The following is a 71,504-nucleotide window of genomic DNA, read 5'->3' on the forward strand; positions in this document are numbered from 1 at the left end:
CCGTCTCCCGTGGGTGAGTGGACACAGCCAGATCCACACTGCGCCTTGCCTACCGGTCTCCCGTGGGTGATTGGACACAGCCAGATCCGCACTGCGCCCTGCCTGCCCGTCTGCCGTGGGTCAGTGGACATAGCCAGATCCACACAGCACCCTCTCTGCCCGTCTCCCCTGGGTGAGTGGACACAGCCAGATCCACACGGCGCCTTGCCTACCCGTCTCCCGTGGGTGATTGGACACAGCCAGATCCGCACTGCGCCCTGCCTGACCGTGTGCCGTGGGTGAGTGGACACAGCCAGATACTCACTGCGCCCTGCCTGCCCCTCTGCCGTGGGTGATTGGACACAGCCATATCCGCACTGCACCCTGCCTGCCCGTCTGCCGTGGGTGATTGGACACAGCCATATTCGCACTGCGCCCTGCCTGCCCATCTGACGTGGGTCAGTGTACATAGGCAGATCCACACAGCACCCTCTTTGACCGTCTCCCGTGGGTGAGCGGACACACCCAGATCCGCACTGCGCCCTGCCTGCCCGTCTGCCGTGGGTCAGTGTACATAACCAGATCCACACAGCACACTCTCTGCCCGTCTCCCGTGGGTGAGTGGACACAGCCAGATCCGCACTGCGCCCTGCCTGTCCGTCTCCCGTGGGTGAGTGGACACAGCCAGATCCGCACTGCGCCCTTCCTGACCGTCTGCAGTGGGTGAGTGGACACAGCCAGATCCGCATTGCGCCCTGCCTGCTCGTCTGCCGTGGGTCAGTGTACATTGTCAGATCCACACAGCACCCTCTTTGCCCGTCTCCCGTGGGTGAGTGGACACAGCCAGATCCACACTGCACCTTGCCACGCCGTCTCCCTTGGGTGAGTGAACACAGCCAGATCCGCATTGCGCCAGCCTGCCCGTCTGCCGTGGGTGAGTGGACACAGCGAGATCCACACAGCAACCTCTCTGCCCGTGTCCCGTGGGTGAGTGGACACTGCCAGATCCACACTGCGCCTTGCCTGCCAGTCTCCCATGGGTGAGTGGACACAGCCAGATCTGCACTGCGCCCTCCCTTCCTTCTGCCGTGTGTGAGTGGACACATCCAGATTCGCACTGCGCCCTGCCTCCCCGTCTCCCGTGGGAGAGTGGACATAGCCAGATCCACACTGCGCCCTCCCTACCCGTCTACCGTGGATCAGTGGACATAGCCAGATCCACACAGCACCCTCTCTGCCCATCTCCCGTGGGTCAGTGGACATAGCCAGATCCACACTGCGCCTTGCCTACCCGTCTCCCGTGGGTGAGTGGACACAGCCAGATCCGCACTGCGCCCTGCCTGCCCGTCTTCCGTGGGTGAGTCGACACAGCCAGATCCGCACTGCGCCCTGCCTGACCGTCTGCCGTGGGTGAGTGGACACAGCCAGATCCGCACTGCGCCCTGCCTGCCCATCTGCCGTGGGTGAGTGGACACAGCCAGATCCGTACTACGCCCTGCCTGCCCGTCTGCCGTGGGTGAGTGTACACAGCCAGATCCGCACTGCCCCCTGCCTGCCCGTCTGCCGAGGGTGTGTGGACACAGCCAGATCCGCACTGCGCCATGCCTGCCCGTCTCCCGTGGGTGAGTGGACACAGTCAGATCCGCACTGAGCCCTTCCTGACCGTCTGCCGTGGGTGAGTGGACACAGCCAGATCCGCACTGCGCCCTGCGGGCCCGTCTGCCATGGGTCAGTGTACATAGTCAGATCCACACAGCACCCTCTCTGCCCATCTCCCGTGGGTGAGTGGACACAGACAGATCCACACTGCGCCTTGCCTGCCCGTATCCCGTGGGTGAGTGGACACAGCCAGATCCGCACATCACCCTGCCTGCCCGACTGCCGTGGGTGATTGGACACAGCCATATCCGCACTGCGCCCTGCCTGCCCGTCTGCCGTGGGTCAGTGGACATTACCAGATCCACACAGCACACTCTCTGCCCGTCTACCGTGGGTGAGTGGACACAGCCAGATCAACACTGCGCCTTGCCTACCCGTCTCCCGTGGGTGAGTGGACACAGCCAGATCCGCTCAGCCCCCTGCCTGACCGTCTGCCGTGGGTGAGTGGACACAGCCAGATCCGCACTGCGCCCTGCCTGCCTGTCTGCCGTGTGAGTGGACACAGCCAGATCCGCACTGGGCCCTGCCTGCCAGTCTCCCGTGGGAGAGTGGACATAGCCAGATCCGCACTGCGCCCTGCCTGCCCGTCTGCCGTGGGTCAGTGTACATAGCCAGATCCACACAGCACCCTCTCTGCTCGTCTCCCGTGGGTCAGTGGAAACAGCCATATCCACACTGCGCCTTGCCTGCCCGTCTCCCGTGGGTGAGTGGACACAGCCAGATCCGCACTGCGCCCAGCCTGCCCATCTGCCGTGGGTGAGTGGACACAGCCAGATCCGCACTGCGCCCTGCCTGCCCGTATGCCGTGGGTCAGTGGACATAGCAAGTCCTACACAGCACCCTCTCTGCCCTTCTACCGTGGGTTAGTGGACACAGCCAGATCCACACTGCGCCTTGCCTGCCCGTCTCCCGTGGGTGAGTGGACACAGCCAGATCCACACTGCGCTTTGCCTACCCGTCTCCCGTGGGTGAGTGGACACAGCCAGATCCGCACTGTGCACTGCCTGCCCGTCTGCCGTGGGTGAGTGGACACAGCGAGATCCACAATGGGCCTTACCTGCACGTCTCCCGTGGGTGAGTTGACACAGCCATATCCGCACTGCGCCCTGCCTGCCCGTCTGCCGTGGGTGATTGGACACAGCCAGATCCGCACTGCGCCCTGCCTGCCCGTCTGCCGTGAGTCAGTGGACATAGCCAGATCCACACAGCACCCTCTCTGCCCGTCTCCCATGGGTGAGTGAACACAGCCAGATCCGCACTGCGCCCTGCCTGACCGTCTGCCGGGGGTGAGTGGACATAGCCAGATCCGCACTGCGCCCTGCCTGCCCGTCTGCCGTGGGTGATTGGACACAGCCAGATCCGCACTGCGCCTTGCCTGCCCGTCCGCCGTGGGTGATTGCACACAGCCAGATCCGCACTGCGCCCTGCCTGCCCGTCTACCGTGGGTCAGTGGACACAGCCAGATCCACACTGCGCCTTGCCTGCCCGTATCCCGTGGTTGAGTGGACACAGCCAGATCCGCACTGCACCCTGCCTGCCCATCTGCCGTGGGTCAGTGGACACAGCCAGATCCGCACTGCGCCCTGCCTGCCCGTCTGCCGTGGGTCAGTGCACATAGCCAGATCCACACAGCACCCTTTCTTCCCGTATCCCGTGGGTGAGTGGACACAGCCAGATCCACACTGCGCCTTCCCTACCCGTCTCCCGTGGGTGAGTGGACACAGCCAGATCCGCACTGCGCCCTGCCTGACCGTCTGCCGTGGGTGAGTGGACACAGCCTGATCCGCATTGCGCCCTGCCTGCCCGTCTGCCGTGGGTGATTGGATACAGCCAGATCCGCACTGCGCCCTGCCTGCCCGTCTGCCGTGGGTCAGTGGACGTAGCCGGATCCACAGCACCCTCTCTGCACGTCTCCCGTAGGTGAGTGGACACAGCAAGATCCACAGTGCACCTTGCCTGCCCATCACCCTTGGGTGAGTGGACACAGCCATATCCGCACTGTGCCCTGCCTGCCCGTCTGCTATGGGTGAGTGCACACAGCCAGATCCGCACTGCGCCCTCTCTGCCCGTCTCCGGTGCGTGAGTGGACACAGCCAGATCCACACTGCACCCTGCCTACCCATATCCCGTGGGTGAGTGGACATAGGCAGATCCGCACTGCGCCCTGCCTGACCGTCTGCCGTGGGTGAGGGGACACAGCCAGATCCGCACTGCGCCCGGCCTGCCCATCTGCCGTGTGTCAGTGGACATAGCCAGATCCACACGGCACCCTCTCTGCCCCTCTCCCGTTGATGAGTGGACACAGCCAGATCTACACTGGGCCTTGCCTACCCGTCTCCCGTGGGTGAGTGGACACAGCCAGATCCGCACTGCGCCCTGCCTGACCGTCTGCCGTGGGTGAGTGGACACAGCCAGATCCGCACTGCGCCCTGCCTGCCCGTCTGCCGTGGGTGATTGGACACAGCCAGATCCGCACTGCGCCTTGCCTGCCCATCTGCCGTGGGTCAGTGGACATAGACAGATCCACACAGCGCCCTTTCTGCCCGTCTCCCGTAAGTGAGTGGACACAGCCAGATCCAAACTGCGCCTTGCCTGCCCGTCTCCCGTGGGTTAGTGGACAAAGCCAGATCCGCACTGCGCCCTGCTTGCCCGTCTGCCGTGTGTGAGTGGACACAGCCAGATCCGCACTGCGCCCTGCCTGCCCGTCTCCCGTGGGTGAGTGGACACAGCCAGATCCGCACTGCGCCCTTCCTGACCGTCTGCCGTGGGTGAGTGGACACAGCCAGATCCGCACTGCGCCCTGCCTGCCCGTCTGCTGTGGGTCAGTGTACATAGCCAGATCCACACAGCACCCTCTATGCCCGTATCCCGTGGGTGAGTGGACACAGCCAGATCCGCACTGCGCCCTGCCTGCCCGTCTGCCGTGGGTCAGTGGACACAGACAGATCCGCACTGCGCCCTCTGTGCCCGTCTCCCGTGGGTGAGTGGACACAGCCATATCCGCACTGCGCCCTGCCTGGCCGTCTGCCGTGGGTGAGTGGACACACCCAGATCCGCACTGCGCCCTGCCTACCCGTCTCCCGTGGGTGAGTGGACACAGCCCGATCCGCACTGCACCCTGCCTGCCCGTCTGCCGTGGGTCAGTGGACATAGCCAGATCCACACAGCACCGTCTCTGCCCGTCTCCCGTGGGTGAGTGGACACAGCCAGATCCGCACTGCGCCTTGCCTGGCCGTCTCCCGTGGGTTAGTGTACACAGCCAGATCCGCACTGCGCCCTGCCTGCCCGTCTGCCGTGGGTCAGTGGACATAGCCAGATCCACACAGCACCCTCTCTGCCCGTCTCCTGTGGGTGAGTGGACACAGCCAGATCCACACTGCGCCTTGCCTTCCCGTCTCCCCTGGGTGAGTAGACTCAGCCAGATCCGCACCTCGCCCTGCCTGCCCGTCTGCCGTGGGTGAGTGGACACAGCCAGATGGGCACTGAGCCCTGCCTGCCTGTCTTCCGTGGGTGAGTGGACACAGCCAGATCCGCACTGCGCCTTGCCTGCCCGTCTCCCGTGGGTGAGTGGAAACAGCCAGAACCGCACTGCGCCCTGCCTGAACGTCTGCCGTGGGTGAGTGGACACAGCCAGATCCGCACTGCGCCCTGCCTGACCGTCTGCCGTGGGTGAGTGGACACAGCCAGATCCACACTGCGCCCTGCCTGACCGCCTGCCGTGGGTGAGTGGACACAGCCAGATCCGTACTGCACCCTGCCTGCCCGTGTGCCGTGGGTCAGTGGACATCGCCAGATCCACACAGCACCGTCTCTGCCCGTCTCCCGTGGGTGAGTGGACACAGCCAGATCCGCACTGCACCTTGCCTGCCCGTCTCCCGTGGGTGAGTGGACACAGCCAGATCCCCACTGCGCCCTGCCTGCCCGACTCCCGTGGGTGAGTGGACAGAGCCAGATCCGCACTGGGCCCTGCCTGCCCGTCTGCCGTGGGTCAGTGGACATAGCCAGATCCACATAGCACCCTCTCTGCCCGTCTCCCGTGGGTGAGTGGACACAGCCAGATCCACACTGCGCCTTGCCTGACCGTCTCCCCTGGGTGAGTTTACACAGCCAGATCCGCAGTGCGCCCTGCCTGCCCGTCTCCCATGGGTGAGTGGACACTGCCAGATCTGCACAGCGCCCTTCCTGCCCGTCTACCGTGGGTGAGTGGACACAGCCAGATCCCCACTGCGCCCTGCCTGCCAGTCTCCCATGGGTGAGTGGACACAGCCAGATCCGCACTGCACCCTGCCTGACCGAGTGCCGTGGGTGAGTGGACACAGCCAGATTCGCACTGCGCCCTGCCTGCCCGTCTGCCGTTGGTGAGTGGACACAGCCAGATCCGCACTGCGCCCTACCTGCCCGTCTCCCGTGGGTGAGTGGACACAGCCAGATCCGCACTGCGCCTTGCCTGCCCATCTCCCGTGTGTGAGTGGACACAGCCATATCCACACTGCTCCTTGCCTGCCCGCTTCCCGTGGGTGAGTGGACCCAGCCAGGTCTGCACTGCGCCCTGCCTGCCAGTCTGCCGTGGGTGAGTGGATACAGCCAGATCCGCACTGCGCCCTGCCTGCCTGTCTGCCGTGGGTCAGTGGACATAGCCAGATCCACACAGTACCCTCTCTACCCATCTCCCCTGGGTGAGTGGACACAGTCAGATCCACACTGCGCCTTGCCTGACCGCCTCCCGTGTGTGTGTGGACACAGCCAGATCCGCACTGCGCCCTGCCTGCCCGTCTACCGTGGGTGAGTGGACACAGCCAGATCCACACAGCACCGTCTCCTCCCGTCTCCCGTGGGTGATTGGACAAAGCCAGATCCACACAGCACCCTCTACGCCCGTCTCTCGTGGGTGAGTGGACACAGCCAGATCCGCACTGCGCCCTGCCTGCCCGTCTGCCGTGGGTCAGTGGACATAGCCAGATCCACACAGCACCCTCTCTGCCCGTCTCCCGTGGGTGAGTGGACACAGCCACATCCACACTACGCCTTGCCAGTCCGTCTCCCCTGGGTGAGTGGACACAGCCAGATCCGCACTGCGCCCTGCCTGCCCGTCTCCCATGGGTGAGTGGACACAGCCAGATCCGCACTGCGCCCTGCCTGCCCATCTTCCGTGGGTGAGTGGACACAGCCAGATCCGCACTGCGCCCTGCCTGCCCGTCTCCCGTGGGTGAGTGGACACAGCCAGATCCGAACTGCGCCTTGCCTGCCCGTCTCCCGTGGGTTAGTGGACACAGCCAGATCCGCACTGCGCCTTGCCTGCCTGTCTCCCGTGGGTGAGTGGAGACAGCCAGATCCGCACTGCGCTCTGCCTGCCCGTCTCCCGTGGGTGAGTGGACACAGCCAGATCCGCATTGCGCCTTGCCTGCCCGTCTCCCGTGGGTGAGTGGACACAGCCAGATCCGCACTGCGCCCTGCCTGGCCGTCTGCCGTGGGTGAGTGGACACAGCCAGATCGGCACTGCGCCCTGCCTACCCGTCTCCCGTGGGTGAGTGGACACAGCCAGATCCGCACTGCGCACTGCCTGACCGCCTCCCTTGGGTGAGTGGACACAGCCAGATCCGCACTGCGCCCTGCCTGCCCGTCTGCCGTGGGTGAGTGGACATAGCCAGATGCACACAGCACCGTCTCTGTCCGTCTCCCGTGGGTGAGTGGACACAGCTAGATCCACACTGCGCCTTGCCTGTCCGTCTCCCATTTGTGAGTGGACACAGCCAGATCCGCACTGCGCCCTGCCTGCTCGTCTGCCGTGGGTGATTGGACACAGCCAGATCCGCACTGCGCCCTGCCTGCCCGTCTGCCGTGCGTTAGTGGACACAGCCACATCCGCATTGCGCCCTGCCTGCTCGTCTGCCGTGGGTCAGTGGACATAGCAAGATCCACACAGCACCCTCTCTGCCCGTCTCCCGTGGGTGAGTGGACACAGCCAGATCCGCACTGCACCCTGCCTGCCCGTCTGCCGTGGGTGATTGGACACAGCCAGATCCGCACTGCGCCCTGGCTGCCCGTATCCCGTGGGTGAGTGGACACAGCCAGATCCGCACTGCGCCCTGCCTGCCCGTCTGCCGAGGGTGAGTGGACACAGGCAGATCCGCACTGCGCCCTGCCTGCCCGTCTCCCGTGGGTGAGTGGACAGAGCCAGATCCGCACTGGGCCCTGCCTGCCCGTCTGCCGTGGGTCAGTGGACATAGCCAGATCCACATAGCACCCTCTCTGCCCGTCTCCCGTGGGTGAGTGGACACAGCCAGATCCACACTGCGCCTTGCCTGACCGCCTCCCGTGGGTGAGTGGACACAGCCAAATCCGCACTGCGCCCTGCCTGCCCGTCTACCGTGGGTGAGTGGACACACCCAGATCCACACAGCACCGTCTCCTCCCGTCTCCCGTGGGTGATTGACAAAGCCAGATCCACACAGCACCCTCTCTGCCCGTCTCTCGTGGGTGAGTGGACACAGCCAGATCCGCACTGCGCCCTGCCTGCCCGTCTGCCGTGGGTCAGTGGACATAGCCAGATCCACACAGCACCCTCTCTGCCCGTCTCCCGTGGGTGAGTGGACACAGCCAGATCCATACTTCGCCTTGCCTGCCCGTCTCCCCTGGGTGAGTGGACACAGCCAGATCCGCACTGCGCCCTGCCTGCCCGTCTCCCATGGGTGAGTGGACACAGCCAGATCCGCACTGCGCCCTGCCTGGCAATCTTTCGTGGGTGAGTGGACACAGCCAGATCCGCACTGCGCCCTGCATGCCCGTCTCCCGTGGGTGAGCGGACACAGCCAGATCCGCACTGCGCCCTGGCTGCCCGTCTGCCGTGGGTCAGTGGACATAGCCAGATCCACACAGCACCCTCTCTGCCCGTCTCCCGTGGGTGAGTGGACACAGCGAGATCCACACTGCGCCTTGCCTGCCCGCCTCCCGTGGGTGAGTGGACACAGCCAGATCCGCACTGCGCCCTTCCTGCCCGTCTGCCGTGGGTCGGTGGACATAGCCAGATCCACACAGCACCCTCTCTGCCCGTCTCCCGTGGGTGAGTGGACACAGCCAGATCCACACTGCGCCTTGCCTGCCCGACTCCCGTGGGTGAGTGGACACAGCCAGATCAGCACTGCGCCCTTCCTGCCTGTCTCTCATGGGTGAGTGGATACAGCCAGATCCGCACTGCGCCCTGCCTGCCCATCTTCCGTGGGTGAGTGGACACAGCCAGATCCGCACTGCGCCCTGCCTGGCCGTCTGCCGTGGGTGAGTGGACACAGCCAGATCCGCACTGCGCCCTGCCGGGCCGTCTGCCGTGGGTGATGGGACACAACCAGATACGCACTGCGCCCTGCCTGCCCGTCTCCCGTGGGTGAGTGAACACAGCCAGATCCGCATTGCGCCTTGCCTGCCCGTCTCCCGTGGGTGAGTGGACACAGCCAGATCCGCACTGCGCCCTGCCTGGCCGTCTGCCGTGGGTGAGTGGACACAGCCAGATCCGCACTGCGCCCTGCCTACCCGTCTCCCGTGGGTGAGTGGACACAGCCAGATCTGCACTGCGCCCTGCCTACCCGTCTCCCGTGGGTGAGTGGACACAGCCAGATCCGCACTGCGCCCTGCCTTTCCGTCTGCCGTGGGTGAGTGGACACAGCCAGATCCGCACTGCGCCCTGCATGCCCGTCTCCCGTGGCTTAGTGGACACAGCCAGATCCGCACTGCGCCCTGCCTGCCCCTCTGCCGTGGGTGAGTGGACACAGCCAGATGGGCACTGAGCCCTGCCTGCCCGTCTGCCGTGGGTGAGTGTACACAGCCAGATCTGCACTGCGCCTTGCCTGCCCGTCTCCCGTGGGTGAGTGGAAACAGCCAGAACCGAACTGCGCCCTGCCTGACCGTCTGCCGTGGGTGAGTGGACACAGCCAGATCCGCACTGCGCCCTGCCTGACCGCCTGCCGTGGGTGAGTGGACACAGCCAGATCCACACTGCGCCCTGCCTGACCGCCTGCCGTGGGTGAGTGGACACAGCGAGATCCGTACTGCACCCTGCCTGCCCGTCTGCCGTGGGTCAGTGGACATAGCCAGATCCACACGGCACCCTCTCTGCCCGTCTCCCGTGGGTGAGTGGACACAGCCACATCCACACTACGCCTTGCCAGTCCGTCTCCCCTGGGTGAGTGGACACAGCCAGATCCGCATTGCGCCCTGCCTGCCCGTCTCCCATGGGTGAGTGGTCACAGCCAGATCCGCACTGCGCCCTGCCTGCCCATCTTCCGTGGGTGAGTGGACACAGCCAGATCCGCACTGCGCCCTGCCTGCCCGTCTCCCGTGGGTGAGTGGACACAGCCAGATCCGAACTGCGTCTTGCCTGCCCGTCTCCCGTTGGTTAGTGGACACAGCCAGATCCGCACTGCGCCTTGCCTGCCGGTCTCCCGTGGGTGAGTGGAGACAGCCAGATCCGCACTGCGCTCTGCCTGCCCGTCTCCCGTGGGTGAGTGGACACAGCCAGATCCGCATTGCGCCTTGCCTGCCCGTCTCCCGTGGGTGAGTGGACACAGCCAGATCCGCACTGCGCCCTGCCTGGCCGTCTGCCGTGGGTGAGTGGACACAGCCAGATCGGCACTGCGCCCTGCCTACCCGTCTCCCGTGGGTGAGTGGACACAGCCAGATCCGCACTGCGCACTGCCTGACCGCCTCCCTTGGGTGAGTGGACACAGCCAGATCCGCACTGCGCCCTGCCTGCCCGTCTGCCGTGGGTGAGTGGACATAGCCAGATCCACACAGCACCCTCTCTGTCCGTCTCCCGTGGGTGAGTGGACACAGCTAGATCCACACTGCACCTTGCCTGTCCGTCTCCCATTTGTGAGTGGACACAGCCAGATCCGCACTGCGCCCTGCCTGCTCGTCTGCCGTGGGTGATTGGACACAGCCAGATCCGCACTGCGCCCTGCCTGCCCGTCTGCCGTGGGTGAGTGGACACAGCCACATCCGCATTGCGCCCTGCCTGCTCGTCTGCCGTGGGTCAGTGGACATAGCAAGATCCACACAGCACCCTCTCTGCCCGTCTCCCGTGGGTGAGTGGACACAGCCAGATCCGCACTGCGCCCTGCCTGCCCGTCTCCCATGGGTTAGTGGACACAGCCAGATCCGCACTGCGCCCTGCCTGGCAATCTTTCGTGGGTGAGTGGACACAGCCAGATCCGCACTGCGCCCTTCCTGCCCGTCTGCCGTGGGTCGGTGGACATAGCCAGATCCACACAGCACCCTCTCTGCCCGTCTCCCGTGGGTGAGTGGACACAGCCAGATCCACACTGCGCCTTGCCTGCCCGACTCCCGTGGGTGAGTGGACACAGCCAGATCGGCACTGCGCCCTGCATGCCTGTCTGCCGTGGGTGAGTGGACACAGCCAGATCCGCACTGCGCCCTGCCTGCCCGTCTGCCGTGGGTCAGTGGACATAGCCAGATCCACACCGTACCCTCTCTGCCCGTCTCTCGTGGGTGAGTGGACACAGCCAGATCCACACTGCGCCTTGCCTACCCGTCTCCCGTGGGTGAGTGGACACAGCCAGATCCGCACTGCACACTGCCTGACCATCTGCCGTGGGTGAGGGGACACAGCCACATCCGCACTGCGCCCTGCCTGCCCGTCTACCGTGGGTCAGTGGACATAGCCAGATCCACACAGCACCCTCTCTGCCCGTCTCCCGTGGGTGAGTGGACACAGCCAGATCTGCACTGCGCCATGCCTGACCGTCTGCCGTGGGTGAGTGGACACAGCCAGATCCGCACTGCGCCCTGCCTGCTTGTCTGCCGTGGGTGATTGGACACAGACAGATCCGCACTGCGCCCTGCCTGCCCGTCTGCCGTGGGTCAGTGGACATAGCCAGATCCACACAGCACCCTCTCTCCCCGTCTCCCGTGGGTCAGTGGACACAGCCAGATCCACACTGCGCCTTGCCTGCCCCTCTCCCGTGGGTGAGTGGACACAGCCAGATCCGCACTGCGCCCTGCCTGACCGTCTGCCGTGGGTGAGTGGACACAGCCAGATCCGCACTGCGCCCTGCCTGCCCTTTTCCCGTGGGTGAGTGGACACAGCCAGATTCGCACTGCGCCCTTCCTGCCCATCTGCCGTGGGTGAGTGGACACAGCCAGATCTGCACTGCGCCCTGCCTGCTTGTCTGCCGTGGGTGATTGGACACAGACAGATCCGCACTGCGCCCTGCCTGACCGTCTGCCGTGCTTGAGGGGAGACAGCCAGATCCGCACTGCGCCCTGCCTGCCCGTCTGCCGTGGGTCAGTAGACATAGCCAGATCCACACAGCACCCTCTCTACCCATCTCACCTGGGTGAGTGGACACAGCCAGATCTGCACTGCGCCCTGCCTTCCCGTCTGCCATGGGTCAGTGGAAACAACCATATCCGCACTGCGCCCTGCCTGCCCGTCTGCCGTGGGTCAGTGGACATAGCCAGATCCACACAGCACACTCTCTGCCCAGCTCCCGTGGGTGAGTGGACACAGCCAGATCCACACTGCGCCTTGCCTCCCCGTCTCCCGTGGGTGAGTGGACACAGCCAGATCCGCACTGTGCCCTGCCTGACTGTCTGCCGTGGGTGAGTGGACACAGCCAGATCCGCACTGCGCCCTGCCTGCCCGTCTGCCGTGGGTGATTGGACACAGACAGATCCGCACTGTGCCCTGCCTGCCCGTCTGCCGTGGGTCAGTGGACATAGCCAGATCCACACAACACACTCTCTGCCCGTCTCCCGTGTGTGAGTGGACACAGCCAGATCCGCACTGCGCCCTGCCTGCCCGTCTGCCGTGGGTCAGTGGACATAGCCAGATCCACACAGCACCCTCTCTGCCCGTCTCCCGTGGGTGCGTGGACACCGCCAGATCCGCACTGCGCCCTGCCTGCCCGTCTGCCGTGGGTCAGTGGACATAGCCAGATCCACATAGCACCCTCTCTGCCCGTCTCCCGTGGGTGAGTGGACACAGCCAGATCCACACTGAGCCTTGCCTGCCCGTCTCCCGTGGGTGAGTGGACACAGCCAGATCCGCACTGCGCCCTGCCTGACCGTCTGCCGTGGGTCAGTGGACATAGCCAGATCCACACGGCAACCTCTCTGCCCGTCTCCCGTGGGAGAGTGGACACAAAGATCCACAGTGGGCTTTGCCTACCCGTCTCCCGTTGGTGAGTGGTCATAGCCAGATCCGAAGTGTGCCCTGCCTGCCCGTCAGCCGTGGGTGAGTGGACACGGCCAGATCCTCAGTGCGCCTTGCCTGCCCGTCTCCCGTGGGTGAGTGGACACAGCCAGATCCGCACTGCGCCCTGCCTGACCGTCTGCTGTAGGTGAGGGGACACAGCCAGATCCGCACTGCGCCCTGCCTGCCCGTCTGCTGTGGGTCAGTGGACATAGCCAGATCCACACAGCACACTCTCTGCCCGTTTCCCGTGGGTGAGTGGACACAGCCAGATCCACACTGCGCCTTGCCTGCCCGTCTCCCGTGGGTGAGTGGACACAGCCAGATCCACACTGCGCCCTGCGTGCCCGTCTCCCATGGGTGAGTGGACACAACCAGATCCACACTGCACCCTCCCTGCCCATCTCCCGAGGGTGTGTGGACACAGTCAGTTACACACTGCGCCCTGCCTGCCCGTTTTCGGTGGGTGAGTGGACACAGCCAAATGCACACTGACCCCTGCCTGTCACTCTCCCGTGGGTGAGTGGACACAGCCAATTCCACACAGATCCCTACCTACCCGTCTCCCGTGGGTGTATGGACACAGCCAGTTCCACACTGCGCCCGTCTGCTCGTCACCCATGCATGAGTGGACACAGCCATATACACACTGCGCCCTGCCTGCCCGTCTCCCGTCAGTGTGTGGACACAGCCAGTTCCATACTGCACCCTGTCTGCCCGTCTCCTGTGGGTGTGTGGACACAGGAAGTTCCACACAGAGCCCTCCTGCCTGTCTCCCGTGGGTGCGTGGACATAGCCAGTTCCACACTGCGCCCTGTCTGCCCGTCTCCCGTGAGTGAGAGGACACAGCTACATCCACACTGCGCCCTGCCTGCCCGTCTCCCGTGGGTGTGTGGACACAGCCAGTTCAACACTGTGCCCTGTCTGCCCGTCTCCCATGGGTGAGTGGACACAGCCACATCCACTCTGCGCCCTGCCTGCCCGATACCCGTGGGTGAGTGAACAGAGCCATTTCCACAAAGAGTCCTGCCTACCCGTCTCCCGTGGGTGTGTGGACACAGCCATTTCCACAATGCGCTCTGCCTGCCGGTCTCCCTTAGGTGAGTGGACACAGCCAGATCCACACTGCGCCCTGCCTGCTTGTCTCCCGTGGGTTTGTGGACACAGCCAATTCCACACTGCGCCCTGTCTGCTCGTCTCCCGTCTGTGAATGGACACAGCCAGAACCACACTGCGCCCTGCCTGCCAGTCTCCGGTTGGTGTGTGGACACAGCCAGTTCCACACAGCGCCCTGCCTGCTCGTCACCCTTGGGTGAGTGGACACAGCCAGATCCACACTGCGCCCTGCGTGCCTAGCTCCCGTGGGTGAGTGGACAAGGCCAGTTCCACACAGAGCCCTCCTGCCCATCTCCCGTGGGTGCGTGGACACAGCCAGATCCACACAGCGCCCTGCCTGCCCCTCTCCCATGGGTGAGTGGACACAGCCAGTTCCACACAGATCCCTGCCTGCCTGTCTCCCGTGGGTATATGGACACAGCCATTTCCACACTGCTAACTGCCTGCCCGTTTCCTGTGGGTGTGTGGACACGGCAAGATCCACACTGCGCCCTGCCTGCCTGTCTCCCGTGGGTGAGAGGACACAGCCACATCCACACTGTGCCCTGCCCGCCCATCTCCCGTGGATGTGTGGACAAAAAAGTTCCACACTGTGCCCTGTCTGCCCTTCTCCCGTGGGTGAGTGGACACAGCCTTATCCACACTGTGCCCTGTCTGCCCATCTCCCGTGGGTGTGTAGAAACAGCCAGTTCCAACTGCGCCCTGCATGCCCGTATCCCGTGGGTGAGTGGACACAGCCAGTTCCACACAGATCCCTACCTGCCCGTCTCCCGTGGGTGTATGGTCACAGCCAGTTCCACACATTGCCCTGCCTGCCTGTCTCCCGTGGGTGAGTGGACACAGCCACGTCCGCACAGCACCCTTCCTGCCTGTCTCCCGTGGGTGAGTGGAAACAGCCACGTCCGCACAGCACCCTACCTGCCCTTCTCCGATGGGTGTGTGGACACGGCAAGTTCCACCCTGCGCCCTGCCTGCCCGTCACCCATGGGAGTGTGGACACAGTCAGTTCCACACTGCACCACTGCCTGCCCGCCTCCCGTGTGTGAGTGGACAGAGCCAGAACCACACTGCGCCCTGCCTGCTTGTCTCCCGTGTGTGTGTGGACACAGCCAGTTTCACACTGCGCCCAGTCTCCCGTCTCCCGTGGGTGTGTCGACACAGCCACATCCACACTGCGCAGTTCCTGCCCGTCTCCGGTTGCTGTGTGGACACAGCCAGATCCACACTGCGCCTTGCCGGCCCGTCTCAAGTGGGTGAGTGGACACAGCCAGATCCGCTGTGCGCCTTGCCTACCCATCTCCCGTGGGTGAGTGGACACAGCCAGATCCGCACTGCGCCCTGCCTGCCCGTCTGCCGTGGGTCACTGGACATAGCCAGATCCACACAGTACCCACTCTGCCAGTCTCCCGTGGGTGAGTGGACAGAGCCATATCCACACTGCGCCTTGCCTACCCGTCTCCCGTCGGTGAGTGGACACAGCCAGATCCGCACTGCGCCCTGCCTGCCCGTCTCCCGTGGGTGAGTGGACACAGCCAGATCCGCACTGCGCCCTGCCTGACCGTCTGCCGTCGGTGAGTGGACACAGCCAGATCCGCACTGCGCCCTTCCTGCCCGTCTGGCGTGGGTCAGTGGACATAGCCAGATCCACATAGCACCCTCTCAGCCCGTCTCCCGTGGGTGAGTGGACACAGCCAGATCCACACTGCGCCTTGCCTGCCCGTCTCCCTTGGGTGAGTGGACACAGCCAGATCCGCACTGCGCCCTGCCTGCCCGTCTGCCGTGGGTCAGTGGACATAGCCAGATCCACACCGTACCCTCTCTGCCCGTCTCTCGTCGGTGAGTGGACACAGCCAGATCCACACTGCGCCTTGCCTACCCGTCTCCCGTGGGTGAGTGGACACAGCCAGATCCGCACTGCACCCTGCCTGACCATCTGCCGTGGGTGAGGGGACACAGCCACATCCGCACTGCGCCCTGCCTGCCCGTCTACCGTGGGTCAGTGGACATAGCCAGATCCACACGGCACCCTCTCTGCCCGTCTCCCGTGGGTGAGTGGACACAGCCAGATCTGCACTGCGCCATGCCTGACCGTCTGCCGTGGGTGAGTGGACACAGCCAGATCCGTACTGCGCCCTGCCTGCTTGTCTGCCGTGGGTGATTGGACACAGACAGATCCACACTGCGCCCTGCCTGCCCGTCTGCCGTGGGTCAGTGGACATAGCCAGATCCACACAGCACCCTCTCTCCCCGTCTCCCGTGGGTGAGTGGACACAGCCAGATCCACACTGCGCCTTGCCTGCCCCTCTCCCGTGGGTGAGTGGACACAGCCAGATCCGCACTGCGCCCTGCCTGCCCGTCTTCCGTGGTTCAGTAGACATAACCAGATCCACACAGCACCATCAGTGCCCGTCTCTCGTGGGTGAGTGGACACAGCCAGATCCACACTGCGCCTTGCGTGCCCGTCTCCCGTGGGTTAGTGGACACAGCCAGATGTGCACTGCGGCCTGCCTGCTCGTCTGCCGTGGGTCAGTGGACATAGCCAGATCCACACAGCACCCTCTCTGCCCGTCTTCCGTGGGTGAGTGGACACAGCCGGATCCACAGTGCGCCTTGCCTGCCCGTCTCCCGTGGGTCAGTGGACACAGCCAGATCCGCACTGCGCCCTTCCTGACCCTCTGCCATGGGTTAGTGGACACAGCCAGATCCGCACTGCGCCCTGCCTGACCGTTTGCCGCAGGTGAGTGGACACAGCCAGATCCGCACTGCGCCCTGCCTGCCCGTCTGCCGTGGGTCAGTGGACATAGCCAGATCCACACAGCACCCTCTCTGCCCGTCTCCCGTGGGTGAGTGGACACAGCCAGATCCACACTGGGCCTTGCCTACCTGTCTCCCGTGGGTGAGTGGACACAGCCAAATCCGCACTGCGCCCTGCCTGACCGTCTGCCGTGGGTGAGTGGACACAGCCAGATCCGCACTGCGCCCTGCCACCTGTTTCCCGTGGGTGAGTGGACACAGCCAGTTCCGCACCGCGCTTTGCCTGCCCGTCTCCCGCGGATGAGTGGACACAGCCAGATCCGCACGGCGCCGTGCCTGACCGTCTGCCTTGGGTGAGTGTACACAGCCAGATCCGCACTGCGCCCTGCCTGCCCGTCTGCCGTGGGTCTGCGGACATAGCCAGATCCACACAGCACTCTCTCTGCCCTTCTCCCGTGGGTGAGTGGACACAGCCATATCCACACTACGCATTGCCTGCCCATCTCCCCTGGGTGAGTGGACATAGGAAGATCCACACTGCGCCTTGCCTGCCCGTCTCCCGTGGGTGAGTGGACACAGCCAGATCCGCACTGCGCCCTTCCTGCCAATCTGCCGTGGGTCAGTGGACATAGCCAGATCCACACAGCACCCTCTATGCCCGTCTCCCGTGGGTGAGTGGACACAGCCAGATCCACACTGCGCCTTGCCTACCCATCTCCCGTGGGTGAGTGGACACTGCCAGATCCGCACTGTGCCCTGCCTGACCGTCTCCCGTGGGTGAGTGGACACAGCCAGATCCGCACTGCGCCCTGCCTGCCCGTCTGCTGTGGGTGATTAGACACAGCCAGATCCGCACTGCGCCCTGCCTGCCCGTCTCCTGTGGGTCAGTGTACATAGCCAGATCCACACAGCACCCTCTCTGCCCGTCTCCCGTGCGTGAGTGGACACAGCCAGATCCACACTGCGCCTTGCCTGCCCGTCTCCCGTTGGTGAGTGGACACAGCCAGATCCGCACACCGCCCTGCCTGCCCGTCTGCCGTGGGTCAGTGGACATAGCCAGATCCACACAGCACCCTCTCTTCCCCTCTCCCGTGGGTGAGTGGACACAGCCAGATCCACAATGCTTCTTGCCTACCCGTCTCCCGTGGGTGAGTGGACACAACCAGATCCGCACTGCGCCTTGCCTGACCGTCTGCCGTGGGTGAGGGGACACAGCCAGATCCGCACTGCGCCCTGCCTGCCCGTCTGCCGTGGGTCAGTGGACATTGCCAGATACAAACGCCACCCTCTCTGCCCGTCTCCCGTGAGTGAGTGGACACAGCCAGATCCACACTGCGCTTTGCCTACACGTCTCGCGTGGGTGAGTGGACACAGCCAGATCCGCACTGCGCCCTGCCTGCCCATCTGCCTTGGGTGAGTGGACACAGCCAAATCCACAGTGCGCCTTGGCTGCTTGTCTCCCGTGGGTTAGTGGACACAGCCATATCCGTACTGCGCCCTGCCTGACCGTCTGCCGTGGGTGAGGGTACACAGCTAGATCCGCACTGCGCCCTGCCTGCCTGTCTGCCGAGGGTGATTGGACACAGCCAGATCCGCACTGCGCCCTGCCTGCCCGTCTGCCGTGGGTAATTGGACACAGCCAGATCCGCACTGCGCCCTGCCTGCCCGTCTCCCGTGGGTCAGTGGACACAGCCAGATCCGCACTGCGCCCTTCCTGACCATCTGCCGTTGGTGAGTGGACACAGCCAGATCCGCACACGGCCCTGGCTGCCCGTCAGCCGTGGGTCAGTGTATATAACCAGATCCACACAGCACCCTCTCTGCCCGTCTCCCGTGGGTGAGTGGACACAGTCAGATCCACACTGCGCATTGCCTGCCCGTCTCCCGTGGGTTAGTGGACACAGCCAGATCCGCACTGCGCCCTGCCTGCCCGTGTTCCATGGGACAGTGGACACAGCCAGATCTGCACTGCACCTTGCCTGCCCGTCTCCACTGGGTCAGTGGACACAGCCAGATCCGCACTGCGCCCTTCCTGCCAGTCTGCCGTGGGTCAGTGGACATAGCCAGATCCACACAGCACCCTCTCTGCTCGTCCTCCGTGGGTGAGTGGACACAGCCAGATCAACACTGCGCCTTGCCTACCCGTCTCCCGTGGGTGAGTGGACACAGCGAGATCCGCACTGTGCCCTGCCTGACCGTCTGCCGTGGGTGATTGGAAACAGCCAGATCCGCACTGCGCCCTGCCTGCCCGTCTCCCGTGGGTCAGTGTACATAGCCAGATGCACACAGAACCCTCTCTGCCCGTCTCCCGTGGGTGAGTGGACACAGCCAGATCCACACTGCGCCTTGCCTGCCCGTCTCCCGTGGGTGAGTGGACACAGCCAGATCCACACTGCGCCTTGCCTACCCGTCTCCCGTGGGTGAGTGGACACAGCCATATCCGCACTGCGCCCTGCCTGCTCGTCTGCCGTGGGTGATTGGAAACAGCCAGATCCGCACTGCGCCCTGCCTGCCCGTCTGCCGTGTGTGAGTGGACTCAGCCAGATCCGCACTGCGCCCTGCCTGCCCGTCTCTCGTGGGTGAGTGGACACACCCAGATCCACACTGCGCCTTGCCTACCCGTCTCCCGTGGGTGAGTGGACACAGCCATATCCGCACTGCGCCCTGCCTGCTCGTCTGCCGTGGGTGATTGGAAACAGCCAGATCCGCACTGCGCCCTGCCTGCCCGTCTGCCGTGGGCGAGTGGACACAGCCAGATCCGCACTGCGCCCTGCCTGACCGTCTGCCGTGGGTGAGGGTACACAGCCAGATCCGCACCGCGCCCTGCCTGCCTGTCTGCCGAGGGTGATTGGACACAGCCAGATCCGCACTACGCCCTACCTGCCCGTCTGCCGTGGGTCAGTGGACATAGCCAGATCCACACAGCGCCCTTTCTGCCCGTCTACCGTGGGTGATGGACACAGCCAGATAAACACTGCACCTTGCCTGCCCGTCTCCCGTGGGTGAGTGGACACAGCCAGATCCGCACTGCGCCTTGCCTGCCCGTCTGCCGTGGGTCAGTGTATATAACCAGATCCACACAGCACCCTTTCTGCCCGTCTCCCGAGGGTGAGTGGACACAGTCAGATCCACACTGCGCATTGCCTGCCCGTCTCCCGTGGGTGAGTGGACACAGCCAGATCCGCACTGCGCCCTGCCTGCCCGTGTGCCGTGGGACAGTGGACACAGCCAGATCTGTACTGCGCCTTGCCTGCCCGTCTCCCGTGGGTCAGTGGACACAGCCAGATCCGCACTGCGCCCTTCCTGCCAGTCTGCCGTGGGTCAGTGGACATAGCCAGATCCACACAGCACCCTCTCTGCCCGTCTCCCGTGGGTGAGTGGACACAGCCAGATCCACACTGCGCCTTGCCTACCAGTCTCCCGTGGGTGAGTGGACACAGCGAGATCCGCACTGTGCTCTGCCTGACCGTCTGCCGTGGGTGAGTGGACACAGCCATATCCGCACTGCGCCCTGCCTGCCCGTCTGCCGTGGGTGATTGGACACAGCCAGATCCGCACTGCGCCCTGCCTGCCCGTCTCCCGTGCGTCAGTGTACATAGCCAGATCCACTCAGCACCCTCTCTGCCCGTCTCCCGTGGGTGAGTGGACACAGCCAGATCCACACTGCGCCTTGCCTGCCCGTCTCCCGTGGGTGAGTGGACACAGCCAGATCCACACTGCGCCTTCCCTACCCGTCTCCCGTGGGTGAGTGGACACAGCCAGATCCGCACTGTGCCCTGCCTGACCGTCTCCCGTGGGTGAGTGGACACAGCCAGATCCGCACTGCGCCCTGCATGCCAGTCTGCCGTGGGTGATTGGACAGAGCCAGATCCGCACTGCGCCCTGCCTGCCCGTCTCCTGTGGGTCAGTGTACATAGCCAGATCCACACAGCACCCTCTCTGCCCGTCTCCCGTTGGTGAGTGGACACAGCCAGATCCACACTGCGCCTTGCCTGCCCGTCTCCCGTGGGTGAGTGGACACAGCCAGATCCGCACGGCGCCCTGCATGCCCGTCTGCCGTGGGTGAGTGGACATCGCCAGATCTACACAGCACCCTCTCTGCCCGTCTCCCGTGGGTGAGTGGACACAGCCAGATCCACAGTGCTTCTTGCCTACCCGTCTCCCGTGCGTGAGTGGACACAGCCATATCCGCACTGCGCCCTGCCTGACCGTCTGCCGTGGGTGAGGGGACACAGCCAGATCCGCACTGCGCCCTGCCTGCCCGTCTTCCGTGGGTCAGTGGACATAGCCAAATACACACGCCACCCTCTCTGCCCTTCTCCCGTGAGTGAGTGGACACAGCCAGATCCTCACTGCTCTTTGCCTACACGTCCCCCGTGGGTGAGTGGACAGAGCCAGATCCGCACTGCGCCCTGCCTGCCTGTCTGCCGTGGGTGAGTGGACTCAGCCAGATCCGCACTGCGCCCTGCCTGCCCGTCTCCCGTGGGTTAGTGGACACAGCCAGATCCGCACTGCGCCCTTCACGACCGTCTGGCGTGGGTGAGTGGACACAGCGAGATCCGCACTGCTCCCTGCCTGCCCGTCTCCCGTGGGTGAGTGGACACAGCCAGATCCGCATTGCGCCCTACTTGACCGTCTGCCGTGGGTGAGTGGACACAGCCAGATCCGCACACGGCCCTACCTGCCCGTCTGCCGTGGGTCAGTGTACATAACCAGATCCACACAGCACCCTCTCTGCCCGTTTCCCGTGGGTGAGTGGACACAGCCAGATCCACACTGCGCATTGCCTGCCCGTCTCCCGTGGGTCAGTGGACACAGCCAGATCCGGACTGGGCCCTGCCTGCCCGTGTGCCGTGGGTCAGTGTACATAGCCAGATCTCCACTGCGCCTTGCCTGCCGGTCTCCCGTGGGTCACTGGGCACAGTCAGGTCCGCACTGCGCCCTTCATGCCAGTCTGCCATGGGTCAGTGGACATAGCCAGATCCACACAGCACCCTCTATGCCCGTCTCCCGTGGGTGAGTGGACACAGCCAGATCCACACTGCGTCTTGCCTACCCGTCTCCCGTGGGTGAGTGGACACAGCCAGATCCGCACTGTGCCCTGCCTGACAGTCTCCCGTGGGTGAGTGGACACAGCAAGATCCGCACTGCACCCTGCCTGCCCGTCTGCCGTGGGTGATTGGACACAGCCAGATCCGCACTGCGCCCTGCCTGCCCGTCTCCCGTGGGGGAGTGGACACAGCCAGATCCGCACTGCGCCCTGCCTGACGGTCTGCCTTGGGTGAGGGGACACAGCCAGATCCGCACTGCGCCCTGCCTGCCCGTCTGCTGTGGGTCAGTGGACATAGCGAGATCCACACAGCACCCTCTCTGGCCGTCTCCCGTGGGTGAGTGCACACAGCCAGATCCACACTGCGCCCTTTCTGCCCGTCTCCCGTGGGTGAGTGGACACAGCCAGATCCACACTGCGCCCTGCCTGCCCGTCTCCCGTGGGTGAGTGGACACAGCCAGATCCGCACTGCACCCTGCCTGCCCGTCTGCCGTGGGTGAGTGGACACAGCGAGATCCGCACACCGCCCTGCCTGCCCGTCTGCCGTGGGTCAGTGGACATAGCCAGATCCACAAGGCACCCTCTCTGCCCGTCTCCCGCTGGTGAGTGGACACAGCCAGATCCACACTGCGCTTTGCCTACTTGTCTCCCGTGGGTGAGTGGACTCAGCCATATCCGCACTGCGCCCTGCCTGCCCGTCTGCCGTGGGTCAGTGGACATAGCCAGATCCACACAGCACACTCTCTGCCCGTCTCCCGTGGGTGAGTGGACACAGCCAGATCCACACTGCGCCTTGCCTGGCCGTCTCCCGTGGGTGAGTGTACACAGCCAGATCCCCATTGCGCCCTGCCTGCCCGTCTCCCGTGGGTGAGTGGACACAGCCAGATCCGCACTGCGCCCTGCCTGACCGTCTGCCGTGGGTGAGTGGACACAGCCAGATCCGCACTGCGCCCTGCCTGCCCGTCTGCCGTGGGTGATTGGACACAGCCAGATCCGCACTGCGCCGTGCCTGCCTGTCTGCTGTGGGTCAGTGGACATACCCAGATCCACACAGCGCCCTTTCTGCCCGTCTCCTGTGGGTGAGTGGACACAGCCAGATCCACACTGCGCCTTGCCTGCCCGTCTCCCGTGGGTGAGTGGACACAGCCAGATCCACACTGCGCCCTGCCTGCCCGTCTCCCGTGGGTGAGTGGACACAGCCAGATCCGCACTGCGCCCTGCCTGCCCGTCTGCCGTGGGTGAGTGGACACAGCCAGATCCGCACTGCGCCCTGCCTGCCCGTCTCCCGTGGGTCAGTGGACACAGCCAGATCCGCACTGCGCCCTTCCTGACCGTCTGCCGTGGGTGAGTGGAAACAGCCATATCCGGACTGCGCCCTGCCTGCCCGTGTGCCGTGGGTCAGTGGACACAGCCAGATCTGCACTGCGCCTTGCCTGCCCATCTCCCGTGGGACTGTGGACATAGCCAGATCCGCACTGCGCCCTTCCTGCCCGTCTGCCGTGGGTCACTGTACATAGCCAGATCCACACAGCACCCTCTCTGCCCGTCTCCCGTGGGTGAGTGGACACAGCCAGATCCACACTGCGCCTTGCCTACCCGTCTACCGTGGGTGAGTGGACACAGCCAGATCCGCACTGTGCCCTGCCTGACCTTCTCCCGTGGGTGAGTGAACACAGCCAGATCCGCACAGCGCCCTGCCTGCCCGTCTATTGTGGGTGATTGGACACAGCCAGATCCGCACTGCGCCCTGCCTGCTCGTCTGCCGTGGGTCAGTGGACATAGTCAGATCCACACAGCGCCCTTTCTGCCCGTCTCCTGTGGGTGATGGACACAGCCAGATCCACACTGCACCTTGCTTGCCCGTCTCCTGTGCGTGAGTGGACACAGCCAGATCCGCACTGCGCCCTGCCTGCCCGTCTCCCGTGGGTGAGTGGACACAGCCAGATCCGCACTGCGCCCTGCCTGCCCGTGTCCCGTGGGTGAGTGGACACAGCTAGATCCGCACTGCGCCCTGCCTGACCGTCTGCTATGGGTGAGGGGTCACAGCCAGATCCGCACTGCGCCCTGCCTGCCCGTCTGCCGTGGGTCAGTGGACATAGCCAGATCCACACAGCACTCTCTCTGTCCGTCTCTTGTGGGTGAGTGGACACAGCCAGATCCACACTGCGCCTTGCCTGCCCGTCTCCCGTGGGTGAGTGGACACAGCCAGATCCGCACTACGTTCTGCCTGCCCGTCTCCCGTGGGTGAGTGGACACAGCTAGATCCGCACTGCGCCTTGCCTGCCCATCTCCCGTGGGTGAGTGGACACAGCCAGATCCGCTTTACGCCCTGCCTGACCCTCTGCTGTGGGTGAGTGGACACAGCCAGATCCGCACTGTGCCCTGCTTGACCGTATGCCGTGGGTCAGTGGACATAGCCAGATCCACACAGCACCCTCTCTGCCTGTCTCCTGTGGGTGAGTGGACACAGCGAGATCCACAGTTTGCCTTGCCTACCCGTCTCCCGTGGGTGAGTGGACACAGCCAGATCCGCACTGCGCCCTACCTGAACGTCTGCCGTGGGTGAGGGGACACAGCCAGATCCGCACTGCGCCCTGCCTACCCGTCTGCCGTGGGTCAGTGGACACAGCCAGATCCACACTGCGCCCTGCCTGCCCATCTCCCGTGGGTGTGTGGACACAGCCAGATCCACACTGCGCCCTTCCTGACCGTCTGCCGTGGGTGAGTGGAGAGAGCCAGATCCGCACACCGCCCTGCCTGCCCGTCTGCCGTGGTTCAGTGTACATAGCCATATCCACGCTGCACCCCCTTGCCCGTCTCCCGTGGGTGAGTGGACACACCCAGATACGCTCTGCGCCCTGCCTGCCCGTCTGCCGTAGGTGAGTGTACACAGCCATATCCGCACTGCGCCCTGCCTGCCCGTCTGCCGTGGGTGATTGGACACAGCCAGATCCGCACTGCGCCCTGCCTGCCCGTCTGCCGTGGGTCAGTGGACATAGCCAGATCCACACAGCACCCTCTCTGCCCATCTCCCGTGGGTGAGTGGACACAGCCAGATCCACACTGCGCCTTGCCTGCCCGTCTCCCATGGGTGAGTGGACACAGCCAGATCCGACTGCGCCCTGCCTGCCCGTCTCCCGTGGGTGAGTGGACACAGCCAGATCCGCCCAGCGCCCTGCCTACCCGTCTGTCGTGGGTCAGTGTACATAGCCAGATCCACACAGAGCCCTTTCTGCCCGTCTCCCGTGGGTGAGTGGACATAGCCAGATCCGCACTACGTTCTGCCTGCCCGTCTCCCATGGGTGAGTGGACACAGCTAGATCCGCACTGCGCCTTGCCTGCCCGTCTCCCTTGGGTGAGTGGACACAGCCAGATCCGCTCTGCACCCTGCATGACCCTCTGCCGTGGGTGAGTGGACACAGCCACATCCGCACTGCGCCCTGCCTGCCCGTCTGCCGTGGGTCAGTAGACATAACCAGATCCACACAGCGCACTCTCTGCCCGTCTCTCGTGGGTGAGTGGACACAGCCAGATCCACACTGCGCCTTGCCTGCCCGTCTCCCGTGGGTGAGTGGACACAGCCAGATACGCACTGCGCCCTGCCTGCCCGTCTGCCGTGGGTGAGTGGACACAGCCAGATCCGCACTGCGCCCTGCCTGCCCGTCTGCCGTGGGTAAGTGGACATAGCCAGATCCACACAGGACCCTCTCTGCCCGTTTCCCGTGGGTGTGTGGACACTGCCAGATCCACACTGCACCTTGCCTACCCGTCTCCCGTGGGTGAGTGGACACAGCCAATTCCGCACTGCGACCCACCTGACCATCTGCCGTGAGTGAGGCGACACAGCCAGATCCGCACTGCGCCCTGCCTGCCCGTCTGCCGTGGGTGAGTGGACACAGCCAGATCCGCACTGCGCGCTGCCAGCCCATCGGCCGTGGGTCAGTGGACATAGCCAGATCCACACAGCGCCCTTTCTGCCCATCTCCCGGGGGTGAGTGGACACAGCCAGATCCACACTGCGCCTTGCCTGCCAGTCTCCCGTGGGTGAGTTGACACAGCCAGATCCACACTGCGCCCTGCCTGCCCGTCTGCCGTGGGTGAGTGTACACAGCCAGATCTGCACTGCGCACTGCCTGCCCGTTTCCCGTGCATGAGTGGACACAGCCAGATCCGCACTGCGCCCTTCCTGACCGTCTACCGTGGGTGAGTGGACACAGCCAGATCCGCACACCGCCCTGCCTGCCCGTCTTCCCTGTGTCAGTGGACATAGCCAGATCCACACAACACCCACTTGCCCGTCTCCCGTTGGTGAGTGGACACAGCCAGATCCACACTGCGCCCTGCCTGCCCGTCTCCCGTGGGTGAGTGGACACAGCCAGATCCGCACTTCGCCCAGCCTGCCCGTCTGCCGTGGGTCAGTGGACACAGCCAGATCCGCACTGCGCCCTGCCTGCCCGTCTGCCGTGGGTCAGTGGACACAGCCAGATCCGCACTGCGCCCTGCCTGCCGGTCTCCCGTGGGTGAGTGGACACAGCCAGATCCGCACTGCGCCCTGCCTGCCCGTCTGACGTGGGTCAGTGGACATCGCTAAATCCACACAGCACCCTCTCTGCCCGTCTCCCGTGGGTGAGTGTTCACAGCAACATCCACAGTGCACCTTGCCTGCCCGTCTCCCGTGGGTGAGTGCACACAGCCAGATCGACACTGCACCTTGCCTGCCCGTCTGCCGTGGGTGATTGGACACAGCCAGATCCGCACTGCGCCCTGCCTGCTTGTCTGCCGTGGGTCAGTGGACATAGCCAGATCAACACAGCACCCTCTCCGCCCGTCTCCCGTGGGTGAGTGGACACAGCAAGATCCACAAGCGCCCTGCCTGCCCGTCTCCCGTGGGTGAGTGGACACAGCCAGATCCACACTGCGCCCTTCCTGACCGTCTGCCGTGGGTGAGTGGAGACAGCCTGATCCGCACACCGCCCTGCCTTCCCGTCTGCTGTGGTTCAGTGTACATAGCCAGATCCACACAGCACCCCCTTGCCCGTCTCCCGTGGGTGTGTGGACACAGCCAGATCCACACTGCGCCTTGCCTGCCCGTCTCCCGTGGGTGAGTGGACACACCCAGATACGCAGTGCGCCCTGCCTGCCCGTCTGCCGTGGGTGAGTGGACACAGCCATATTCGCACTGCGCCCTGCCTGCCCGTCTGCCGTGGGTGATTGGACACAGCCAGATCCGCAGTGCGCCCTGCCTGCCCGTCTGCCGTGGGTCAGTGGACATAGCCAGATCCACACAGCACCCTCTCTGCCCGTCTCCCGTGGGTGAGTGGACACAGCCAGATCCACACTGCGCCTTGCCTGCCCTTCTCCCATGGGTGAGTGGACACATCCAAATCCGCACTGCGCCCTTCCTGCCCGTCTACCGTGGGTGAGTGGACACAGCCAGATCCACACTATGCCCTGCCTGCCGGTCTCCCGTGGGTGAGTGGACAGAGCCAGATCCGCACTGCGCCCTGCCTGCCCATCTCCCGTGGGTGAGTGGAGACAGCCAGATCCGCACTGCGCCCTGCCTGCCCATCTCCCGTGGGTGAGTGGACACAGCCAGATCCGCACTGCCCCCTGCCTGACCATCTGCCGTGGGTAAGTGGACACAGCCAGATCCGCACTGCGCTCTGCCTGCCTGTCTGCCGTGGGTCAGTTTACATAGCCAGATCCACACAGCACCCTCTCTGCCGGTCTCCCGTGGGTTGTGGACACAGCCAGATCCACACTGCGCTATGCCTGCCCGTCTCCCGTGGGTGAGTGGACACAGCCAGATCCGATGTGCGCCCTGCCTGCCCGTCCACCGTGGGTGAGTGGACACAGCAAGATCTGCACTGCGCCCTGCCTGCCCGTCTGCCTTGGGTCAGTGGACATAGGCAGATCCTCACAGGACCCTCTCTGCCCGTCTCTCGTGGGTGAGTGGACACAGCCAGATCCACACTGCGCCTTGCCTACTTGTCCCCCGTGGGTGAGTGGACACAGCCAATTCCGCACTGCGCCCTGCCTGACCGTCTGAAGTGGGTGAGGGGACACAGCCAGAACTGCACTGCGCCCTGCATGACCGTCTGCCGTGGGTCAGTGGACATAGCCAGATCCACACGGCACCCTCTCTGCCCTTCTCCCCTGGGTGAGTGGACAAAGCCAGATCCGCACTGCGCCCTGCCTGCCCGTCTGCCGTCGGTCAGTGGACATAGCCAGACCACACAGCACCCTCTCTGCCCTTCTCCCTTGGGTTAGTGGACACAGCCATATCCGCAATGTGCCCTGCCTGCCCGTCTCCCGTGGGTGAGTGGACACCGCCAGATCCGCACTGCGCCCTGCCTGCCCGTCTACGTGGGTGAGTGGACACAGCCAGATCCGCACTGCGCCCTGCCTGACCGTCTGCCGTGGGTGAGTGGACACAGCCAGATCCGCACTGCGCTCTGCCTGCCCGTCTGCCGTGGGTCAGTGTACATAGCCAGATCCACACAGCACCATCTCTGCCCGTCTCCCGTGGGTGAGTGGACACAGCCAGATCGACACTGCACCTTGCCTGCCCGTCTCCCGTGGGTGAGTGGACACAGCCAGATCCGCTGTGCGCCCTGCCTGCCCGTCTACCGTGGGTGAGTGGACACAGCCAGATCCACACTGCACCTTGCCTACTTGTCTCCCGTGGGTGAGTGGACACAGGCAATTCCGCACTGCGCCCTGCCTGACCCTCTGCCGTGGGTGAGGGGACACAGCCAGATCCGCACTGCGCCCTGCCTGCCCGTGTGCCGTGGGTCAGTGGACATAGCCAGATCCACACGGCACCCTCTCTGCCCGTCTCCCGTGGGTGAGTGGACACAGCCAGATCCACACTGCGCTTTGCCTACCCGTCTGCCCTGGGTGAGTGGGAAAAGCCAGATCCGCACTGCGCCCTTCCTGCCCGTCTGCCGTCGGTCAGTGGACATAGCCAGACCACACTGCACCCTCTCTGCCCGTCTCCCGTGGGTGAGTGGACACAGCCAGATCCACACTGCGCCTTGCCTGCCCGTCTCCCTTGGGTGAGTGGACACAGCCAGATCCGCAATGTGCCCTGCCTGCCCGTCTCCCATGGGTGTGTGGACACAGCCAGATCCGCACTGCGCCCTCTTGCCCGTCTCCCGTTGGTGAGTGGACACTGCCAGATCCACACTGCGCCTTGCCTACCCGTCTCCCGTGGGTGAGTGGACACAGCCAGATCCGCACTGCGCCCTGCCTGACTGTCTGCCGTGGGTGAGGGGACACAGCCAGATCCGCACTGCGCCCTGCCTGCCCATCTCCCGTGGGTGAGTGGACACAGCCAGATCCACACTGCGCCTTGCCTGCCCGTCTCCCGTGGGTGAGTGGACACAGCCAGATCCGCACTGAGCCCTGCCTGCCCGTCTCCCGTGGGTGAGTGGAAACAGCCAGATCCTCACTGCATCCTCTCTGCCCGTCTCCTGTGGGTGAGTGGACACAGCCAGATCCACACTGCGACTTGCCTGCCCGTCTCCCATGGGTGAGTGGACACAGCCATATCCGCACTGCGCCCTGCCTGCCCGTCTGCCCTGGGTGAGTGGACAAAGCCAGATCCGCACTGCGCCCTGCCTGCCCGTCTCCCGTGGGTGAGTGGACACAGCCAGATCCGCACTGCGCCCTGCCTTACCGTGTGCCGTTGGTGAGGGGACACAACCAGATCCGCACTGCGCCCTGCCTGCCCTTCTGCCGTCGGTCACTACATAGCCAGACCACACAGCACCCTCTCTGCCCGTCTCCCGTGGGTGAGTGGACACAGCCAAATCCACACTGCGCCTTGCCTGCCCGTCTCCCTTGGGTGAGTGGACACAGCCAGATCCGCACTGCGCCCTGCCTGACCGTCTGCCGTGGGAGAGGGGAGACAGCCAGATCCGCACTGCGCCCTGCCTGACCGTCTGCTGTGGGTGAGGGGACACAGCAAAATCCGCAGTGCGCCCTGCCTGCCCGTATACCGTGTGTCAGTGGACATAGCCAGATCCACACGACACCCTCTCTGCCCGTCTCCCGTGGGTGAGTGGACACAGCCAGATCCGCACTGCGCCCTGCCTGACCGTCTGCCGTGGGTGAGTGGACACAGCCACATCCGCACTGCGCCCTGCCTGCCCGTCTGCCGTAGGTCAGTGGACATAGCCAGATCCACACAGCGCCCTTTCTGCCCGTCTCTTGTGAGTGAGTGGACACAGCCAGATCCACACTGTGCCTTGGCTGCCCGTCTCCCGTGGCTGAGTGGACACAGCCATATCCGCACTGCGCCCTGCCTGCTCGTCTGCCGTGGGTGAGTGGACACAGCCAGATCCGCACTGCGCCCAGCCGGCCCGTCTCCCGTGGGTGAGTGGACACAGCCAGATCCGCACTGCGCCCTTCCTGACCGTCTGCCGTGGGTGAGTGGACACAGCCAGATCCGCACACCGCCCAGCCGGACCGTCTGCCGTGGGTCAGTGTACATAGTCAGATCCACACAGCACCCTCTCTGCCCGTTTCCCGTGGGTGAGTGGACACAGCCAGATCCGCACTGCGCCCTGCCTACCCGTCTGCCGTGGGTCAGTGGACACAGCCAGATCCACACTGCGCCCTGCCTGCCCATCTCCCGTGGGTGAGTGGACACAGCCAGATCCACACTGCGCCCTTCCTGACCGTCTGCCGTGGGTGAGTGGAGAGAGCCAGATCCGCACACCGCCCTGCCTGCCCGTCTGCCGTGGTTCAGTGTACATAGCCATATCCACGCTGCACCCCCTTGCCCGTCTCCCGTGGGTGAGTGGACACACCCAGATACGCTCTGCGCCCTGCCTGCCCGTCTGCCGTAGGTGAGTGTACACAGCCATATCCGCACTACGCCCTGCCTGCCCGTCTGCCGTGGGTGATTGGACACAGCCAGATCCGCACTGCGCCCTGCCTGCCCGTCTGCCGTGGGTCAGTGGACATAGCCAGATCCACACAGCACCCTCTCTGCCCATCTCCCGTGGGTGAGTGGACACAGCCAGATCCACACTGCGCCTTGCCTGCCCGTCTCCCATGGGTGAGTGGACACAGCCAGATCCGACTGCGCCCTGCCTGCCTGTCTCCCGTGGGTGAGTGGACACAGCCAGATCCGCCCAGCGCCCTGCCTACCCGTCTGTCGTGGGTCAGTGTACATAGCCAGATCCACACAGAGCCCTTTCTGCCAGTCTCCCGTGGGTGAGTGGACATAGCCAGATCCGCACTACGTTCTGCCTGCCCGTCTCCCATGGGTGAGTGGACACAGCTAGATCCGCACTGCGCCTTGCCTGCCCGTCTCCCTTGGGTGAGTGGAAACAGCCAGATCCGCTCTGCACCCTGCCTGACCCTCTGCCGTGGGTGAGTGGACACAGCCAGATCCGCACTGCGCCCTGCCTGCCCGTGTGCCGTGGGTCAGTAGACATAGCCAGATCCACACAGCGCCCTCTCTGCCCGTCTCTCGTGGGTGAGTGGACACAGCCAGATCCACACTGCGCCTTGCCTGCCCGTCTCCCGTGGGTGAGTGGACACAGCCAGATACGCACTGCGCCCTGCCTGCCCGTCTCCCGTGGGTGAGTGGACACAGCCAGATCCGCACTGCGCCCTGCCTGCCCGTCTGCCGTGGGTAAGTGGACATAGCCAGATCCACACAGGACCCTCTCTGCCTGTTTCCCGTGGGTGTGTGGACACTGCCAGATCCACACTGCGCCTTGCCTACCCGTCTCCCGTGGGTGAGTGGACACAGCCAATTCCGTGCTGCACCCCGCCTGACCGTCTGCCGTGAGTGAGGCGACACAGCCAGATCCGCACTGCGCCCTGCCTGCCCGTCTGCCGTGGGTGAGTGGACACAGCCAGATCCGCACTGCGCCCTGCCTGCCCGTCTCCCGTGGGTGAGTGGACACAGCCAGATCCGCACTGCGCCCTGCCTGCCTATCTGCCGTGGGTCAGTGGACATAGCCAGATCCACACAGCGCCCTTTCTGCCCATCTCCCGGGGGTGAGTGGACACAGCCAGATCCACACTGCGCCTTGCCTGCCAGTCTCCCGTGGGTGAGTTGACACAGCCAGATCCACACTGCGCCCTGCCTGCCCGTCTGCCGTGGGTGAGTGTACACAGCCAGATCTGCACTGCGCACTGCCTGCCCGTTTCCCGTGCATGAGTGGACACAGCCAGATCCGCACTGCACCCTTCCTGACCGTCTACCGTGGGTGAGGGGACACATCCAGACCCGCACACCGCCCTGCCTGCCCGTCTTCCCTGTGTCAGTGGACATAGCCAGATCCACACAACACCCACTTGCCCGTCTCCCCTTGGTGAGTGGACACAGCCAGATCCACACTGCGCCCTGCCTGCCCGTCTCCCGTGGGTGAGTGGACACAGCCAGATCCGCACTGCGCCCAGCCTGCCCGTCTGCCGTGGGTCAGTGGACACAGCCAGATCCGCACTGCGCCCTGCCTGCCCGTCTGCCGTGGGTCAGTGGACACAGCCAGATCCGCACTGCGCCCTGCCTGCCGGTCTCCCGTGGGTGAGTGGACACAGCCAGATCCGCACTGCGCCCTGCCTGCCCGTCTGCCGTGGGTCAGTGGACATCGCTAAATCCACACAGCACCCTCTCTGCCCGTCTCCCGTGGGTGAGTGTTCACAGCAACATCCACAGTGCACCTTGCCTGCCCGTCTCCCGTGGGTGAGTGCACACAGCCAGATCCACACTGCACCCTGCATGCCCGTCTGCCGTGGGTGATTGGACACAGCCAGATCCGCACTGCGCCCTGCCTGCCTGTCTGCCGTGGGTCAGTGGACATAGCCAGATCAACACAGCACCCTCTCCGCCCGTCTCCCGTCTGTGAGTGGACACAGCAAGATCCACAAGCGCCCTGCCTGCCCGGCTCCCGTGGGTGAGTGGACACAGCCAGATCCACACTGCGACCTTCCTGACCGTCTGCCGTGGGTGAGTGGAGACAGCCTGATCCTCACACCGCCCTGCCTTCCCGTCTGCTGTGGTTCAGTGTACATAGCCAAATCCACACAGCACCCCCTTGCCCGTCTCCCGTGGGTGTGTGGACACAGCCAGATCCACACTGCGCCTTGCCTGCCCGTCTCCCGTGGGTGAGTGGACACACCCAGATACGCAGTGCGCCCGGCCTGCCCGTCTGCCGTGGGTGATTGGACACAGCCAGATCCGCAATGCGCCCTGCCTGCCCGTCTGCCGTGGGTCAGTGGACATAGCCAGATCCACACAGCACCCTCTCTTTCCGTCCCCCGTGGGTGAGTGGACACAGCCAGATCCACACTGCGCCTTGCCTGCCCTTCTCCCATGGGTGAGTGGACACAGCCAGATCCGCACTGCGCCCTTCCTGCCCATCTGCCGTGGGTGAGTGGACACAGCCAGATCCACACTATGCCCTGCCTGCCGGTCTCCCGTGGGTGAGTGGACAGAGCCAGATCCGCACTGCGCCCTGCCTGCCCATCTCCCGTGGGTGAGTGGACACAGCCAGATCCGCACTGCGCCCTGCCTGCCCATCTCCCGTGGGTGAGTGGACACAGCCAGATCCGCACTGCCCCCTGCCTGACCATCTGCCGTGGGTAAGTGGACACAGCCAGATCCGCACTGCGCTCTGCCTGCCTGTCTGCCGTGGGTCAGTTTACATAGCCAGATCCACACAGCACCCTCTCTGCCGGTCTCCCGTGGGTTGTGGACACAGCCAGATCCACACTGCGCTATGCCTGCCCGTCTCCCGTGGGTGAGTGGACACAGCCAGATCCGATGTGCGCCCTGCCTGCCCGTCCACCGTGGGTGAGTGGACACAGCAAGATCTGCACTGCGCCCTGCCTGCCCGTCTGCCTTGGGTCAGTGGACATAGGCAGATCCTCACAGGACCCTCTCTGCCCGTCTCTCGTGGGTGAGTGGACACAGCCAGATCCACAATGCGCCTTGCCTACTTGTCCCCCGTGGGTGAGTGGACACAGCCAATTCCGCACTGCGCCCTGCCTGACCGTCTGCCGTGGGTGAGGGGACACAGCCAGAACTGCACTGCGCCCTGCATGACCGTCTGCCGTGGGTCAGTGGACATAGCCAGATCCACACGGCACCCTCTCTGCCCGTCTCCCCTGGGTGAGTGGACAAAGCCAGATCCGCACTGCGCCCTGCCTGCCCATCTGCCGTCGGTCAGTGGACATAGCCAGACCACACAGCACCCTCTCTGCCCTTCTCACTTGGGTGAGTGGACAAAGCCATATCCGCAATGTGCCCTGCCTGCCCGTCTCCCGTGGGTGAGTGGACACCGCCAGATCCGCACTGCGCCCTGCCTGCCCGTCTCCCGTGGGTGAGTGGACACAGCCAGATCCGCACTGTGCCCTGCCTGACCGTCTGCCGTGGGTGAGTGGACACAGCCAGATCCGCACTGCGCTCTGCCTGCCCGTCTGCCGTGGGTCAGTGTACATAGCCAGATCCACACAGCACCATCTCTGCCCGTCTCCCGTGGGTGAGTGGACACAGCCAGATCGACACTGCACCTTGCCTGCCTGTCTCCCGTGGGTGAGTGGACACAGCCAGATCTGCTGTGCGCCCTGCCTGCCCGTCTACCGTGGGTGAGTGGACACAGCCAGATCCACACTGCACCTTGCCTACTTGTCTCCCGTGGGTGAGTGGACACAGGCAATTCCGCACTGCGCCCTGCCTGACCGTCTGCCGTGGGTGAGGGGACACAGCCAGATCCGCACTGCGCCCTGCCTGCCCGTGTGCCGTGGGTCAGTGGACATAGTCAGATCCACACGGCACCCTCTCTGCCCGTCTCCCGTGGGTGAGTGGACACAGCCAGATCCACACTGCGCTTTGCCTACCCGTCTGCCCTGGGTGAGTGGGAAAAGCCAGATCCGCACTGCGCCCTTCCTGCCCGTCTGCCGTCGGTCAGTGGACATAGCCAGACCACACTGCACCCTCTCTGCCCGTCTCCCTTGGGTGAGTGGACACAGCCAGATCCGCAATGTGCCCTGCCTGCCCGTCTCCCATGGGTGTGTGGACACAGCCAGATCCGCACTGCGCCCTCTTGCCCGTCTCCCGTTGGTGAGTGGACACTGCCAGATCCACACTGCGCCTTGCCTACCCGTCTCCCGTGGGTGAGTGGACACAGCCAGATCCGCACTGCGCCCTGCCTGACTGTCTGCCGTGGGTGAGGGGACACAGCCAGATCCGCACTGCGCCCTACCTGCCCATCTCCCGTGGGTGATTGGACACAGCCAGATCCACACTGCGCCTTGCCTGCCCGTCTCCCGTGGGTGAGTGGACACAGCCAGATCCGCACTGAGCCCTGCCTGCCCGTCTGCCGTGGGTGAGTGGACATAGCCAGATCCGCACTGCGCCCTGCCTGCCCGTCTCCCGTGGGTGAGTGGAAACAGCCAGATCCTCACTGCATCCTCTCTGCCCGTCTCCTGTGGGTGAGTGGACACAGCCAGATCCACACTGCGACTTGCCTGCCCGTCTCCCATGGGTGAGTGGACACAGCCATATCCGCACTGCGCCCTGCCTGCCCGTCTGCCCTTGGTGAGTGGACAAAGCCAGATCCGCACTGCGCCCTGTCTGCCCGTCTCCCGTCGGTGAGTGGACACAGCCAGATCCGCACTGCGCCCTGCCTGACCGTGTGCCGTTGGTGAGGGGACACAACCAGATCCGCACTGCGCCCTGCCTGCCCTTCTGCCGTCGGTCACTACATAGCCAGACCACACAGCACCCTCTCTGCCCGTCTCCCGTGGGTGAGTGGACACAGCCAAATCCACACTGCGCCTTGCCTGCCCGTCTCCCTTGGGTGAGTGGACACAGCCAGATCCGCACTGCGCCCTGCCTGACCGTCTGCCGTGGGAGAGGGGAGACAGCCAGATCCGCACTGCGCCCTGCCTGACCGTCTGCTGTGGGTGAGGGGACACAGCCAAATCCGCAGTGCGGCCTGCCTGCCCGTATACCGTGGGTCAGTGGACATAGCCAGATACACACGACACCCTCTCTGCCCGTCTCCCGTGGGTGAGTGGACACAGCCAGATCCGCACTGCGCCCTGCCTGACCGTCTGCCGTGGGTGAGTGGACACAGCCACATCCGCACTGCGCCCTGACTGCCCGTCTGCCGTAGGTCAGTGGACATAGCCAGATCCACACAGCGCCCTTTCTGCCCGTCTCTTGTGAGTGAGTGGACACAGCCAGATCCACACTGCGCCTTGGATGCCCGTCTCCCGTGGCTGAGTGGACACAGCCATATCCGCACTGCGCCCTGCCTGCTCGTCTGCCGTGGGTGAGTGGACACAGCCAGATCCGCACTGCGCCCAGCCGGCCCGTCTCCCGTGGGTGAGTGGACACAGCCAGATCCGCACTGCGCCCTTCCTGACCGTCTGCCGTGGGTGACTGGACACAGCCAGATCCGCACACCGCCCTGCCGGACCGTCTGCCGTGGGTCAGTGTACATAGTCAGATCCACACAGCACCCTCTCTGCCCGTCTACCGTGGGTGAGTGGACACAGCCAGATCTGCACTGCGCCATTCCTGCTCGTCTGCCGCGGGTCAGTGGACATAGACAGATCCACACTGTGCCTTGCCTGCCCATCTCACGTGGGTGAGTGGACACAGCCAGATCCACACTGCGCCTTCGCTACCCGTCTCCCGTGGGTGAGTGGACACAGCCAGATCCACACTGTGCCTTGCCTGCCCATCTCACGTGGGTGAGTGGACACAGCCAGATCCGCACTGTACCCTGCCTGCCCGTCTGCCGTGTGTGAGTGTACACAGCCAGATCCGCACTGCGCCTTGCCTGCCCGTATGCCATGGGTGTTTGGACACAGCCAGATCCGCACTGCGCACTGCCTGCCCGTCTGCCGTGTGTGAGTGGACACAGCCAGATCCGCACTGCGCCCTGCCTGCCCGTCTGCCGTGGGTGTTTGGACACAGCCAGATCCGCACTTCGCCCTGCCTGCCCGTCTGCCGTGGGTGAGTGGACACAGCCAGATCCGCACTGCGCCCTGCCTGCCCGTCTGCCTTGGGTCAGTGGACACAGCCTGATCCGCACTGCGCCCTGCCTTCCCGTCTCCCGTGGGTGAGTGGAAACAGCCAGATCCTCACTGCACCCTCTCTGCCCGTCTCCTGTGGGTGAGTGGACACAGCCAGATCCACACTACGCCTTGCCTGCCCGTCTCCAATGGGTGAGTGGACACAGCCAGATCCGCACTGCGCCCTGCCTGCCCGTCTGCCCTGGGTGAGTGGACAAAGCCAGATCCGCACTGCGCCCTGCCTGCCCGTCTCCCGTGGGTGAGTGGACACAGCCAGATCCGCACTGCGCCCTGCCTGACCGTGTGCCATCGGTGAGGGGACACAGCCAGATCCGCACTGCGCCCTGCCTGCCTTTCTGCCGTCGGTCAGTGGACATAGCCAGACCACACAGCACCCTCTCTGCCCGTCTCCCGTGCGTGAGTGGACACAGCCAGATCCACACTGCGCCTTGCCTGCCCGTCTCCCTTGGGTGAGTGGACATAGCCAGATTCTCACTGCGCCCTGACTGCCCGTCTCCCGTGGGTGAGTGGACACCGCCAGATCCGCACTGCGCCCTGCCTGCTTGTCTCCCGTGGGTGAGTGGACACAGCCGGATCCGCTCTGCGCCCTGCCTGACCGTCTGCCGTGGGTGAGTGGACACAGCCAGATCCGCACTGCGCCCTGCCTGCCCGTCTGCCGTGGGTCAGTGGACATAGCGAGATCCACACAGCGCCCTCTCTGCCCGTCTCCCGTGGGTGAGTAGACAGAGCAGATCCACACTGCGCCTTGCCTCCCCGACTCCCGTGGGTGAGTGGACACAGCCAGATCCGCACTGCGACCTGCCTGCCCGTCTGCCGTGGGTGAGTGGACACAGCCAGATCCACACAGGACCCTCTCTGCCCGTTTCCTGTGGGTGATGGACACTGCCAGATCCACACTGCGCCTTGCCTACCCGTCTCCCGTGGGTGAGTGGACACAGCCAATTCCGCACTGCTCCCTGCCTGACCGTCTGCCTTGAGTGAGGGGACACAGCCAGATCCGCACTGCACCCTGCATGCCCGTCTTCCGTGGGTCAGTGGACATTGCCAGATCCACACGGCACCCTCTCTCCTCGTCTCCCATGGGTCAGTGGACACAGCCAGATCCGCACTGCGCCCTGCCTGCCCGTCTGCCATGGGTGAGTTAACACAGGCAGATCCGCACTGCGCCCTCACTGCCCGTCCGCGTGAGTCAGTGGACATAGCCAGATCCACACTGCGCCTTGCCTACCCGTCTCCCGTGGGTGAGTGGACACAGCCAGATCCGCACTGCGCCCTGCCTGACCGTCTGCCGTGGGTGAGTGGACACAGCCAGATCCGCACTGCGCCCTGCCTGCCCGTCTGCCGTGGGTCAGTGGTCATAGCTAGATCCACACAGCACCCTCTCTGCCCGTTTCCTGTGGGTGATGGACACTGCCAGATCCGCACTGCGCCCTGCCTGCCCGTCTGCCGTGTGTGATTGGACACAGCCAGATGCGCACTGCGCCCTGCCTGCCCATTTCCCGTGCATGAGTGGACACAGCCAGATCCGCACTGCGCCCTTCCTGACCGTCTGCCGTGGGTGAGTGGACACAGCCAGATCCGCACACCGCCCTGCCTGCCCGTCTGCCCTGAGTCAGTGGACATAGCCAGATCCACACAAAACCCCCTTGCCCGTCTCCCGTTGGTGAGTGGACACAGCCAGATCCACACTGCGCCTTGCCTGCCCGTCTCCCGTGGGTGAGTGGACACAGCCAGATCCGCACTGCGCCCTGCCTGCCCGTCTGCCGTGGGTCAGTGGACAAAGCCAGATCCGCACTGCGCCCTGCCTACCCGTCTGCCGTGGGTCAGTGGACACAGCCAGATCCGCACTGCGCCCTGCCTGCCCGTCTGCCGTGGGTCAGTCGACATAGCCAGATCCACACAGCACCCTCTCTGTCCGTCTCCCGTGGGTCAGTGGACATAGCCAGATCCACACTGCGCCTTGACTACCCGTCTCCCGTGGGTGAGTGGACACAGCCAGATCTGCACTGCGCCCTGCCTGACCGTCTCCCGAGGGTGAGTGGACAAAGCCTGATCCGCACTGCGCCCTGCCTGCCCGTCTGCCGTGGGTCAGTGGACTTAGCTAGATCCACACAGCACCCTCTCTGCCCGTCTCCCGGGGGTGAGTGGACACAGCCAGATCCACATTTTGCCTTGCCTGCCCGTCACCCGTGGGTGAGTGGACACAGCCAGATCCGCACTGCACCCTGCCTGCCCGTCTGCCATGGGTGAGTGGACACATCCAGATCCGCACTGTGCCCTGCCTGCCCGTCTGCCGTGGGTCAGTGGACATAGCCAGATCCACACAGCACCCTCTCTGCCTGTCTCCCGTGTGTGAGTGAACACAGCCAGATCCGCACTGCGCCCTGCCTGCCCGTCTGCCGTGGGTGTTTGGACACAGCCAGATCCGCACTGCGCCCTGCCTGCCCGTCTGCCGTGGGTGAGTGGACACAGCCAGATCCGCACTGCGCCCAGCCTGCCCGTCTGCCGTGGGTCAGTGGACACAGCCAGATCTGCACTGTGCCCTGCCTGCCCGTCTGTTGGGCGTCAGTGGACATAGCCAGATCCACACAGCACCCTTTCTGCACGTCTCCCGTGGGTGAGTGGACACAGCCAGATCCACACTGCGCCTTCCCTACCCGTCTCCCGTGGTTTAGTGGACACAGCCAGATCCGCACTGCGTCCTGCCTGACCGTCTGTCGTGGGTGAGTGGACACAGCCTGATCCGAATTGCGCCCTGCCTGCCCGTCTGCCGTGGGGGATTGGACACAGCCAGATCCGCACGGCGCTCTGCCTTCCCGTCTGCCGTGGGTCAGTGGACATAGCCATATCCACACAGCACCCTCTCTGCCCGTCTCCCGTGGGTGAGTGGACACAGCCAGATCCACACTGTGCCTTGCCTGCCCATCTCACGTGGGTGAGTGGACACAGCCAGATCCACACTGCGCCTTCGCTACCCGTCTCCCGTGGGTGAGTGGACACAGCCAGATCCACACTGTGCCTTGCCTGCCCATCTCACGTGGGTGAGTGGACACAGCCAGATCCGCACTGTGCCCTGCCTGCCCGTCTGCCGTGTGTGAGTGTACACAGCCAGATCCGCACTGCGCCTTGCCTGCCCGTATGCCGTGGGTGTTTGGACACAGCCAGATCCGCACTGCGCACTGCCTGCCCGTCTGCCGTGGGTGAGTGGACACAGCCAGATCCGCACTGCGCCCTGCATGCCCGTCTGCCGTGGGTCAGTGGACACAGCCAGATCCGCACTGCGCCCTGCCGGCCCGTCTCCCGTGGGTGAGTGGAAACAGCCAGATCCTCACTGCACCCTCTCTGCCCGTCTCCTGTGGGTTGTGGACACAGCCAGATCCACACTGCGCCTTGCCTGCCCGTCTCCCATGGGTGAGTGGACACAGCCAGATCCGCACTGCGCCCTGTCTGCCCGTCTGCCCTGGGTGAGTGGACCTAGCCAGATCCGCACTGCGCCCTGCCTGACCGTGTGCCGTGGGTGAGTGGACACAGCCAGATCCGCACTGCGCCCTGTCTGCCCGTCTGCCGTGGGTCAGTATACATAGCCAGATCCACACAGCACCCTCTCTGCCCGTCTCCCGTGGGTGAGTGGAGACAGCCGGATGCACACTGCGCCTTGCCTGCCCGTCTCTCGTGGGTGAGTGGACACAGCCAGATCCGCACTGCGCCCTGCCTGCCCGTCTGCCGTGGGTCAATTGACATAGCCAGATCCACACAGGACCCTCTCTGCCCGTCTCCCATGGGTGAGTGGAGACAGCCGGATGCACACTGCGCCTTGCCTGACCGTCTCTCGTTGGTGAGTGGAGACAGCCAGATCCGCACTGCGCACTGCCTGACCGTCTGCCGGGGGTGAGTGGACACAGCCAGATCCGCACTGCGCCCTGCCTGCCCGTCTGCCGTGGGTGATTGGACACAGCCAGATCCGCACTGCGCCCTGCCTGCCCGTCTGCCGTGGGTGATTGGACACAGCCAGATCCGCACTGCGCCCTGCCTGCCCGTCTGCCGTGGGTCAGTGGACACAGCCAAATCCACACTGCGCCTTGCCTGCCCGTATCCCGTGGGTGAGTGGACACAGCCAGATCCGCACTGCACTCTGCCTGCCCATCTGCCGTGGGTCAGTGGACACAGCCAGATCCGCACTGCGCCCTGCCTGCCCGTCTGCCGTGGGTCAGTGCACATAGCCAGATCCACACTGCACCCTTTCTGCCCGTATCCCGTGGGTGAGTGGACACAGCCAGATCCACACTGAGCCTTCCCACCCGTCTCCCGTGGGTGAGTGGATACAGCCAGATCCGCCCTGCGCCCTGCCTGACCGTCTGCCGTGGGTGAGTGGACACAGCCTGATCCGCATTGCGCCCTGCCTGCCCGTCTGCCGTGGGTGATTGGATACAGCCAGATCCGCACTGCGCCCTGCCTGCCAGTCTGCCGTGGGTCAGTGGACATAGCCGGATCCACAGCACCCTCTCTGCCCGTCTCCCGTAGGTGAGTGGACACAGCCAGATCCACAGTGCACCTTGCCTGCCCGTCTCCCGTGGGTGAGTGGACACAGCCATATCCGCACTGTGCCCTGCCTGCCCGTCGGCCGTGGGTGAGTGGACATAGCCAGATCCGCACTGCGCCCTCTCTGCCCGTCTCCGGTGGGTGAGTGGACACAGCCAGATCCACACTGCACCTTGCCTACCCATATCTCGTGGGTTAGTGGACATAGGCAGATCCGCACTGCGCCCTGCCTGACCGTCTGCCGTGGGTGAGGGGACACAGCCAGATCCGCACTGCGCCCGGCCTGCCCATCTGCCGTGGGTCAGTGGACATAGCCAGATCCACATGGCATCCTCTCTGCCCCTCTCCCGTTGATGAGTGGACACAGCCAGATCTACACTGCGCCTTGCCTACCCGTCTCCTGTGGGTGAGTGGACACAGCCAGATCCGCACTGCGCCCTGCCTGACCGTCTGCCGTGGGTGAGTGGACACAGCCAGATCCGCACTGCGCCCTGCCTGCCCGTCTGCCGTGGGTGATTGGACACAGCCACATCCGCACTGCGCCTTGCCTGCCCGTCTGCCGTGGGTGAGTGGACACAGCCAGATCCGCACTGCGCCCTGCCTGCCCCTCTCCCGTGGGTGAGTGGACACAGCCAGATCCAGACTGCGCCCTGCCTGACCATCTGCCGTGGGTGAGGGGAAACAGCCAGATCCGCACTGTGCCCTGCCTGCCCGTCTGCCCTGGGTCAGTGGACATAGCCAGATCCACACAGCACCCTCTCTGCCCGTCTCCCGTGGGTGAGTGGACACAGCCAGATCCGCACTGCGCCCTTCCTGACCGTCTGCCGTGGGTGAGTGGACACAGCCAGATCCGCACTGCGCCCTGCCTGCCCGTCTGCAGTGGGTCAGTGTACATAGCCAGATCCACACAGCACCCTCTCTGCCCGTATCCCGTGGGTGAGTGGACACAGCCAGATCCACACTTCGCCTTGCCTGCCCGTCTCCCGTGAGTGAGTGGACACAGCCAGATCCGCACTGCGCCCTGCCTGCCTGTCTGCCGTGGGTGAGTGGACACAGCCAGATCCGCACTGCGCCCTGCCTGCCCGTCTGCCTTGGGTAGTGGACATAGTCAGATCCACACAGCACCCTCTCTGCCCGTCTCCCGTGGGTGAGTGGACACAGCCAGATCCACACTGCGCCTTTCCTGCCCGTCGCCCGTGGGTGATAGAACACAGCCAGATCCGCACTGCGCCCTGCCTGCCCGTCAGCTGTGGGTCAGTGGACATAGCCAGATCCACACAGCGCCCTTAATGCCCGTCTCCCGTGGGTGAGTGGACACAGCCAGATCCACTCTGCGCCTTGCTTGCCCATCTCCCGTGGGTGAGCGGACAAAGCCAGATCCGCACTGCGCCCTGCCTGCCCGTGTGCCGTGGGTGAGTGTACACAGCCAGATCCGCACTGTGCCCTGCCTGCCCGTCTCCCGTGGGTGAGTGGACCTAGCAAGATTCGGACTGCGCCCTGCCTGACCGTCTGCCATGGGTGAGTGGACAGAGCCAGATCCGCACTGCGCCCTGCATGTCCGTCTGCCGTCGGTCAGTGGACATAGCCAGATGCACACAGCACCCTGACTGCCCGTCTCCCGTGGGTGAGTGGACACAGCCAGATCCACACTGCGCCTTGCCTGCCCGTCTCCCGTGGGTGAGTGCACACAGCCAGATCCGAACATTGCCCTGCCTGCCCGTCTGCCGTGGGTGAGTGGACACAGCCAGATCCGCACTGCGCCCTGCCTGCCCGTCTGCCGTGGGTCAGTGGACATAGCCAGATCCACACAGCACCCTCTCTGCCTGTCTCCCGTGTGTGAGTGAACACAGCCAGATCCGCACTGCGCCCTGCCTGCCCGTCTGCCGTGGGTGTTTGGACACAGCCAGATCCGCACTGCGCTCTGCCTGCCCGTCTGCCGTGGGTGAGTGGACACAGCCAGATCCGCACTGCGCCCAGCCTGCCCGTCTGCCGTGGGTCTGTGGACACAGCCAGATCTGCACTGTGCCCTGCCTGCCCGTCTGTTGGGCGTCAGTGGACATAGCCAGATCCACACAGCACCCTTTCTGCACGTCTCCCGTGGGTGAGTGGACACAGCCAGATCCACACTGCGCCATCCCTACCCGTCTCCCGTGGGTTAGTGGACACAGCCAGATCCGCACGGCGTCCTGCCTGACCGTCTGTCGTGGGTGAGTGGACACAGCCTGATCCGAATTGCGCCCTGCCTGCCCGTCTGCCGTGGGGGATTGGACACAGCCAGATCCGCACGGCGCTCTGCCTTCCCGTCTGCCGTGGGTCAGTGGACATAGCCATATCCACACAGCACCCTCTCTGCCCGTCTCCCGTGGGTGAGTGGACACAGCCAGATCCACACTGTGCCTTGCCTGCCCATCTCACGTGGGTGAGTGGACACAGCCAGATCCACACTGCGCCTTCGCTACCCGTCTCCAGTGGGTGAGTGGACATAGCCAGATCCACACTGTGCCTTGCCTGCCCATCTCACGTGGGTGAGTGGACACAGCCAGATCCGCACTGTGCCCTGCCTGCCCGTCTGCCGTGTGTGAGTGTACACAGCCAGATCCGCACTGCGCCTTGCCTGCCCGTATGCCGTGGGTGTTTGGACACAGCCAGATCCGCACTGCGCACTGCCTGCCCGTCTGCCGTGCGTGAGTGGACACAGCCAGATCCGCACTGCGCCCTGCCTGCCCGTCTGCCGTGGGTCAGTGGACACAGCCAGATCCGCACTGCGCCCTGCCTGCCCGTCTCCCGTGGGTGAGTGGAAACAGCCAGATCCTCACTGCACCCTCTCTGCCCGTCTCCTGTGGGTTGTGGACACAGCCAGATCCACACTGCGCCTTGCCTGCCCGTCTCCCATGGGTGAGTGGACACAGCCAGATCCGCACTGCGCCCTGTCTGCCCGTCTGCCCTGGGTGAGTGGACCTAGCCAGATCCGCACTGCGCCCTGCCTGACCGTGTGCCGTGGGTGAGTGGACACAGCCAGATCCGCACTGCGCCCTGTCTGCCCGTCTGCCGTGGGTCAGTATACATAGCCAGATCCACACAGCACCCTCTCTGCCCGTCTCCCGTGGGTGAGTGGAGACAGCCGGATGCACACTGCGCCTTGCCTGCCCGTCTCTCGTGGGTGAGTGGACACAGCCAGATCCGCACTGCGCCCTGCCTGCCCGTCTGCCGTGAGTCAATTGACATAGCCAGATCCACACAGGACCCTCTCTGCCCGTCTCCCATGGGTGAGTGGAGACAGCCGGATGCACACTGCGCCTTGCCTGACCGTCTCTCGTTGGTGAGTGGAGACAGCCAGATCCGCACTGCGCCCTGCCTGACCGTCTGCCGGGGGTGAGTGGACATAGCCAGATCCGCACTGCGCCCTGCCTGCCCGTCTGCCGTGGGTGATTGGACACAGCCAGATCCGCACTGCGCCCTGCCTGCCCGTCTGCCGTGGGTGATTGGACACAGCCAGATCCGCACTGCGCCCTGCCTGCCCGTCTGCCGTGGGTCAGTGGACACAGCCAAATCCACACTGCGCCTTGCCTGCCCGTATCCCGTGGGTGAGTGGACACAGCCAGATCCGCACTGCACTCTGCCTGCCCATCTGCCGTGGGTCAGTGGACACAGCCAGATCCGCACTGCGCCCTGCCTGCCCGTCTGCCGTGGGTCAGTGCACATAGCCAGATCCACACTGCACCCTTTCTGCCCGTATCCCGTGGGTGAGTGGACACAGCCAGATCCACACTGCGCCTTCCCACCCGTCTCCCGTGGGTGAGTGGACACAGCCAGATCCGCCCTGCGCCCTGCCTGACCGTCTGCCGTGGGTGAGTGGACACAGCCTGATCCGCATTGCGCCCTGCCTGCCCGTCTGTCGTGGGTGATTGGATACAGCCAGATCCGCACTGCGCCCTGCCTGCCAGTCTGCCGTGGGTCAGTGGACATAGCCGGATCCACAGCACCCTCTCTGCCCGTCTCCCGTAGGTGAGTGGACACAGCCAGATCCACAGTGCACCTTGCCTGCCCGTCTCCCGTGGGTGAGTGGACACAGCCATATCCGCACTGTGCCCTGCCTGCCCGTCGGCCGTGGGTGAGTGGACATAGCCAGATCCGCACTGCGCCCTCTCTGCCCGTCTCCGGTGGGTGAGTGGACACAGCCAGATCCACACTGCACCTTGCCTACCCATATCTCGTGGGTTAGTGGACATAGGCAGATCCGCACTGCGCCCTGCCTGACCGTCTGCCGTGGGTGAGGGGACACAGCCAGATCCGCACTGCGCCCGGCCTGCCCATCTGCCGTGGGTCAGTGGACATAGCCAGATCCACATGGCATCCTCTCTGCCCCTCTCCCGTTGATGAGTGGACACAGCCAGATCTACACTGCGCCTTGCCTACCCGTCTCCCGTGGGTGAGTGGACACAGCCAGATCCGCACTGCGCCCTGCCTGACCGTCTGCCGTGGGTGAGTGGACACAGCCAGATCCGCACTGCGCCCTGCCTGCCCGTCTGCCGTGGGTGATTGGACACAGCCACATCCGCACTGCGCCTTGCCTGCCCGTCTGCCGTGGGTCAGTGGACATAGACAGATCCATACAGCGCCCTTTCTGCCCGTCTACCGTGGGTGAGTGGACACAGCCAGATCCAATCTGCGCCTTGCCTGCCCGTCTCCCGTGGGTGAGTGGACAAAGCCAGATCCGCACTGCGCCCTGCCTGCCCGTCTGCCGTGTGTGAGTGGACACAGCCAGATCCGCACTGTGCCCTGCGTGCCCGTCTCCCATGGGTGAGTGGACACAGCCAGATCCGCACTGCGCCCTTCCTGACCGCCTGCCGTGGGTGAGTGGACACAGCCAGATCCGCACTGCGCCCTGCCTGCCCGTCTGCAGTGGGTCAGTGTACATAGCCAGATCCACACAGCACCCTCTCTGCCCGTATCCCGTGGGTGAGTGGACACAGCCAGATCCACACTTCGCCTTGCCTGCCCGTCTCCCGTGAGTGAGTGGACACAGCCAGATCCGCACTGCGCCCTGCCTGCCTGTCTGCCGTGCGTGAGTGGACACAGCCAGATCCGCACTGCGCCCTGCCTGCCCGTCTGCCTTGGGTAGTGGACATAGTCAGATCCACACAGCACCCTCTCTGCCCGTCTCCCGTGGGTGAGTGGACACAGCCAGATCCACACTGCGCCTTTCCTGCCCGTCGCCCGTGGGTGATTGAACACAGCCAGATCCGCACTGCGCCCTGCCTGCCCGTCAGCTGTGGGTCAGTGGACATAGCCAGATCCACACAGCGCCCTTAATGCCCGTCTCCCGTGGGTGAGTGGACACAGCCAGATCCACTCTGCGCCTTGCTTGCCCATCTCCCGTGGGTGAGCGGACAAAGCCAGATCCGCACTGCGCCCTGCCTGCCCGTGTGCCGTGGGTGAGTGGACACAGCCAGATCCGCACTGTGCCCTGCCTGCCCGTCTCCCGTGGGTGAGTGGACCTAGCAAAATTCGGACTGCGCCCTGCCTGACCGTCTGCCATGGGTGAGTGGACAGAGCCAGATCCGCACTGCGCCCTGCATGTCCGTCTGCCGTCGGTCAGTGGACATAGCCAGATGCACACAGCACCCTGACTGCCCGTCTCCCGTGGGTGAGTGGACACAGCCAGATCCACACTGCGCCTTGCCTGCCCGTCTCCCGTGGGTGAGTGCACACAGCCAGATCCGAACATTGCCCTGCCTGCCCGTCTGCCGTGGGTGAGTGGACACAGCCAGATCCGCACTGCGCCCTGCCTGCCCGTCTGCCGTGGGTCAGTGGACATAGCCAGATCCACACAGCACCCTCTCTGCCTGTCTCCCGTGTGTGAGTGAACACAGCCAGATCCGCACTGCGCCCTGCCTGCCCGTCTGCCGTGGGTGTTTGGACACAGCCAGATCCGCACTGCGCTCTGCCTGCCCGTCTGCCGTGGGTGAGTGGACACAGCCAGATCCGCACTGCGCCCAGCCTGCCCGTCTGCCGTGGGTCAGTGGACACAGCCAGATCTGCACTGTGCCCTGCCTGCCCGTCTGTTGGGCGTCAGTGGACATAGCCAGATCCACACAGCACCCTTTCTGCACGTCTCCCGTGGGTGAGTGGACACAGCCAGATCCACACTGCGCCTTCCCTACCCGTCTCCCGTGGGTTAGTGGACACAGCCAGATCCGCACGGCGTCCTGCCTGACCGTCTGTCGTTGGTGAGTGGACACAGCCTGATCCGAATTGCGCCCTGCCTGCCCGTCTGCCGTGGGGGATTGGACACAGCCAGATCCGCACGGCGCTCTGCCTTCCCGTCTGCCGTGGGTCAGTGGACATAGCCATATCCACACAGCACCCTCTCTGCCCGTCTCCCGTGGGTGAGTGGACACAGCCAGATCCACACTGTGCCTTGCCTGCCCATCTCACGTGGGTGAGTGGACACAGCCAGATCCACACTGCGCCTTCGCTACCCTTCTCCCGTGGGTGAGTGGACATAGCCAGATCCACACTGTGCCTTGCCTGCCCATCTCACGTGGGTGAGTGGACACAGCCAGATCCGCACTGTGCCCTGCCTGCCCGTCTGCCGTGTGTGAGTGTACACAGCCAGATCCGCACTGCGCCTTGCCTGCCCGTATGCCGTGGGTGTTTGGACACAGCCAGATCCGCACTGCGCACTGCCTGCCCGTCTGCCGTGCGTGAGTGGACACAGCCAGATCCGCACTGCGCCCTGCCTGCCCGTCTGCCGTGGGTCAGTGGACACAGCCAGATCCGCACTGCGCCCTGCCTGCCCGTCTCCCGTGGGTGAGTGGAAACAGCCAGATCCTCACTGCACCCTCTCTGCCCGTCTCCTGTGGGTTGTGGACACAGCCAGATCCACACTGCGCCTTGCCTGCCCGTCTCCCATGGGTGAGTGGACACAGCCAGATCCGCACTGCTCCCTGTCTGCCCGTCTGCCCTGGGTGAGTGGACCTAGCCAGATCCGCACTGCGCCCTGCCTGACCGTGTGCCGTGGGTGAGTGGACACAGCCAGATCCGCACTGCGCCCTGTCTGCCCGTCTGCCGTGGGTCAGTATACATAGCCAGATCCACACAGCACCCTCTCTGCCCGTCTCCCGTGGGTGAGTGGAGACAGCCGGATGCACACTGCGCCTTGCCTGCCCGTCTCTCGTGGGTGAGTGGACACAGCCAGATCCGCACTGCGCCCTGCCTGCCCGTCGCCGTGGGTCAATTGACATAGCCAGATCCACACAGGACCCTCTCTGCCCGTCTCCCATGGGTGAGTGGAGACAGCCGGATGCACACTGCGCCTTGCCTGACCGTCTCTCGTTGGTGAGTGGAGACAGCCAGATCCGCACTGCGCCCTGCCTGACCGTCTGCCGGGGGTGAGTGGACATAGCCAGATCCGCACTGCGCCCTGCCTGCCCGTCTGCCGTGGGTGATTGGACACAGCCAGATCCGCACTGCGCCCTGCCTGCCCGTCTGCCGTGGGTGATTGGACACAGCCAGATCCGCACTGCGCCCTGCCTGCCCGTCTGCCGTGGGTCAGTGGACACAGCCAAATCCACACTGCGCCTTGCCTGCCCGTATCCCGTGGGTGAGTGGACACAGCCAGATCCGCACTGCACTCTGCCTGCCCATCTGCCGTGGGTCAGTGGACACAGCCAGATCCGCACTGCGCCCTGCCTGCCCGTCTGCCGTGGGTCAGTGCACATAGCCAGATCCACACTGCACCCTTTCTGCCCGTATCCCGTGGGTGAGTGGACACAGCCAGATCCACACTGCGCCTTCCCACCCGTCTCCCGTGGGTGAGTGGACACAGCCAGATCCGCCCTGCGCCCTGCCTGACCGTCTGCCGTGGGTGAGTGGACACAGCCTGATCCGCATTGCGCCCTGCCTGCCCGTCTGCCGTGGGTGATTGGATACAGCCAGATCCGCACTGCGCCCTGCCTGCCAGTCTGCCGTGGGTCAGTGGACATAGCCGGATCCACAGCACCCTCTCTGCCCGTCTCCCGTAGGTGAGTGGACACAGCCAGATCCACAGTGCACCTTGCCTGCCCGTCTCCCGTGGGTGAGTGGACACAGCCATATCCGCACTGTGCCCTGCCTGCCCGTCGGCCGTGGGTGAGTGGACATAGCCAGATCCGCACTGCGCCCTCTCTGCCCGTCTCCGGTGGGTGAGTGGACACAGCCAGATCCACACTGCACCTTGCCTACCCATATCTCGTGGGTTAGTGGACATAGGCAGATCCGCACTGCCCCTGCCTGACCGTCTGCCGTGGGTGAGGGGACACAGCCAGATCCGCACTGCGCCCGGCCTGCCCATCTGCCGTGGGTCAGTGGACATAGCCAGATCCACATGGCACCCTCTCTGCCCCTCTCCCGTTGATGAGTGGACACAGCCAGATCTACACTGCGCCTTGCCTACCCGTCTCCCGTGGGTGAGTGGACACAGCCAGATCCGCACTGCGCCCTGCCTGACCGTCTGTCGTGGGTGAGTGGACACAGCCAGATCCGCACTGCGCCCTACCTGCCCGTCTGCCGTGGGTGATTGGACACAGCCAGATCCGCACTGCGCCTTGCCTGCCCGTCTGCCGTGGGTCAGTGGACATAGACAGATCCATACAGCGCCCTTTCTGCCCGTCTACCGTGGGTGAGTGGACACAGCCAGATCCAAACTGCGCCTTGCCTGCCCGTCTCCCGTGGGTGAGTGGACAAAGCCAGATCCACACTGCGCCCTGCTTGCCCGTCTGCCGTGTGTGAGTGGACACAGCCAGATCCGCACTGTGCCCTGCGTGCCCGTCTCCCATGGGTGAGTGGACACAGCCAGATCCGCACTGCGCCCTTCCTGACCGTCTGCCGTGGGTGAGTGGACACAGCCAGATCCGCACTGCGCCCTGCCTGCCCGTCTGCAGTGGGTCAGTGTACATAGCCAGATCCACACAGCACCCTCTCTGCCCGTATCCCGTGGGTGAGTGGACACAGCCAGATCCACACTTCGCCTTGCCTGCCCGTCTCCCGTGAGTGAGTGGACACAGCCAGATCCGCACTGCGCCCTGCCTGCCTGTCTGCCGTGCGTGAGTGGACACAGCCAGATCCGCACTGCGCCCTGCCTGCCCGTCTGCCTTGGGGAGTGGACATAGTCAGATCCACACAGCACCCTCTCTGCCCGTCTCCCGTGGGTGAGTGGACACAGCCAGATCCACACTGCGCCTTTCCTGCCCGTCGCCCGTGGGTGATTGAACACAGCCAGATCCGCACTGCGCCCTGCCTGCCCGTCAGCTGTGGGTCAGTGGACATAGCCAGATCCACACAGCGCCCTTAATGCCCGTCTCCCGTGGGTTAGTGGACACAGCCAGATCCACTCTGCGCCTTGCTTGCCCATCTCCCGTGGGTGAGCGGACAAAGCCAGATCCGCACTGCGCCCTGCCTGCCCGTGTGCCGTGGGTGAGTGGACACAGCCAGATCCGCACTGTGCCCTGCCTGCCCGTCTCCCGTGGGTGAGTGGACCTAGCAAGATTCGGACTGCGCCCTGCCTGACCGTCTGCCATGGGTGAGTGGACAGAGCCAGATCCGCACTGCGCCCTGCATGTCCGTCTGCCGTCGGTCAGTGGACATAGCCAGATGCACACAGCACCCTGTCTGCCCGTCTCCCGTGGGTGAGTGGACACAGCCAGATCCACACTGCGCCTTGCCTGCCCGTCTCCCGTGAGTGAGTGCACACAGCCAGATCCGCACATTGCCCTGCCTGCCCGTCTGCCGTCGGTGAGTGGACACAGCCAGATCCGCACTGTGCCCTGCCTGCCCGTCTGCCGTAGGTCAGTGGACATAGCCAGATCCACACAGCACCCTCTCTGCCCGTCTCCCGAGGGTGAGTGGACACAGCCAGATCCACACTGCGCCTTGCCTGCCCGTCTCCCGTGGGTGAGTGCACACAGCCAGATCCGCACATCGCCCTGCCTGCCCGTCTGCCGTGGGTGAGGGGACACAGCCAGATCCGCACTGCGCCTTGCCTGCCCGTCTACCATGGGTCTGTGGACATAGCCAGATCCACACGGCACCTTCTCTGCCCGTCTCGCGTGGGGGTGTGGACGCAGCCAGATCCGCACTGTGCCCTTCCTGACCGTCTGCCGTGGATGAGTGGACACAGCCAGATCCGCACTGCGCCCTGCCAGCCCGACTGCCGTGTGTCATTGGACATAGCCAGATCCACACAGGACCCTCTCTGCCCGTCTCCTGTGGGTGAGTGGACACAGCCAGATCCACACTGCGCCCTGCCTACCCGTCTCCCGTGGGTGAGTGGACACAGCCAATTCCGCACTGCGCCCTGCCTGACCGTCTGCCGTGGGTGAGTGGACACAGCGAGATCCGCACTGCGCCCTGCATGCCCGTCTGCCGTGGGTCAGTGGACATAGCCAGATCAACACAGCACCCTCTCTGCCAGTCTCCCGTGGGTGAGTGGACACATCCAGATCCACACTGCGCATTGCCAGCCCGTCTGCCGTGGGTGAGTGGACACAGCCAGATACGCCCTGCGCCCTGCCTGACCGTCTGCCGTGGGTGAGTGGACACAGCCTGATCCGCATTGCGCCCTGCCTGCCCGTCTGCCGTGGGTGATTGGATACAGCCAGATCCGCACTGCGCCCTGTCTGCCAGTCTGCCGTGGGTCAGTGGACATAGCCGGATCCACAGCACCCTCTCTGCCCGTCTCCCGTAGGTGAGTGGACACAGCCAGATCCACAGTGCACCTTGTCTGCCCGTCTCCCGTGGGTGAGTGGACACAGCCATATCCGCACTGTGCCCTGCCTGCCCGTCGGCCGTGGGTGAGTGGACACAGCCAGATCCAAACTGCGCCTTACCTGCCCATCTCCCGTGGGTGAGTGGACAAAGCCAGATCCGCACTGCGCCCTGCTTGCCCGTCTGCCGTGTGTGAGTGGACACAGCCAGATCCGCACTGTGCCCTGCGTGCCCGTCTCCCATGGGTGAGTGGACACAGCCAGATCCGCACTGCGCCCTTCCTGACCGTCTGCCGTGGGTGAGTGGACACAGCCAGATCCGCACTGCGCCCTGCCTGCCCGTCTGCAGTGGGTCAGTGTACATAGCCAGATCCACACAGCACCCTCTCTGCCCGTATCCCGTTGGTGAGTGGACACAGCCAGATCCACACTTCGCCTTGCCTGCCCGTCTCCCGTGAGTGAGTGGACACAGCCAGATCCGCACTGCGCCCTGCCTGCCCGTCAGCTGTGGGTCAGTGGACATAGCCAGATCCACACAGCGCCCTTAATGCCCGTCTCCCGTGGGTGAGTGGACACAGCCAGATCCACTCTGCGCCTTGCTTGCCCATCTCCCGTGGGTGAGCGGACAAAGCCAGATCCGCACTGCGCCCTGCCTGCCCGTGTGCCGTGGGTGAGTGGACACAGCCAGATCCGCACTGTGCCCTGCCTGCCCGTCTTCCGTGGGTGAGTGGACCTAGCAAGATTCGGACTGCGCCCTGCCTGACCGTCTGCCATGGGTGAGTGGACAGAGCCAGATCCGCACTGCGCCCTGCCTGCCCGTCTGTTGGGCGTCAGTGGACATAGCCAGATCCACACAGCACCCTTTCTGCACGTCTCCCGTGGGTGAGTGGACACAGCCAGATCCACACTGCGCCTTCCCTACCCGTCTCCCGTGGGTTAGTGGACACAGCCAGATCCGCACGGCGTCCTGCCTGACCGTCTGCCGTGGGTGAGTGGACACAGCCTGATCCGAATTGCGCCCTGCCTGCCCGTCTGCCGTGGGGGATTGGACACAGCCAGATCCGCACGGCGCTCTGCCTTCCCGTCTGCCGTGGGTCAGTGGACATAGCCATATCCACACAGCACCCTCTCTGCCCGTCTCCCGTGGGTGAGTGGACACAGCCAGATCCACACTGTGCCTTGCCTGCCCATCTCACGTGGGTGAGTGGACACAGCCAGATCCACACTGCGCCTTCGCTACCCGTCTCCCATGGGTGAGTGGACATAGCCAGATCCACACTGTGCCTTGCCTGCCCATCTCACGTGGGTGAGTGGACACAGCCAGATCCGCACTGTGCCCTGCCTGCCCGTCTGCCGTGTGTGAGTGTACACAGCCAGATCCGGACTGCGCCTTGCCTGCCCGTATGCCGTGGGTGTTTGGACACAGCCAGATCCGCACTGCGCACTGCCTGCCCGTCTGCCGTGCGTGAGTGGACACAGCCAGATCCGCACTGCGCCCTGCCTGCCCGTCTGCCGTGGGTCAGTGGACACAGCCAGATCCGCACTGCGCCCTGCCTGCCCGTCTCCCGTGGGTGAGTGGAAACAGCCAGATCCTCACTGCACCCTCTCTGCCCGTCTCCTGTGGGTTGTGGACACAGCCAGATCCACACTGCGCCTTGCCTGCCCGTCTCCCATGGGTGAGTGGACACAGCCAGATCCGCACTGCGCCCTGTCTGCCCGTCTGCCCTGGGTGAGTGGACCTAGCCAGATCCGCACTGCGCCCTGCCTGACCGTGTGCCGTGGGTGAGTGGACACAGCCAGATCCGCACTGCGCCCTGTCTGCCCGTCTGCCGTGGGTCAGTATACATAGCCAGATCCACACAGCACCCTCTCTGCCCGTCTCCCGTGGGTGAGTGGAGACAGCCGGATGCACACTGCGCCTTGCCTGCCCGTCTCTCGTGGGTGAGTGGACACAGCCAGATCCGCACTGCGCCCTGCCTGCCCGTCTGCCGTGGGTCAATTGACATAGCCAGATCCACACAGGACCCTCTCTGCCCGTCTCCCATGGGTGAGTGGAGACAGCCGGATGCACACTGCACCTTGCCTGACCGTCTCTCGTTGGTGAGTGGAGACAGCCAGATCCGCACTGCGCCCTGCCTGACCGTCTGCCGGGGGTGAGTGGACATAGCCAGATCCGCACTGCGCCCTGCCTGCCCGTCTGCCGTGGGTGATTGGACACAGCCAGATCCGCACTGCGCCCTGCCTGCCCGTCTGCCGTGGGTGATTGGACACAGCCAGATCCGCACTGCGCCCTGCCTGCCCGTCTGCCGTGGGTCAGTGGACACAGCCAAATCCACACTGCGCCTTGCCTGCCCGTATCCCGTGGGTGAGTGGACACAGCCAGATCCGCACTGCACTCTGCCTGCCCATCTGCCGTGGGTCAGTGGACACAGCCAGATCCGCACTGCGCCCTGCCTGCCCGTCTGCCGTGGGTCAGTGCACATAGCCAGATCCACACTGCACCCTTTCTGCCCGTATCCCGTGGGTGAGTGGACACAGCCAGATCCACACTGCGCCTTCCCACCCGTCTCCCGTGGGTGAGTGGACACAGCCAGATCCGCCCTGCGCCCTGCCTGACCGTCTGCCGTGGGTGAGTGGACACAGCCTGATCCGCATTGCGCCCTGCCTGCCCGTCTGCCGTGGGTGATTGGATACAGCCAGATCCGCACTGCGCCCTGCCTGCCAGTCTGCCGTGGGTCAGTGGACATAGCCGGATCCACAGCACCCTCTCTGCCCGTCTCCCGTAGGTGAGTGGACACAGCCAGATCCACAGTGCACCTTGCCTGCCCGTCTCCCGTGGGTGAGTGGACACAGCCATATCCGCACTGTGCCCTGCCTGCCCGTCGGCCTTGGGTGAGTGGACATAGCCAGATCCGCACTGCGCCCTCTCTGCCCCTCTCCGGTGGGTGAGTGGACACAGCCAGATCCACACTGCACCTTGCCTACCCATATCTCGTGGGTTAGTGGACATAGGCAGATCCGCACTGCGCCCTGCCTGACCGTCTGCCGTGGGTGAGGGGACACAGCCAGATCCGCACTGCGCCCGGCCTGCCCATCTGCCGTGGGTCAGTGGACATAGCCAGATCCACATGGCACCCTCTCTGCCCCTCTCCCGTTGATGAGTGGACACAGCCAGATCTACACTGCGCCTTGCCTACCCGTATCCCGTGGGTGAGTGGACACAGCCAGATCCGCACTGCGCCCTGCCTGACCGTCTGTCGTGGGTGAGTGGAAACAGCCAGATCCGCACTGCGCCCTGCCTGCCCGTCTGCCGTGGGTGATTGGACACAGCCAGATCCGCACTGCGCCTTGCCTGCCCGTCTGCCGTGGGTCAGTGGACATAGACAGATCCATACAGCGCCCTTTCTGCCCGTCTACCGTGAGTGAGTGGACACAGCCAGATCCAAACTGCGCCTTGCCTGCCCGTCTCCCGTGGGTGAGTGGACAAAGCCAGATCCGCACTGCGCCCTGCTTGCCCGTCTGCCGTGTGTGAGTGGACACAGCCAGATCCGCACTGTGCCCTGCGTGCCCGTCTCCCATGGGTGAGTGGACACAGCCAGATCCGCACTGCGCCCTTCCTGACCGTCTGCCGTGGGTGAGTGGACACAGCCAGATCCGCACTGCGCCCTGCCTGCCCGTCTGCAGTGGGTCAGTGTACACAGCCAGATCAACACAGCAGCCTCTCTGCCCGTCTCCCGTGGGTGAGTGGACACAGCCAGATCCACACTGCGCCTTGCCTACCCGTCTCCCGTGGGTGAGTGGACACAGCCAGATCCTCAGTGCGCCTTGTCTACACGTCTCCCGTTTGTGAGTGGACACAGCCATATCCGCACTGCGCCCTGCCTGCCGGTCTGCCGTGGGTGATTGGACACAGCCAGATCCGCACTGCGCCCTGCCTGCCCGTGTGCTGTGGGTCAGTGGATATAGCCAGATCAACACAGCACCCTCTCTGCCCGTCTCCCGTGGGTGAGTGGACACAGCCAGATCCACACTGCGCCTTGCCTACACGTCTCCCGTGGGAGAGTGGACACAGCCAGATCCGCACTGCGCCCTGCCTGACCGTCTGCCGTGGGTGAGGGGACACAGCCAGATCCGCACTGCGCCCTGCCTGCCCGTCAGCCGAGGGTCAGTGGCCATAGCCAGATCCACACAGCACCCTATCTGCCCGTCTCCCGTGGGAGAGTGGACACAGCCATATCCGCCCTGCGCCCTGCCTGCCCGTCTGCCGTGGGTGAGTGGACACAGCCAGATCCGCACTGCGCCCTGCCTGCCCGTCTCCCGTGGGTGTGTGGACACAGCCAGATCCGCACTGCGCCCTGCCTGCCCCTCTGCCGTGGGTCAATGGACATAGCCAGATCCACACAGCACCCTCTCTGCCCGTCTCCCGTGGGTGAGTGGACACAGCCAGATCCACACTGCACCTTGCCTGCTCGTCTCCCATGGGTGAGTGGACACAGCCAGATCCGCACTGCGCATTACCTGCCCGTCTGCCGTGGGTGAGTGGACACAGCCAGATCCGCACTGCGCCCTGCCTGCCCGTCTCCCATGGGTGAGTGGACACAGCCAGATCCGCACTGCGCCCTGCCGGCCCGTCTGCCGTGGGTGAGTGGACACAGCCAGATCCGCACTGCGCCCTGCTTGCCCGTCTCCCGTGGGTGAGTGGACACAGCCAGATCCGCACTGCGCCCTTCCTGACCGTCTGCCGTGGGTGAGTGGACGCAGCCAGATCCGCACGGCGCCCTGCCTGCCCTTCTGCCGTGGGTCAGTGTACATAGTCAGATCCACACAGCACCCTCTCCGCCCGTCTCCCGTGGGTGAGTTGACACAGCCAGATCCACACTGCTCCTTGCCTGCCCGTCTCCCGTGGGTGAGTGGACACAGCCAGATCCGCACTGCGCCCTGCCTGCCCGTCTGCCGTGGGTGAGTGGACACAGTGAGATCCGCACTGCTCCCTCCCTGCCCGTCTGCCGTGGGTCAGTGTACATAGCCAGATCCAAACAGCACCCTCTCTGCCCGTCTCCCGTGGGTGAGTCGACACAGCCAGATCCGGACTGCGCCCTGCCTGCCCGTGTGCTGTGGGTCAGTGGATATAGCCAGATCAACACAGCACCCTCTCTGCCCGTCTCCCGTGGGTGAGTGGACACAGCCAGATCCGCACTGCGCCCTGCCTGCCCATCTGCCGTGGGTCAGTGGACAGAGCCAGATCCACACAGCGCACTTTCTGCCCGTCTGCCGTGGGTGAGTGGACACAGCCAGATCCGCACTGTGCCCTGCCTGCCCGTCTCCCGTGGGTGAGTGGAAACAGCCAGATCCACACTGCGCCTTGCCTACCCGTCTCCCGTGGGTGAGTGGACACAGCCAGATCCGCACTGCGCCTTTCTGACCGTCTGCCGTGGGTGAGTGGACACAGCCAGATCCGCACAGCGCCCTTCCTGACCGTTTGCCGTGGGTGAGTGGACACAGCCAGAATCGCACTGCGCCCTTCCTGCCCGTCTGCCGTGGGTCAGTGTACATAGCCAGATCCACACTGCACCCTCTTTGCCCGTCTCCCGTGGGTGAGTGGACACAGCCAGATCCGCACTGCGCCCTGCCTGCCCGTCTGCCGTGGGTGAGTGGACAGAGCCAGATCCGCACTGCGCCCTGCATGTCCGTCTGCCGTCTGTCAGTGGACATAGCCAGATGCACACAGCACCCTGTCTGCCCGTCTCCCGTGGGTGAGTGGACACAGTCAGATCCACACTGCGCCTTGCCTGCCCGTCTCCCGTGGGTGAGTGCACACAGCCAGATCCGCACATCGCCCTGCCTGCCCGTCTGCCGTGGGTGAGTGGACACAGCCAGATCCGCACTGCGCCCTGCCTGCCCGTCTGCCGTAGGTCAGTGGACATAGCCAGATCCACACAGCACCCTCTCTGCCCGTCTCCCGAGGGTGAGTGGACACAGCCAGATCCACACTGCGCCTTGCCTGCCCGTCTCCCGTGGGTGAGTGCACACAGCCAGATCCGCACATCGCCCTGCCTGCCCGACTGCCGTGGGTGAGGGGACACAGCCAGATCCGCACTGCGCCTTGCCTGCCCGTCTACCGTGGGTCTGCGGACATAGCCAGATCCACACGGCACCCTCTCTGCCCGTCTCGCGTGGGGGAGTGGACGCAGCCAGATCCGCACTGTGCCCTTCCTGACCGTCTGCCGTGGATGAGTGGACACAGCCAGATCCGCACTGCGCCCTGCCAGCCCGACTGCCGTGTGTCATTGGACATAGCCAGATCCACACAGCACCCTCTCTGCCCGTCTCCCGAGGGTGAGTGGACACAGCCAGATCCACACTGCGCCTTGCCTGCCCGTCTCCCGTGGGTGAGTGCACACAGCCAGATCCGCACATCGCCCTGCCTGCCCGACTGCCGTGGGTGAGGGCACACAGCCAGATCCGCACTGCGCCTTTCCTGCCCGTCTACCGTGGGTCTGTGGACATAGCCAGATCCACACGGCACCCTCTCTGCCCGTCTCACGTGGGGGAGTGGATGCAGCCAGATCCGCACTGTGCCCTTCCTGACCGTCTGCCGTGGATGAGTGGACACAGCCAGATCCGCACTGCGCCCTGCCAGCCCGACTGCCGTGTGTCATTGGACATAGCCAGATCCACACAGGACCCTCTCGGCCCGTCTCCTGTGGGTGAGTGGACACAGCCAGATCCACACTGCGCCCTGCCTACCCGTCTCCCGTGGGTGATTGGACACAGCCAATTCCGCACTGCGCCCTGCCTGACCGTCTGCCGTGGGTGAGTGGACACAGCGAGATCCGCACTGCGCCCTGCATGCCCGTCTGCCGTGGGTCAGTGGACATAGCCAGATCAACACAGCACCCTCTCTGCCCGTCTCCCGTGGGTGAGTGGACACAGCCAGATCCACACTGCGCCTTGCCAGCCCGTCTGCCGTGGGTGAGTTAACACAGTCAGGTCCGTACTGCGCCCTGCCTGCCCGTCAGCCGAGGGTCAGTGGACATAGCCAGATCCACACAGCACCCTATCTGCCCGTCTCCCGTGGGTGAGTGGACACAGCCAGATCCGCACTGCGCCCTTCTGACCGTCTGCCGTGGGTGAGTGGACACAGCCAGATCCGCACTGCGCCCTTCCTGACCGTCTGCCGTGGGTGAGTGGACACCCCCAGATCCGCACTGCGCCCTGTCTGCCCGTTTGCCGTGGGTCAGTGTACATAGCCAGATCCACACAGCACCCTCTCTGCCCGTCGCCCGTGGGTGAGTGGACACAGCCAGATCCACACTGCACCTTGCCTGCTCGTCTCCCATGGGTGAGTGGACACAGCCAGATCTGCACTGCGCCCTGCCTGCCCGTCTGCCGTGGGTGAGTGGACACAGCCAGATCCGCACTGCGCCCTGCCTGCCCGTGTGCCTTGGGTGAGTGGACACAGCCAGATCCGCACTGCGCCCTGCCGGCCCGTCTGCCTTGGGTGAGTGGACAGAGTCAGATCCACACGGCACCCTCTCTGCCCGTCTCGCGTGGGGGAGTGGACACAGCCAGATCCGCACTGTGCCCTTCCTGACGGTCTGCCGTGGATGAGTGGACACAGCCAGATCTGCACTGCGCCCTGCCAGCCCGTCTGCCGTGTGCCATTGGACACAGCCAGATCAACACAGCACCCTCTCTGCCCGTCTCCCGTGGGTTAGTGGACACAGCCAGATCCACACTGCGCCTTGCCTACCCGTCTCCCGTGGGTTAGTGGACACAGCCATATCCGCACTGCGCCCTGCCTTCCCGTCTGCCGTGGTTGATTGCACACAGCCACATCCGCACTGCGCCCTGCCTGCCCGTCTGCCGTGGGACAGTGGACATAGCCAGATCCACACTGCACCCTCTCTGCCCGTGTCGCGTGGGGGAGTGGACGCAGCCAGATCCGCACTGTGCCCTTCCTGACCGTCTGCCGTGGATGAGTGGACACAGCCAGATCCGCACTGCGCCCTGCCAGCCCGACTGCCGTGTGTCATTGGACATAGCCAGATCCACACAGCACCCTCTCTGCCCGTCTCCCGAGGGTGAGTGGACACAGCCAGATCCGCACATCGCCCTGCCTGCCCGACTGCCGTGGGTGAGGGGACACAGCCAGATCCGCACTGCACCTTGCCTGCTCGTCTACCGTGGGTCTGTGGACATAGCCAGATCCACACGGCACCCTCTCTGCCCGTCTCGCGTGGGGGAGTGGACGCAGCCAGATCCGCACTGTGCCCTTCCTGACCGTCTGCCGTGGATGAGTGGACACAGCCAGATCCGCACTGCGCCCTGCCAGCCCGACTGCCGTGTGTCATTGGACATAGCCAGATCCACACAGGACCCTCTCTGCCCGTCTCCTGTGGGTGAGTGGACACAGCCAGATCCACACTGCGCCCTGCCTACCCGTCTCCCGTGGGTGATTGGACACAGCCAATTCCGCACTGCGCCCTGCCTGACCGTCTGCCGTGGGTGAGTGGACACAGCGAGATCCGCACTGCGCCCTGCATGCCCGTCTGCCGTGGGTCAGTGGACATAGCCAGATCAACACAGCACCCTCTCTGCCCGTCTCCCGTGGGTGAGTGGACACAGCCAGATCCACACTGCGCCTTGCCAGCCCGTCTGCCGTGGGTGAGTTAACACAGTCAGGTCCGTACTGCGCCCTGCCTGCCCGTCTGCCGTGGGTCAGTGGACATAGCCAGATCCACACAGCACCCTCTCTGCCCGTCTCCCGTGGGTGAGTGGACACAGCCAGTTCTGCACTGCGCCATGCATGCCAGTCTGCCGTGGGTGAGGGGACAAAGCCACATCCGCACTGCGCCCTGCCTGCCCGTCTGCTGTGGGTTAGTGGACATAGCCAGATCCACACAGCACCCTCTCTGGCCGTCTCCCGTGGGTGAGTACACACAGCCAAATCCACACTGCGCCCTTCCTGACCGTCTGCCGTGGGTGAGCGGACACAGCCAGATCATCACTGCGCCCTGCCTGCCCGTCTGCCGTGGGTGATTGGACACAGCCAGATCCGCACTGCGCCCTGCCTGCCCGTCTGCCGTGGGTGAGTGGACACAGCCAGAACAGCACTGCGCCTTTCCTGCCCGTCTGCCGTGGGTCAGTGTACATAGGCATTTCCACACTGCACCCTCTTTGCCCGTCTCCCGTGGGTGAGTGGACACAGCCATTTCCGCACTGCACCCTGCCTGCCCGTCTGCCGTGGGTGAGTGGACACAGCCAGATCCGCACTGCGCCCTGCATGACCGTCTGCCGTGGGTCAGTGGAGATAGCCAGATCCACACAGCACACTCTCTGTCCGTCTCATGTCGGTGAGTGGACACAGCCAGATCAACACTGCGCCTTGCCTACACGACTCCCGTGGTTGTGTGGACACAGCCAAATCAACACAGCAGCCTCTCTGCCCGTCTCCCGTGGGTGAGTGGACACAGCAAGATCCACACTGCGCCTTGCCTACCCGTCTCCCGTGGGTGAGTGGACACAGCCACATCCTCAGTGCGCCTTGTCTGCCCGTCTCCCGTTGGTGAGTGGACACAGCCATATCCGCACTGCGCCCTGCCTGCCCGTCTGCCGTGGGTGATTGGACACAGCCAGATCCGCACTGCGCCCTGCCTGCCCGTGTGCTATGGGTCAGTGGATATAGCCAGATCAACACAGCACCCTCTCTGCCCGTTTCCCGTGCGTGAGTGGACACAGCCAGATCCACACTGCACCTTGCCTACCGTCTCCCGTGGGAGAGTGGACAAAGCCAGATCCGCACTGCGCCCTGCCTGACCGTCTGCCGTGGGTGAGGGGACACAGCCAGATCCGCACTGCGCCCTGACTGCCCGTCAGCCGAGGGTCAGTGGACATAGCCAGATCCACACAGCACCCTATCTGCCCGTCTCCCGTGGGTGAGTGGACACAGCCAGATCCGCACTGCGCCCTTCTGACCATCTGCCGTGGGTGAGTGGACACAGCCAGATCCGCACTGCGCCCTTCCTGACCGTCTGCCGTGGGTGAGTGGACACCCCCAGATCCGCACTGCGCCCTGTCTGCCCGTTTGCCGTGGGTCAGTGTACATAGCCAGATCCACACAGCACCCTCTCTGCCCGTCTCCCGTGGGTGAGTGGACACAGCCAGATCCACACTGCACCTTGCCTGCTCGTCTCCCATGGGTGAGTGGACACAGCCAGATCTGCACTGCGCCCTGCCTGCCCGTCTGCCGTGGGTGAGTGGACACAGCCAGATCCGCACTGCGCCCTGCCTGCCCGTGTGCCGTGGGTGAGTGGACACAGCCAGATCCGCACTGCGCCCTGCCGGCCCGTCTGCCTTGGGTGAGTGGACAGAGCCAGATCTGCACTGCGCCCTGCCTGCCCGTCTCCCGTGGGTGAGTGGACATAGCCAGATCCGCACTGCGCCCTTCCTGACTGTCTGCCATGGGTGAGGGGACACAGCCAGATCCGCACTGCGCCCTGCATGCCCGTCTGCCGTGGGTCAGTGGACATAGCCAGATCCACACGGCACCCTCTCTGCCCGTCTCCCGTGGGTGAGTGGACACAGCCAGATCCACACTGCGCCTTGCCTGCCCGTCTCCCGTGGGTGCGTGGACACAGCCAGATAAGCACTGCGCCCTGCCTGCCTGTCTGCCGTGGGTGAGTGGACACAGCCAGATCTGCACTGCGCCCTGCCTGCCCCTCTGCCTTGGGTCAATGGACATAGCCAGATCCACACAGCACCCTCTCTGCCCGTCTCCCGTGGGTGAGTGGACACAGCCAGATCCACACTGCACCTTGCCTGCTCGTCTCCCATGGGTGAGTGGACACAGCCAGATCCGCACTGCGCATTACCTGCCCGTCTGCCGTGGGTGAGTGGACACAGCCAGATCCGCACTGCGCCCTGCCTGCCCGTCTCCCATGGGTGAGTGGACACAGCCAGATCCGCACTGCGCCCTTCCTGACCGTCTGCCGTGGGTGAGTGGACACAGCCAGATCCGCACGGCGCCCTGCCTGCCCTTCTGCCGTGGGTCAGTGTACATAGTCAGATCCACACAGCACCCTCTCCGCCCGTCTCCCGTGGGAGAGTTGACACAGCCAGATCCACACTGCGCCTTGCCTGCCCCTCTCCCGTGGGTGAGTGGACACGGCCAGATCCGCACTGCGCCCTGCCTGCCCGTCTGCCGTGGGTGAGTGGACACAGTTAGATCCGCACTGCTCCCTCCCTGCCCGTCTGCCGTGGGTCAGTGTACATAGCCATATCCAAACAGCACCCTCTCTGCCCGTCTCCCGTGGGTGAGTCGACACAGCCAGATCCGGACTGCGCCCTGCCTGCCCGTGTGCTGTGGGTCAGTGGATATAGCCAGATCAACACAGCACCCTCTCTGCCCGTCTCCCGTGGGTGAGTGGACACAGCCAGATCCGCACTGCGCCCTGCCTGCCCATCTGCCGTGGGTCAGTGCACAGAGCCAGATCCACACAGCGCACTTTCTGCCCGTCTGCCGTGGGTGAGTGGACACAGCCAGATCCGCACTGCGCCCTGCCTGCCCGTCTCCCGTGGGTGAGTGGAAACAGCCAGATCCACACTGCGCCATGCCTACCCGTCTCCCGTGGGTGAGTGGACACAGCCAGATCCGCACTGCGCCCTTCTGACCGTCTGCCGTGGGTGAGTGGACACAGCCAGATCCGCACTGCGCCCTTCCTGACCGTCTGCCGTGGGTGAGTGGACACAGCCAGAATCGCACTGCGCCCTTCCTGCCCGTCTGCCGTGGGTCAGTGTACATAGCCAGATCCACACTGCACCCTCTTTGCCCGTCTCCCGTGGGTGAGTGGACACAGCCAGATCCGCACTGCGCCCTGCCGGCCCGTCTGCCGTGGGTGAGTGGACACAGCCAGATCCGCACTGCGCCCTGCATGCCCGTCTGCCGTGGGTCAGTGGAGATAGCCAGATCCACACAGCACCCTCTCTGCCCGTCTCCCGTCGGTGAGTGGACACAGCCAGATCAACACTGCGCCTTGCCTACACGACTCCCGTGGTTGTGTGGACACAACCAGATCAACACAGCAGCCTCTCTGCCCGTCTCCCATGGGTGAGTGGACACAGCCAGATCCACACTGCGCCTTGCCTACCCGTCTTCCGTGGGTGATTGGACACAGCCAATTCCGCACTGCGCCCTGCCTGACCGTCTGCCGTGGGTGAATGGACACAGCCAGATCCGCACTGTGCCCTGCCTGCCCGTCTGCCGTGGGTCAGTGTACATAGCCAGATCCACACAGCACCCTCTCTGCCCGTCTCCCGTGGGTGAATGGACACAGCCAGATCCACACTGCGCCTTGCCTGGCCGTCTCCCGTGGGTGAGTGGACACAACCAGTTCCGCACTGCGCCCTGCATGCCCGTCTGCCGTGGGTGAGTGGACAAAGCCAGATCCGCACTGCGCCCTGCCTGCCCGTCTGCTGTGGGTCAGTGGACATAGCCAGATCCACACAGCACCCTCTCTTGCCGTCTCCCGTGGGTGAGTGCACACAGCGAGATCCACACTGCGCCCTGCCTGACCGTCTGCCGTGGGTGAGCGGACACAGCCAGATCCTCACTGCGCCCTGCCTGCCCGTCTGCCGTGGGTGATTGGACACAGCCAGATCCGCACTGTGCCCTGCCTGCCCGTCTGCCGTGGGTGAGTGGACACAGCCAGATCCGCACTGCGCCCTGCCAGCCCGTCTGCCGTGTGTCATTGGACATAGCCAGATCCACACAGGACCCTCTCTGCCCGTCTCCTGTGGGTGAGTGGACACAGCCAGATCCGCACTGCGCCCTGCATGCACGTCTGCCGTGAGTCAGTGGAGATAACCAGATCCACACAGCACCCTCTCTGCCCGTCTCCCGTCGGTGAGTGGACACATCCAGATCAACACTGCGCCTTGCCTACACAACTCCCGTGGGTGAGAGGACACAGCCAGATCCACACTGCGCCTTGCCTACCCGTCTCCCGTGGGTGAGTGGACACAGCCAGATCCGCACTGCGCCCTGCCTTCCCGTCTGCCGTGGTTGATTGCACACAGCCACATCCGCACTGCGCCCTGCCTGCCTGTCTGCCGTGTGTGAGTGGACACAGCCAGATCCGCACTGCGCCCTGCCTGCCCGTCTCCCGTGGGTGAGTGGACACCGCCAGATCCGCACTGCGCCCTTCCTTACCGTCTGCCGTGGGGGAGGGGACACAGCCAGATCCGCACTGCGCTCTGCCTGCCCGTCTGCCGTGGGTCAGTGTACATAGCCAGATCCACACAGCACAATCTCTGCACGTCTCCCGTGGGTGAATGGACACAGCCAGATCCACACTGCGCCTTGCCTGCCCGTCTCCCGTGGGTGAGTGGACACAGCCAGTTCCGCACTGCGCCCTGCATGCCCGTCTGCCGTGGGTGAGTGGACAAAGCCAGATCCGCACTGCGCCTTGCCTGCCCGTCTGCTGTGGGTCAGTTTACATAGCCAGATCCACACAGCACCCTCTCTGGCCGTCTCCCGTGGGTGAGTGCACACAGCCAGATCAACACTGCGCCCTGCCTGACCGTCTGCCGTGGGTGAGCGGACACAGCCAGATCATCACTGCGCCCTGCCTGCCTGTCTGCCGTGGGTGATTGGACACAGCCAGATCCGCACTGCGCCCTGCCTGCCCGTCTGCCTTGGGTGAGGGGACACAGCCAGATCCGCACTGCGCCCTGCATGCCCGTCTGCCGTGGGTCAGTGGACATAGCCAGATCCACACGGCACCCTCTCTGCCCGTCTCGCGTGGGGGAGTGGACATAGCCAGATCCACACAGCGCCGTTTCTGCCCGTCTCCCGTGGGTGAGTGGACACAGCCAGATCCACACTGTGCCTTGCCTTACCGTCTCCAGTGGGTGAGTGGACACAGCCAGATCCGCAATGCGCCCTGCCTGCCCGTCTGCCGTGGGTGAGTGGACACAGCGAGATCCGCACTACGCCCTCCCTGCCCGTCTGCCGTGGGTGAGTGGACACAGCCAGATCCACACAGCACCCTCTTGCCCGTCTCCCGTGGGTGAGTGGACACAGGCAGATCCACACTGCGCCTTCCCTGCCCGTCTCTAGTGGGTGAGTGGACACATCCAGATCCGCACTGCGCCCTGCCTGCCCGTCTGCCGTGGGTGAGTGGACACAGCGAGATCCGCACACCGCCCTCCCTGCCCGTCTGCCGTGGGTCAGTGGACATAGCCAGTTCCACACAGCAACCTCTCTGCCCGTCTCCCGTGGGTGAGTGGACACAGCCAGATCCACACTGCGCCTTGCCTGCCCATCTCCCATGGGTGAGTGGACACAGCCAGATCCGCACTGCGCCCTGCCTGCCTGTCTGCCGTGTGTGAGTGGACACAGCCAGATACGCACTGCGCCCTGCTTGCTCGTTTCCCGTGGGAGAGTGGACACAGCCAGATCCGCACTGCGCCCTGCCTGCCCGTCTCCCGTGGGTGAGTGGACACCGCCAGATCCGCACTGCGCCCTTCCTTACCGTCTGCCGTGGGTGAGTGGACACAGCCAGATCCGCACTGCGTCCTGCCTGCCCGTCTGCCGTGGGTCAGTGTACATAGCCAGATCCACACTGCACCCTCTTTGCCCGTGTCCCGTGGGTGAGTGGACACAGCCAGATCCGCACTGCGCCCTGCCTGCCCGTCTGACGTGGGTGAGTGGACACAGCCAGATCCGCACTGCGCCCTGCATGCCCGTCTGCCGTGGGTCAGTGGAGATAGCCAGATCCACACAGCACCCTCTCTGCCCGTCTCCCGTGGGTGAGTGGACACAGCCAGATCCACACTGCGCCTTGCCTACCCGTCTCCCGTGGGTGAGTGGACACAGCCAGATCCTCAGTGCGCCTTGTCTGCCCGTCTCCCGTTTGTGAGTGGACACAGCCATATCCGCACTGCGCCCTGCCTGCCCGTCTGCTGTGGGTGATTGGACACAGCCAGATCCGCACTGCGCCCTGCCTGCCCGTGTGCTGTGGGTCCGTGGATATAGCCAGATCCACACAGCACCCTATCTGCCCGTCTCCCGTGGGAGAGTGGACACAGCCATATCCGCCCTGCGCCCTGCCTGCCCGTCTGCCGTGGGTGAGTGGACACAGCCAGATCCGCACTGCGCCCTGCCTGCCCATCTCCCGTGGGTGTGTGGACACAGCCAGATCCGCACTGCGCCCTTCCTGACCATCTGCGGTGGCTGAGTGGACACAGCCAGATCCGCACTGCGCCCTTCCTGACCGTCTGCCGTGGGTGAGTGGACACCGCCAGATCCGCACTGCGCCCTGCCTGCCCGTTTGCCGTGGGTCAGTGTACATAGCCAGATCCACACAGCACCCTCTCTGCCCGTCTCCCGTGGGTGAGTGGACACAGCCAGATCCACACTGCGCCTTGCCTGCCCGTCTCCCGTGGGTGCGTGGACACAGCCAGATCCGCACTGCGCCCTGCCTGCCTGTCTGCCGTGGGTGAGTGGACACAGCCAGATCTGCACTGCGCCCTGCCTGCCCCTCTGCCTTGGGTCAAAGGACATCGCCAGATCCACACAGCACCCTCTCTGCCCGTCTCCCGTGGGTGAGTGGACACAGCCAGATCCACACTGCACCTTGCCTGCTCGTCTCCCATGGGTGAGTGGACACAGCCATATCCGCACTGCGCATTACCTGCCCGTCTGCCGTGGGTGAGTGGACACAGCCAGATCCGCACTGCGCCCTGCCTGCCCGTCTCCCATGGGTGAGTGGACACAGCCAGATCCGCACTGCGCCCTGCCGGCCCGTCTGCCGTGGGTGAGTGGACACAGCCAGATTCGCACTGCGCCCTGCCTGCCCGTCTCCCGTGGGTGAGTGGACACAGCCAGATCCGCACTGCGCCCTTCCTGACCGTCTGCCGTTGGTGAGTGGACACAGCCAGATCCGCACGGCGCCCTGCCTGCCCTTCTGCCGTGTGTCAGTGTACATAGTCAGATCCACACAGCACCCTCTCCGCCCGTCTCCCGTGGGTGAGTTGACACAGCCAGATCCACACTGCGCCTTGCCTGCCCGTCTCCCGTGGGTGAGTGGACACGGCCAGATCCGCACTGCGCCCTGCCTGCCCGTCTGCCGTGGGAGAGTGGACACAGTTAGATCCGCACTGCTCCCTCCCTGCCCGTCTGCCGTGGGTCAGTGTACATAGCCATATCCAAACAGCACCCTCTCTGCCCGTCTCCCGTGGGTGAGTCGACACAGCCAGATCCGGACTGCGCCCTGCCTGCCCGTGTGCTGTGGGTCAGTGGATATAGCCAGATCAACACAGCACCCTCTCTGCCCGTCTCCCGTGGGTGAGTGGACACAGCCAGATCCGCACTGCGCCCTGCCTGCCCATCTGCCGTGGGTCAGTGCACAGAGCCAGATCCACACAGCGCACTTTCTGCCCGTCTGCCGTGGGTGAGTGGACACAGCCAGATCCGCACTGCGCCCTGCCTGCCCGTCTCCCGTGGGTGAGTGGAAACAGCCCGATCCACACTGCGCCATGCCTACCCGTCTCCCGTGGGTGAGTGGACACAGCCAGATCCGCACTGCGCCCTTCTGACCGTCTGCCGTGGGTGAGTGGACACAGCCAGATCCGCACTGCGCCCTTCCTGACCGTCTGCCGTGGGTGAGTGGACACAGCCAGAATCGCACTGCGCCCTTCCTGCCCGTCTGCCGTGGGTCAGTGTACATAGCCAGATCCACACTGCACCCTCTTTGCCCGTCTCCCGTGGGTGAGTGGACACAGCCAGATCCGCACTGCGCCCTGCCTGCCCGTCTGCCGTGGGTGAGTGGACACAGCCAGATCCGCACTGCGCCCTGCATGCCCGTCTGCCGTGGGTCAGTGGAGATAGCCAGATCCACACAGCACCCTCTCTGCCCGTCTCCCGTCGGTGAGTGGACACAGCCAGATCAACACTGCGCCTTGCCTACACGACTCCCGTGGTTGTGTGGACACAACCAGATCAACACAGCAGCCTCTCTGCCCGTCTCCCATGGGTGAGTGGACACAGCCAGATCCACACTGCGCCTTGCCTACCCGTCTTCCGTGGGTGATTAGACACAGCCAATTCCGCACTGCGCCCTGCCTGACCGTCTGCCGTGGGTGAATGGACACAGCCAGATCCGCACTGTGCCCTGCCTGCCCGTCTGCCGTGGGTCAGTGTACATAGCCAGATCCACACAGCACCTTCTCTGCCCGTCTCCCGTGGGTGAATGGACACAGCCAGATCCACACTGCGCCTTGCCTGCCCGTCTCCCGTGGGTGAGTGGACACAGCCAGATCCGCACTGCGCCCTGCATGCCCGTCTGCCGTGGGTCAGTGGAGATAGCCAGATCCACACAGCACCCTCTCTGCCCGTCTCCCGTGGGTGAGTGGACACAGCCAGATCCACACTGCGCCTTGCCTACCCGTCTCCCGTGGGTGAGTGGACACAGCCAGATCCTCAGTGCGCCTTGTCTGCCCGTCTCCCGTTTGTGAGTGGACACAGCCATATCCGCACTGCGCCCTGCCTGCCCGTCTGCTGTGGGTGATTGGACACAGCCAGATCCGCACTGCGCCCTGCCTGCCCGTGTGCTGTGGGTCCGTGGATATAGCCAGATCCACACAGCACCCTATCTGCCCGTCTCCCGTGGGAGAGTGGACACAGCCATATCCGCCCTGCGCCCTGCCTGCCCGTCTGCCGTGGGTGAGTGGACACAGCCAGATCCGCACTGCGCCCTGCCTGCCCATCTCCCGTGGGTGTGTGGACACAGCCAGATCCGCACTGCGCCCTTCCTGACCATCTGCGGTGGCTGAGTGGACACAGCCAGATCCGCACTGCGCCCTTCCTGACCGTCTGCCGTGGGTGAGTGGACACCGCCAGATCCGCACTGCGCCCTGCCTGCCCGTTTGCCGTGGGTCAGTGTACATAGCCAGATCCACACAGCACCCTCTCTGCCCGTCTCCCGTGGGTGAGTGGACACAGCCAGATCCACACTGCGCCTTGCCTGCCCGTCTCCCGTGGGTGCGTGGACACAGCCAGATCCGCACTGCGCCCTGCCTGCCTGTCTGCCGTGGGTGAGTGGACACAGCCAGATCTGCACTGCGCCCTGCCTGCCCCTCTGCCTTGGGTCAAAGGACATCGCCAGATCCACACAGCACCCTCTCTGCCCGTCTCCCGTGGGTGAGTGGACACAGCCAGATCCACACTGCACCTTGCCTGCTCGTCTCCCATGGGTGAGTGGACACAGCCATATCCGCACTGCGCATTACCTGCCCGTCTGCCGTGGGTGAGTGGACACAGCCAGATCCGCACTGCGCCCTGCCTGCCCGTCTCCCATGGGTGAGTGGACACAGCCAGATCCGCACTGCGCCCTGCCGGCCCGTCTGCCGTGGGTGAGTGGACACAGCCAGATTCGCACTGCGCCCTGCCTGCCCGTCTCCCGTGGGTGAGTGGACACAGCCAGATCCGCACTGCGCCCTTCCTGACCGTCTGCCGTTGGTGAGTGGACACAGCCAGATCCGCACGGCGCCCTGCCTGCCCTTCTGCCGTGTGTCAGTGTACATAGTCAGATCCACACAGCACCCTCTCCGCCCGTCTCCCGTGGGTGAGTTGACACAGCCAGATCCACACTGCGCCTTGCCTGCCCGTCTCCCGTGGGTGAGTGGACACGGCCAGATCCGCACTGCGCCCTGCCTGCCCGTCTGCCGTGGGAGAGTGGACACAGTTAGATCCGCACTGCTCCCTCCCTGCCCGTCTGCCGTGGGTCAGTGTACATAGCCATATCCAAACAGCACCCTCTCTGCCCGTCTCCCGTGGGTGAGTCGACACAGCCAGATCCGGACTGCGCCCTGCCTGCCCGTGTGCTGTGGGTCAGTGGATATAGCCAGATCAACACAGCACCCTCTCTGCCCGTCTCCCGTGGGTGAGTGGACACAGCCAGATCCGCACTGCGCCCTGCCTGCCCATCTGCCGTGGGTCAGTGCACAGAGCCAGATCCACACAGCGCACTTTCTGCCCGTCTGCCGTGGGTGAGTGGACACAGCCAGATCCGCACTGCGCCCTGCCTGCCCGTCTCCCGTGGGTGAGTGGAAACAGCCCGATCCACACTGCGCCATGCCTACCCGTCTCCCGTGGGTGAGTGGACACAGCCAGATCCGCACTGCGCCCTTCTGACCGTCTGCCGTGGGTGAGTGGACACAGCCAGATCCGCACTGCGCCCTTCCTGACCGTCTGCCGTGGGTGAGTGGACACAGCCAGAATCGCACTGCGCCCTTCCTGCCCGTCTGCCGTGGGTCAGTGTACATAGCCAGATCCACACTGCACCCTCTTTGCCCGTCTCCCGTGGGTGAGTGGACACAGCCAGAT

Source organism: Microcebus murinus, chromosome 22 (assembly GCF_040939455.1).
Source record: "Microcebus murinus isolate Inina chromosome 22, M.murinus_Inina_mat1.0, whole genome shotgun sequence".
Classification (NCBI taxonomy): domain Eukaryota; kingdom Metazoa; phylum Chordata; class Mammalia; order Primates; family Cheirogaleidae; genus Microcebus; species Microcebus murinus.